The sequence below is a fragment of the Thermobia domestica genome, chromosome 7 (assembly GCF_964235325.1).
Source record: "Thermobia domestica chromosome 7, izTheDome1.hap1.1, whole genome shotgun sequence".
Taxonomy (NCBI): Eukaryota; Metazoa; Arthropoda; class Insecta; order Zygentoma; family Lepismatidae; genus Thermobia; species Thermobia domestica.
The window spans coordinates 203207699-203279787 of NC_137460.1; the positions used below are offsets into that span (position 1 = coordinate 203207699).

General features: G+C 35.9%; 2 protein-coding genes across 3 annotated transcripts; one reads left to right on the forward strand and one right to left on the reverse strand.

Annotated features, from left to right (window-relative positions):
• Positions 1 to 5118: 5118 nt before the first annotated feature.
• LOC145689468 (uncharacterized) lies at positions 5119 to 26862 on the reverse strand. The gene is made up of 4 exons (XM_081763635.1): positions 25491 to 26862; positions 21453 to 25276; positions 13596 to 13734; positions 5119 to 10355 (listed from the first exon to the last, which is right to left on the reverse strand). The coding sequence occupies exons 1-2, from the start codon at positions 26860 to 26862 to the stop codon at positions 21648 to 21650; spliced, it is 5001 nt and encodes a 1666-aa protein (XP_081619761.1). The 3' UTR covers positions 5119 to 10355; positions 13596 to 13734; positions 21453 to 21647.
• An 828-nt stretch (positions 26863 to 27690) lies between these two features.
• Positions 27691 to 57797, forward strand: LOC145690673 (uncharacterized). 2 transcript variants are annotated; one of them, XM_081765808.1, is made up of 4 exons: positions 27691 to 27787; positions 37084 to 37319; positions 43083 to 44385; positions 48613 to 57797. In XM_081765808.1, the coding sequence occupies exons 3-4, from the start codon at positions 43202 to 43204 to the stop codon at positions 49931 to 49933; spliced, it is 2505 nt and encodes an 834-aa protein (XP_081621934.1). In that variant the 5' UTR covers positions 27691 to 27787; positions 37084 to 37319; positions 43083 to 43201; the 3' UTR covers positions 49934 to 57797. The 2 variants fall into 2 exon arrangements, with proteins under 2 accessions (XP_081621934.1, XP_081621935.1); XM_081765809.1 differs by lacking the exon at positions 37084 to 37319 and having other exon boundaries at positions 27708 to 27787.
• Positions 57798 to 72089: the final 14292 nt, after the last annotated feature.

Consider the following 72089-nt stretch of genomic DNA (forward strand, 5'->3'; position numbering starts at 1 on the left):
GCTTAGAATTTTTGTGTTGGGGGGCAAGCCCTCCTATTTGGGCCCCCTCTATCCATCTTCCTCTTACTCTCTATGGAACCCCCGGAATCTGTGGGCCCTTCCAAGCAAGGTATGCGGGGCCGTTAGTTACGCCCCTGGGTCCGTTCCATACATGACAAATTAATTAAAGGGACAATTTTGACAAATCTCAAATCCATACGAATAAATATTATTTCTAGGGCCCCTAATAGTATATATTTTTTTTTACTGAAAAAAGCCCACGACTCATTTTTGTTTTATTGACCTTTTGTGTGCTGTTTTGTTTATGTAATGTAGTGAACCTGTTTGATGCTTCATTTATAATTTCATGTTCGTATCGTATATGGAGTAGGAAAATTTTGTCTTAAAGTGCCCCCCTCGAACGGCGGGGAGCTTCCCTGGGAGCAGTTTCCTCCTTCCCCCCACAAATTCTGGCCCTGCCATGTTGAAAACAGTAGAATCTACCATCGCTTTATTCTTGTGTACAACTTTGAACCAAACCCATGAATTCCTACTCGATTTTCTTAAACTGATTTTCGCCAGTGTAATTGTTAGTTCTCACATATTTCATGTTAATAAAATTTAAACTCTCTCTAAAAGGTCTTATGATGACGAGTCTCTGCATTTGATAACATATTCCGAATATTTATTTCTCCCTTTTTTCTGTATTCTTAATAAACTCAATAGGTGATATACGTATTATTTACTTTTTGTTCTTCATCTCGCTGTGTGTGTTGGAACTTGTCCTCAGCATTGTAGTTCATTTGCAATTCTCGTTTACTTCATTGTTCGTTGCAATGCCTAAAACACACAGTTTAGTTTTGCATAGTTTCTTAATGCATTATTTCCATCTTCCTCAAGCTGCAATTCGCTCATTGAAGCCTCATTTCCACCTTTAGAACTTTAGTTTCTACACTGTTATAATAATATTTCTCGTGCTACCTTTCGATTTGTATGGAATTAATCTCTATATACATTTTTCATATTTCTCTATCAGTTTTAATTCCACTCGCCACCTTTAAGTTTACTGTGTATTTCCTTAAGTTTGTCGATTTCCCTTCTTAATTCACCATCAACTTCTCCAGGTTTCTTTCATTATGGAATAGAGTCATTTGGTTGAGCCGATAAAAGTGTGTGGCTGCAGCCGAGACTACTTCAACACATCAGAAACTGTAGTTCTATTTTCTTCTTTGAAAGCGGCACACATCGCACAGACATTTCAGTCACACAAACTTAATACTTAACAGCACATGTACTATTAATTTGTGTACATATTTCATTACTTCTTCCATATAGATCTAAATAGTTTGTGATCATTTTCATCTGCTACACACAATATTGAGGAGGACACGTCTCACTGTCCCCCAGCCAGAGGGGCCCATGGTTATATATTTCTGTCCTTCCTTTTAGCTAGTGCGATACTTTTCCTTGTGTTTTCTGCCATCTCTGGTTGAGGAACCCAAGAGGACAAAGCCTCGTGCATTTACGGCCGGTGCATATGGTAGACAGCATATCAAAACAACTGTATTATTCTCTTTTCGGCACAATGCCCCAGTTTCAATTCGTAAAGAAAGACAAATCGTGACTGTGTGCTCTTCATGGTGCACTTTCATGACCTTGTTCAGCAACGCACTGTTTCATGAATGACTGGGTGCTTCAGCCTGTTTGTTGGACGTCTACTGAGTTTGTGCCAGATACGTGACTTTTGTCAATATGTATTACTGAGATAAGTTTCCCACTGGACACCATGGCGGACATTCTATTCGCTTCAAGTTAATACTATATATGAGAAATAACATTTCAGTATTAAAATAATAAATAGAATGGAATATTACAACGAAAAAATGGACTATCAGAATTACGTAACATTTTAATTTAGATAAGTCAATTTATACTATTATATAAAAGTGGAAGTGTGTGATTCATCATCGACCAGCCCATACTACTATAGGTATTAACGTGAAATTTGAAGATAGTAGTACTTTTGTCGCGAAGGTAACCCACATAACACACGACGAACCTAGAACGTCCCATTTTTGTCCCAATTATCCTACATAGTTCCCTGATTATCGGGATAATGAGTAGACATTCCATGGAAGTTCTGCATGGGATGTTCTAAAGGATTTTCACGTAGGTTGTCCACGGAACACCCCGAATGCGACAGGAGATTCCAGGGAAATCCCACGCCAGATATATCTAGGGCCACATTATCCCACAACTTACCAGTAGAAATCCCTTTGAGGTCCCGTTGAATATCCCGTTATCCGGGATATTAGCAGACACCTGGGTATCTCGCGGAGGTCCTATGGATGTCCCGGGAGCAAATTCGGATGATACTGGGATGTCCCGTTGTCCATTGCGGATCAATCTCAGATGTCCTGTGGACGTCCGTGTGCTATGTGGGTAAGGAATATGGAAAGAGTTTTACAAGTATCCATCCTGAGGGGATAAAAGATGGATGTCCCTGGCTTGCAGCATACTTCTGATGGCACAGTCCACTGATAAATAAGTCGAACTTAAAATAATATATTCTGTCTTAATGAGGCTCTGTATACCTCTTTATAAAGGCAGTTTTTATTTTTTGAGTTAATTTATATTTTAAAATAACCTGTAAAAAAAGAAAAAAATCTCTTAATGAAGTAAGTTATTTTAGATATATTTATATATAACTGCAGAATAATATTTTCAGTATTATTATAATGCAACTGTTAGCGTTGAAATTAACTACGTTCGTAATACGTAGCATCATGGCAACAACTGCATTGTCGCAGGTCTGTTTGGTCGTGGCAAATTTCAGAACCAAAACAAGTGAATGGAATAGGCACAAGTCCATAAGCTCTAAACGGTACAACACATAAACTGCAGAAGTTGTAAAATTTAGGGTTTGTGCCCGCATTTTTACGAGGGGCGTTCCATATTGATTTACAGTTTCCTTTTTCCTTCTTTCAGACTCCTCCATTGAGCTCGACATTACGCTTGAAAGGAAGTAGTACTTAGGTATGCCTTCAGGTGGAAGAACAATACAGAGAAGTGTACTCCCTGGAAAACTACAGCACTTACACCAACAGTTGTAAGCAAGTGAGCGGACAACATGGAAGGTGATAAACAAACACAGAGCTGGAGAATGTGGTTTCTGTGGAAAGAGGAGGTACAAACTGCGGAAATTTACAGGCGATTGGTGACAGTGTGTGAAGAGTGTGCACCGTCACGTAAAACCGTATACAATTGGGTGGACGGCTGGAAAAGTGCCGCACATCAACGGAGAAGGGAACCACTTCCGGAAGAAAACTGTCTGTGACAACACTAGTGAACACTAGTGAAGAGTGGAGCAGCTTGTTCAGGACAACAGGTGCATCACGTGCACGGAACTGAGGCGGCCACAGTCACTTTGCACCGCATAGTACACGAACACCTTAAGATGGGTAAGGTGTCTGTCAGGTGGCCCAAATCCCTGCATGCAACACAGAGACAACAACGCAAGAACGTGAGAAGTTATCTTATGGAGCACTACAGCCAGGATCTAGAAGGCTTTATGTCCAAACTCATTACTGGAGAAAAGACTTGGCTACACTACCATGAGCCAGAGGCCAAAGCCCAATCAATGCAGTGGAAGCATAAAGGCAGCCCCACGCCAAAGAAGTTCCCCACGCAGCCCTCAGTAGGCAAACACATCGCAACTGTCTTCTGGGACAAGGATGAAACTATCCTCATCGATTGGCTGGAACCCGGGACCACCATTAACAGCTAGTCATATGTGACAACGCTGCGGAGTTTATGCCGTGTAATTCAGAGGAAACGACCAGGAAAATGGGCGAAAGGTGTGCTTCTGCAACACAAATAACGCTCGTTCCCACACGAGTCGGACAACCATAACTGCCACTAATGAGCTGGGGTTCTAGGTGATGCCACACCGACCTTATTCTCCTGACTTGGTCCCTTCTGATTACACCCTTCGAGGGATTGAAGAAACCGGTGCGTGGACATCATTTCGCCGACTTCCAGAAACTGCAAGACGCTGTCCGGACGTGGATGCAACAGAATCCGAAAAAGTGGTTCGCAAAGGACACAGAGAAGTTGCTACGACGGTTCTTAATGGAAACAATGTTAAGAAAGCGAATGTATCTGCTGAGGCATGAAGGTTCTTATAAGTTAAAAAAATAAAAATAAATAAAATAAAAAATAAAGTGTAAATCAATATGAAACGCCCCTCGTAGGACATATGCTGGTTAAATCTTATGAATGTTACTCTATGATTGATATATATATATATATATAGCTATATATATATATATATATAGCTATATATATATATATATATATATATATATATATATATATATATATATAAGTCGATGTGCATAATTCTGAATTTAACCCCAACTTCATACACGTGTGACTTAAAATCTGAGGGAAAAAGTACTGTGACGGTAAGACACCCAGACCAGCTCTAAAAAAAAAATAAATAAATAAATAAAGAGGAGCGACATAAAAAAAATAAAAATAAAGAAGACCAATATAAGTGTCAAATCCATAGTTTTCGGTGTCATTGTGATTACAGTTACACCGACGATACTGTTAATGGTAAGTTCAACCCCCATCGTTAGGGAGGGGGGATGAGACTGGGTGAAAAACACAAAAATGGACAAAGGCGGCATCGGCCCAGGTATTGGTCTTACTTAACTACACTTAAACCTAAGCTTACGCAAGAAGGGGCATATCACAGGGACAACTTCTTTGACGTTGCTCTTAGTTATTTCACTTATTTATTTTCAAATTGCATAAATCTTAATGTTCCCGTGCATGGTAGCTGACTTTGGCTTTCGCTATTTTTCTCATTGATTTCTTTATTTTCAAGTCTTTGCATAAACATTGTCCTACTCGTGCAAAGAAGGAGCACTTGAGGTACTACTAAGATATGTACGTGAAAAGGCGATTACTACCACCAAAACAGAACACGAATATTGTAGATGAAACTTTTAAATGGCAAACAATTTAATACGACTCAGATTTTCTTATCTTGGCCTAAATTTATTTTCTTATTTAAATTTATCGTAATTCAATGCCTTCTTTCGTCGAATGCTTTTGAGAATACTTCATTGGCAACTAGAAATTTTTCGCTAAATATCTGATAGAGTATAGACAATAAACTTAGAGTAAATTAGTAAATGATACAGATTATATTTTTGCTTCGCAAATTTTTAATAACATCCTCCAAATATACTCAGCTTGAGGAAATGATGAAATGTTCGAATTGATTATGAACTCTTGTACAAGGATTACAATAAAGAACTTAAGATCCAGTTAAAATTAAAAACTAAAATAAATTAGTCATATTGGTAATATTTAAGCATAAGCGACGTGAAATAAGTACTTTCTAAATATTTATGAAACATTAATAAAGCACTTAAATTATGACGAAGAAACGCAGAATAGGTATGATTTAGTCTTTCTGATCACGTACAGAATGAACAAAAATAACATTTCGATATTGGTAAAATACGAATTTCAACAAAGCGGTAAAATACGTGAAAAAGCAGCTTGTATATATGGTGTTTCAGGGAGAAAGAGGAATACTTTGGAATATAAATGTCAACATAGGTGACTCTAAGCAAAAAAGTTAATTGAATATGAGCCCTATTCTCAATGGTTTCAGAGTTACAGATTGCGAACAATTTCTGACCTTATGTTGCTTATTGCTCGCTCTGTAGTTAATCTTGGAAGGGAAGTTATTGAAGGAAATTGGAAATCAACGTTACCATACAGTTCCCTTAAATAAATCTTAAATTAATGTTACATGTACTCTACAACTTCCCTTTCAAAGACACCACCTGCCACAAGTTGCAAACCGTTGGAAAAGTCATTCCATCAAATTTTAAGTGCGTTATGTCTCACCGCTGTAAAGTGACGACAGACTGAGTAATAAGCAGCCTAAGATAAAAAGTGGTTCACAACCAATAGCTCTCAAACCATTCAGTATACGACCAATGCCCATATGAAGTTGTCTGTTTAGAATTAGTCATACTACCGTTTCTCAAAGTATTGCCCTTTTCCCTTGAAACATCCTATATGTTTAATAATTTGTAGATACAGTATGTTATCTTTGAAGTTAAAAAAAAAAAAAAAAAAAAAAAAAAAAAAATGAGCAAAATATCTATCGTAAGAAGGAAGGAGCCAGAAACCAGATATAGTGGAATTTTATTTCGCCATGTGTTATAGCTCAATATTCTAAGAAAAAAAGAAAGAAAGAAAGAAAAAAAGATTTCCTCAGAAAATCTTACATATTCAGAATTCTTACATACCTGTGTACAAGGTTATGTGGATTTTACTGAAAAGCTTTTTTTCTATTCTGGAACTTAAGACAGAGGATGGAAGAAAAAAAGTAATGAAACTAAACTACAAGTACTACAATATTTTGGTTATCATGATCCTATTCTTCAATTCTACACAACACGTAAAAATCAAAAATACTGAAATTACAATACAAGACACCTCACCAAAAATGAGAATGCGAGCCCTAAATATTCCTTTATCAATAACTTCAGAGATTGAGCCATTTATTTTAACGTGAAAAAAAAAAAAAAAAACCCGAAGTCCTTATAAAACATGTATGGTAAATATACCCCATTTCACAGATAAATTTATGGTGTCATAATTCTTTTCTTCAACCTAAGCAAACAATTGTACGCAATGTTGTTCATACTGTTGCGTATACTGTTGAAACATGATGATCGCTGTTCAAAGTTAGCAACACCAAAAGCATACAACTTATGAAATAAGGAATAAAGATGTAGATACTACAATATCTAATAAACTTACCCATAATACAAACATTTCCTTCAATTTATGAATTAATTCAATTACATTTACAATTGATGATTTCAGTTATCACGCGTTAAAATAATTTGTATTTAAGGTGATTGTAGTTTCACAACTGAACTTTTCATTGATACACACCAAAACTTAGCAATATCAGGAAAACAACACATCATCTCCACCTCGAAGGAAGTAGTCATTTTAGAGAGATACATAATTCTTCTAATACTCTTAAATTAAATTTATATCAAATGATTCGTATTTTACATGTTCGTTTCTCTAATCCTTGTCTGTGAAGAAATTTATAGTGTATGAGACCTGCACAATTTCATATTTACTTGGTGAAAAAGATAAAAATATATATATATATATACTTTCCCAAATACAGAGCTTAGAAAAGTAACGGCGACACTGTTTACACGTCAGAAGGATGTGTCTCAGCAATACAGGAGTTCCGCAGGTGATAAGGGAATGTGAGACGATGAAGTATGGCGAGAGATAACGACTATGTGTTATTCAGTCAAAACAAGCAATGTTCTAGAGAAGGCAATTTGATGCGCCATAACAATATGTTTCGGAAACACGAACCACGTGCATGGATCGAGATTGAAGTGGCAAGTGGGTGCAGTCCACAACAATGTTTTCCGGGACTTCGTGGCGACCTCTTCGTCAAAAGTGACCACTTCGCGGGAAGCACCACAACACAAGGAAAGACATCACACATACAACATGGTGATCGCTGCGGTACATTGACAAAGGTTGACGTGCTGACGGTTATGACGCCTTCCACACGTGTGGTAAAAAGGATACAGAGATGGGAGGCAATTAAATTCAGGGAATGTAGCAGATGTTTTTATGTGCATAAAACCAGATAGGAATTATAACACTGTTCTCATTACTTGTATAAGATCAGACCTTTGACGAGTCTATACGTAAAGGAGAGTCGTACTACAACGTACGTTAAAAAAATGTAAATAACTTTTCACTGATGGTGATGTCCTGTCTGATATGAACCAATGATCTAACCAGAAAGAAAATATTACATGAATCATATAATGCACTTCCAAACCAGCTTGTCTAAGATCGACGATATCAATGGACTACAGTAAGATATGAAAATAGATGCTAATAATTGGTTAAAAGCACTACGAATTGATTTTCAACTGGCTCCATTCTTTCTTCGAAGAGTGTAAAGATTATACATATATTTCTAAACATTCAATAGATTTGGGTAATATATTGAATCCTGGAAATGAGATGCTCGGCATGGCTCATTGGTATCAAAGAATATGGTGATGTTTGAAGCTATTCCCAATCAAAACATATTAGAAATACTAACTAAATCCGAAGTGTAACACACGCACCTAAACGTAAATATATTCACTAATATTATAAAGGTAACCAACAAAGTTCTGTCAGTTTTTGTGGAGGTCTGCGTTAAATTGTCCCTAGGACACCGTAAGTTGAATGCGAATGGAGATAAGGCGAAGGTCAGTTCTTGGTATGGGTATATCCAACATACTATGGGATCGTGGCAGTCGAGTTACACCGTGAACTTGCGTAAGGACAGAATGAACATGGAACAGAATGTCACAAGGGTGTGTATGCTGTACAAGTTGAAAATGGGGCCAAATGCCGCTGCAGCGCGGCGGAAAATATGCCACGCTTTTGGTGAGGGTATCGTGACTACGTAGAAAGTGCAGTGGTGGTTTAACAAGTTTAAGGACGGTGACGAAACACTCGAAGACGCACCACGTGCCGGAAGACCACCACATGTACAATTCAGGCGAACAGTGGCCAGATATGTGAGGAACTGGGACTACAATTCAGTATGAGTGGAGAAACCATTCGGCAGCACCTACAACTTGGAAAGCACTACAAACTGAGTCGATAGGTCCCACATAATTTGACTTCGAGCCAGAAGGCAACGCGAGCAGATACTTGCGTTTCTTTGCTGTCTCGTCTCAGGAAGGAGCCATTTTTGAACAGGGTTTGATATGTGATGAGAAGTGGGTCTTGTACGAAGCTCCACGGAGCCGTTATTATTCGTTACTATCCCATTAACTGGTTTCAAAATAGCCGAAACCAGCACAGCACTAGAAGGTCTTCCTTGTGTGTTTGGTGGACTGCTCGCGGCATCGTGCATCTGGAACTGCTACCAGCTAGTCAGAGCATCAACGCAACTGTGTACTGTCAGCAGTTGAGCCGTGTTGAAGAAAAACTTAAAACTCTGGAGTCAGCACTTCTGAATCGCAAAGGGGACCTCATGTTGCAGGACAACGCTAAGCCCCACGTGGCTAGGATGACCCGGGACACCATTCTAAACCTTGGATGGGAAATACTATTGCTTCCGCCATACTCTGTGGACATTACACCATCCGATTATCACCTGTTCCATTCCTTGGACAATCACCTTAGAGGACGCCAGTTCAAATCCCTAGTAGAGATGCAAAATGCACTTGATACCTCCTTTGTTTTACGGCTCATTAGGTTCTATTACGATGGAATCCATGACCTTCCAGAACGTAGGAAGAGGGTGTTGATGCTGATGGGGATTATTTTTGATCGTCCAGGTACGTCTTAGGTGACATATCGATGTTCGAAGGTGGTGGGTGAAAAAGCTTCAGAACTTTCTTGATTATCTTTATAGGCAGGAATAAAAACCTAATTTTCGATAATAAACTACTTATTATTTACAATTATCTAAATGCAGTTTAACAAGTTTATACAGTACAGAGAATGATGTATGTCATCTCAGATTTGTACCGCTAATATGGAATTTATATCTTAGCTCTTAACTTAGAACATACCCAGATATTTTCTAATAATTATAAACCTCTTTTTCTCAATTTTAATGATTATTCATAAAAAGAAATATTTGGCTAGTTATAAACCTACATGTAAAACGAATACAAAGTACGACACACCATGCACGTATTGTAACAAACGGGCAATAAATTCAACAAGTTGTTCAAATGAAGCCATTATAAAAGAAGGGAAAATAACTGGAATTGCAAGAGTTCCGACAATTTTTTTTTTTTTTAAATAAATACGTGTTTTGATTTCTACTGAGCAAATGGCAGGCTTACATTACACTTGACAAGTTTCATGTGAGCCTGAATAAGCGTTGACACTACGTGGAAACTTTTCAAAAACTTCCATAACTACTGATTTAAGCAAATATGAAGTGCTTTGTCTATCATATATGTTAAGTAAATTTAAATTTACCAATTAGTATATTTTGTTTCAAAAATTGAATTTTTATCATGTTCTCAATTTCGTGAATGTTCTATTTGGTCGCACTTGAGTACTCGTTCACACTTCCAGCTTGTGTAAGTCCGTTGATTTCAATGAACAACACCAAGATATCAAAAAGGATGCTCACAACTGATCAAAAGCACCACAGATTGATATCCAACTGACTCCATTCTCTCTTCCAGGCTTGTGCACATCATACATAACAATAAATTTCTTCATTCTCTGCTCCTTACAAGGAATGTGACAATTTGTGTACTGCAACTCGCCTACAAAAAAAGTTTTGGAAACAATGAAAACCATTTCTAAAATATCGAGAAACTAACATTCTAGTATGCAACAATATCACAAGAAAAAATAAGGCAAAACAAATAGTTATCACTCAACGATTATACAGCAATTATATTAAGAATAATTAATACTTATATAGTATGTGTCTTGGGAATCACAACGGTATTATTATATTCCTAGTGTAATTTCGGGAACCAATTCTGTTGCCTTCGACTTCTAGACAGCAAAAGACAGCTTCGGCTTCAGAAATATTTTCACACTTTATTTAACTCACGTATTCTGTTTAATGTTGTTTAAATAAAAGAATTAGTTTTTTTTTTTATTTTTTTTTTTCACGTTAGCACGAAACAGAGTTTAGTAAATCATTTGCAGTTTTAATTTTCTGTTCTGCATGCGTCTTCCAATTACACTCAGAGAAAAAGTCTTTTACTTGACTGTTACACGAGAATTTGTATTCGAAGTACAGAGAAGCAGTAACTCACTATAATTTGTGGATGTGTTTGAGAAATACCCTTGTTAAGTTATAAAGGCAGAAGTTCAATTAAAGTATATTTTAATGGGTTAAAAAGTACCTTCTTTTTAACACAGTGTTCGAATCCAACTTCGATTCAGTATTAGAAGATTGTGAAGACTCTGCATTAGATGAAGAGAAATATTGGAGCTGCATACGTTTAGAAAATTGTGTTAACCCTTCTTTAATCTTCTTGTAGAATATTAATATTCTAAGTTCTATTATAGTTATTATTTGGAAATCAGATGTTCCTTTCGTATTATTACAATTATAAAATTATGAGTTAAACATTCTAAGTTAGTTGCAGAGCTTTTGATAACAGCGCTTCCAATATACTACGTGTTCTGTCAACCTGTCAGAAGCCAACTTTCGTTAACTGTACAGTAGTTTAATTGATTTTCCCTCGAAAGCTCTCCGTTAAAACTTTTAATTACTCCCTCCTTAGTCCTTTAATTGTTAGTAATGTACATCTTGCATAAACGGCTAGTTTTAAGCATGGTGAACCTAATACTTCAATTTACCTATTTTTAAAAATAAACCTCGAAAATAGTTAAATATTAATTGGGAGTTTGATGCAATAAGGGCGTAAGTCTGAAATATGCATTTGGAGAAAACGATGTTGAAAATTTAAGTGGAGTTTTATTCTTACATAAAATAATGTAATATGCAGCATTTTATTCCGATATCGAGTTGAAATTTTGACAGGAGGCTTAACAAGCATGATAAAAACCACTCATGCATTTGATGCAAAAAGGGAGTAACCTTTTAAGCGTAGGGCTTACGCCCTTATTACATCAAACTCCTCAATTCTACTACGATACTTCCTAAGTATGTAACAATGAAATAAATAAATAAATGAAAGAAAATCTGTGACAAATAATCGGGTAAAAATAAAATAAATCTATTATGTTTAGTTTTCTTTAGTGCCTGAATTGTAAAAATACATTGTGAACTACCTTAAGACGAAAGAAATGGGCTTGTTCTGTAGTGCATATAACAACGGACAATGTATTTCCTCATTCCATTCACTACTCGGAACGTGGAACACAGATATAGTCCAATGATCTTCCCTGAACACATTCCTCATTAATTCAAGCTCAAGCATACGGCTCGAAGCCTGTTAAAAGGTAATTCACGATTAACTGAATTTCATAGACCAAACCACTAACACTAGATATTGGACCCTCAATTAACGTGGAACTGTAAACTATTAGTTCAGTGTAGATAATAAATACATAAAATAAAATAGAATTATTACTGAAAATACGTCAATAAAAAAAAAAAAAAAGTTTATTCAGTGCGCAAGAAACAAATAAAATCCAAAGAAAACGAACTTCTACAATCTCACAATTTTGAATGCAGGGATGAAAACAGCTCTCAGGTACAATGTGTGATCAAAAATATGATTTTTTCCCCTTTTAAGCAGCAACTGCTGACGCTACACTCATTTGATGTAATTTGTTCGATAGTTGATCCGTTGAGACAGCCAGCGTCAAGATGAAACACGTTCTGACTTGTCAGTCCACGTCCAGAGCCGCTAGAGGGAGGTCGTGTTTACCGTGTCTTTCGCGCATCATGGATTTCGAACAACGCGGAATATTAAGTTCTGTTTCAAGTTGCAGATAAGTGCCAAGAAACTCACGAAATATTGAATTGGTGTATGCTGATAATGCTGTAACTCTGAAGACTGTTTACAAGTGGTATGAACAATTTAAAAGCGGAATGAATCGGTAGAGGATAAGCAATCTTCGGGACGTCGATTAACCACAAAAAAGAAAACGTGCATAAAGTGCAAAATTTGTTCGTTCAAATAGGCGAATAACTATTTAAGAGCTTACCGAAAAACTTAGCATCTCACAATTTTAGCATTTTAACCGCCGATTTGCCAATGAGAAGAGTGGGTGCGAAATTCATTCTCCGACTTTTGACTGACGAACAAGAGTTTTTGACCGATAAAAATATTGGTGTTTGTCCACATCCACAGTACTCTCCGGATATAGTACCATGCTAGTTCTGCCTCTTCCCCAAAATTAAAAGTGTGCTTAAAGGAAAAAGTTTTGACACCATTCCTGACATCAAGAGGGTTACGACAGAGCAGCTGAACGCCCTTCCAAAAGCCTTCCAGGAATGCTTCCAGTCTTGGATTCAACGTTGCGATAAGTGCATTGCTAGCCAAGGTCAGTACTTTGAAGGAGATTAAATCAAATTCCATGTAAGCTTATTACTTTGTTTCTAATATGGTAAAATTATTCACCGTATCTTTTGACCACGTCTCGTATATTTCGAAAAATACGGAAATACTTAAATTTTAAAATATGAAAATAAAATTTTTGACACCTTATTCATTAGAAGTATGAAACTTTGAATACAAGGGAACCTTAAAAAAGAAGATATTAAAAATATGTATTTGAACAGCACTATTAAGATAAATATTCATGGGTTTTCATTTTGTTACTATGTTTGTTATATTCAAAGTAAATTTAGATATAATATTGGCCTTGAAATGTTAATTTGCTGATCGAATGTAAACACACTTCATTTCTTCATTCAGGTATATGTCTTTATGTACAGTATGACAAAATACAATCACCTTCACGTACAAATTCTACATTACTGCTCTGAGCTTACATCAACCTCTCTATACTCGTATTTAGGCCTTGCATTCTACTCTTACTTAAGCAAGATGCAATTATTGTTGCAAACTTACGGTGAGTCACACGTTAAGCATCATCCATTGAATTCTTCGATTACTGTATTTGGGGAAACTGGAAGTTACACATCCTATTCATTTTAGCGATGACACGTACTTAACTTACTACGGTATCCAGGCATAACTGCTAGACACCCTGTAACCGAAAAACAATTATATATATATAGATATATATATATACAAATAAATAACAAAGAAATAAACAGATAAATATGCTATTCTAAGTGCTAGCATAAGGATCTTTTCCCCCTGCAACTCGTACGCAGAATAGTGTTCCCACATTTAGAAGACCACAGCAAACGTGTCACATACTCAAGATGGCCATGGTTAAAAGTAATTTTGAATTTGATCGACTCTGTTTATTTATTAATTAATAGAATAATCTGCAAGTAGGTATCTAATATTTACCCTAGTAATTATTAAGATACATACCAGTTTTCAGAATTCAAGTTTTCTCACCATTTTTCTCGGCCTTTTCAGTTTCTCTACGTTCACAATATATTCCACTTCCCGCTTTTACGTTAAGGAAAATTTGAGTATTCCGTCATTCACATCCTGTAAACTAGCGAATGTAGAGGAGAAATGGTTAATTAAATTTAAAAAAGAACTTGGGATACAGGAAAAAGTTAACTGTATATTGAACTTCAAAAGTACTAATAGTATTACATAAATATCTTCCATTGCTATGCAAATTGAATAATACATAGCCAGACAGAAATAACTAACAGTTAGATGTAAAAAATGTATTCTGAAAATTGTTTACTTTAATGTTGTTCTTTACTGCTAGATATTTAAACTAATCGCAAATAATCTCTGTCAATCTATATACTGTTAATTATATATAGCTGAAAAGCTTTTCACCATTTTCTCTTTTTCTGTTAGGTCCCTTCAAAAGTATAAAACCGGATTTATACTGTATACCAAAAGGTACAACTATTCTACGAAAACCATCTAGCAGTTTTCGAGGTTTACATAACCCTTAGTATTTCCCAGATGATTTTGAGATCTGTGCGTTAACATAGGGGAATCCAGAGTGGATCAAAATTAAAAAAAAAAAAGTTAAAAAAATGCCTATTACTCTCAAAATTTCCCGCTTGAGGGACATGATAGGGAAATGTGAATGTTACCCTTTCAAAAGCTGTTCTGTTCTAAAGAGAGTGATGTATGTACCATGATCCTAGAATAAATAGGGATGATACTGTAGCTGCTTGACTGCAAGTCTATAATTTACCTTTAAAAAGAGCCATAATTTAAAAGGGTTAAGAAACATTGTTTGGGATTGATATAGGTTAACAAAAAAGTTAAAAAAATGCCTATTACTCTCAAAATTTCCCGCTTGAGGGACATGATAGGGAAATGTGAATGTTACCCTTTCAAAAGCTGTTCTGTTCTAAAGAGAGTGATGTATGTACCATGATCCTAGAATAAATAGGGATGATGCTGTAGCTGCTTGACTGCAAGTCTATAATTTACCTTTAAAAAGAGCCATAATTTAAAAGGGTTAAGAAACATTGTTTGGGATTGATATAGGTTAACAAAAAAGTTAAAAAAATGCCTATTACTCTCAAAATTTCCCGCTTGAGGGACATGATAGGGAAATGTGAATGTTACCCTTTCAAAAGCTGTTCTGTTCTAAAGAGAGTGATGTATGTACCATGATCCTAGAATAAATAGGGATGATGCTGTAGCTGCTTGACTGCAAGTCTATAATTTACCTTTAAAAAGAGCCATAATTTAAAAGGGTTAAGAAACATTGTTTGGGATTGATATAGGTTAACGATTGGGGATAATTCAAAATTTAACCCCAATACTTTCACTTAAATAGCATAATTAGCATTTAATAGTAATTCCTAATGTTTTTTCTTCAGTTCGCGACTTGTATTATACGAGGAGACAGATTTGATTTAAATGAAACAAATCGATTTAAATAAAAAAATCAACAAAAATGATTTTTTTTTCCACCTGCACAGAAACTTTAAATATAGTGTTCAATCACATATCTGCCTTTTCACTGTCCCGAAACAAATTCCATGGCAAGACATACCAATAGAAAGGAAGGAAAATCGCTCAAACTCTATAGACTGAAACTCAACTTACTATATGTGTGTGTGTGTGTGCATAAAATTAACTTCTAGTATTACTTTGAAGTTCCTAACTATATTTTAGACCTAGTTTTAACAGGAATCTTTATACAAGGGAATTTGCTTTAAAACCTAGTGAGAAATGCAAGTGGCAAATAGGAGTGCAGCACAGAATTGGGGCGCCGCATGTCCAACTTGTATCACTGTCATTCACATTATACTACACCAATAAAAACAGTCGTTTCGAGTGTATATATTGTAAAATGAAAGGAAAACTTTGAGTTTTACGTCCCAAGATTATGCCGGCTAGGGTAAGCGAGACGGTGGTAATGAGAAATGGTGATATGAAGGAAGTGGGAGAACCACGAATAAACCCACGCACACGGTGTTTGTTCACCACAAAGTTCACTTGGCGCGAGCTGGGATCGAACCAGAGACCCCCAGCACCAGGGGTGACCACTGAGCCATCGCAACTTCTGTATATTATATTGTGTACGATACCCCCTTTGAAGGACTATATGGTAAATATGATTTCATTATGTTATTTTTATCACTTTGATTGAACTTGAGGTATGTTGAAAAAAAAAGTGCCAGTACTTAATGTTATTCCAAAAGACCAAGACCAGTAAATAAACAAATAATAATAATAAAAAAAAAATGCATACATGAGTACATTGCCTCTAACATGAGTTATAATGACGAAGCCGTAAAGCAAACTGTCTGGTCTTTACGATGTAATACTCCATAAGGAAACTATAATAAAATAGGTCTGCAATAGTACTGTGGTAAGGAAACGTGTGGTCATAAAAGTGTCTCAAAGAAATGGGCATGGGGTTCTGTACCACAAAAATGTTTTTCCCACTAATTTTGTTTATACAGTCCTTTTCATTGACGATGCACATGCTCCCTACAGAAGCACCACCGGACTCCAGCTTCGGTTAGAGATAGTACTTGCATACTAGTGGTCATCTGGCACAGGACGGTTAGTAGTCTTTTGCTTGACAGTCTTTATAGCATATGTCATAACGAGGAGCATGAGTTAAGCCTTCCAAAAATCAATCTGTACACAGGAATGAAACTCGTCCCGCAAGAAATGTTTGAAGGTCGTAAGAGTATATTTAATCATAAAAGAATGAAATGCATTGCAACATAAGGTATGATCTCAGATTCTTAACCTGCATGATTGTTGTTATATCAAGTTCCAAATCAAGCAGTCTTCATTTGTGAAGTAATTTAAGGTGCTGATTGAGAATAATAAACCATTTCCCTTTCAATTTTTTTGCCTTAAATGATTCCCTAAGATTCTAGGTCCTTATTAATCTGGCACATGCCCAAATTATTGTGCATAGGTTGACAATAAGCATGCAAACTGATGTACCCAGGAAATAACTGCGTGCTATGCTATTGCCATGAAATTCACTCAAAGTGCCTTAGAAATCGTTTCTAAGGGTACGAGTAAAATATATATATACATACACACATCAACTTGTGTTAGGAGCAGTTAAAAGCGAGATTGCTATGTAAGTGAATCAGGCCAAAAGCGTAGCAAGGGTGCCCGCGCCAAGGGAACAGGCGCGTTAGCAACAGAGGTGCGCATATTGACAACGACAGTGCATATAAACATAAAAGATTCCGTACATGGTGCAGAAATACTGCGCCGTAGGAAATTAGTAGGGTTAAGTGCTATATCGCGGGACCAATCTTAGGAAATTTGTCGGGTCAGTTGGAGAATTTATTTAAGTTTGTGAGGAAGAATGAATGAAAGTCAGGTAACGGGAGTAGTAAAAGCTAAGAAAATGGTTGAGTTTGTAAGTTCTAAGCGGCAGTGTATGTGGAGGTGGAGGTGGACTATTTCGCGGAGACAATGCCGCGAAAGGAGCGTGTATGTTAAGGCTGTCAAATATCATGTGTGAGTTATATAGAACTATTGAAAAATAACGAGAGACAGTTGTTGAAATTTTACGAAAGACACGGTATGTAAAACAGGCGAACAGTGTGTGGTAAATGGTAAATGAATTGAAAATACAGAAAAGAAAATGAAAATATTATTTTCAGCGTGGGAAAATGGTACCGTACGTGGGATTCATTTTCTTGAAATTGCAAAAGTTTACAAGCCTGTTTTGAAGGTAAGCGACTTCTAACTCAAAGGCAATGTACATCTGCACAGTGTACAGAAGCTATATTTTATCTTTACAAGTGAAACGTTACTAGTATGAAATCATGACAAGTCAGGGTTTGCCTAAGCGGCCTAGCCCGAAAAAACCCGTTTTTTTTTCGTATTGAACCCATCTAAAAAACCCACGTGGCTTATTGTTAGTATATCATTAGTACAACTAAGGTGATCACATTGAAAATGATTTTTTCCCCCAGATTTTGGACTTTTCTTGGGCGAATTAGATGCTTTCACGTTAAGGCACACATTAACATTCAACATAACACCTTCATAAATCTCTGAATGCAGTGAAAAAAAAAAAAAAAACCTTAGTTTGGGATAATTGTGGAGCAAATTAATGTATGGATTATGCTTATAGCCTGTTTGAAGTAAAATAGAAAATACTTTCCGTGAATAGTGTGCTTCCCAACTTGGCGACATCGAGGTTTTACGGATTTAAGGGCATAGGTGCAATGATGTAAATACGCTAGTTGTTGCTCGGGGCAAGAACTCAACTTAGCACCCCCCAAATATTTACCCAATTAGGCACCCGGGGAACAAGCCCAATTAGCCACGTTTGTTCCCCTAGTTACGTCACTGCATAGGTGCCGGTACTACCAGGAAATATGTAAATACATTAGTAAAACTATCAGAATGACTTCTTACCTTTGATGGTAAACACAAGTAATTATAATTATAGACATACAAGTAATCATTATTCTTCAGTAAAATTTGGTTTTCCAACAGCAGCAGCTTAGTTCAGTTCATTTGTTGCTACTCTTCAAATATGCATTCTGTAGAATCAACAGCAGCAATAGTGTAAAAATTCTTGTCAAATTTAAGACGCTTAATACTTGGAGCTCTGACGACTACGTAACGCTAACTATTTCAAGTGCTGAATTCATACTTCCATACTAGTGGAAGATTGAATGTACAGTAAAGAAAGCTACATCCTCGGAAAAATTCCGTTGTGAAAGAAGCGCTCGGGAAATTCCCATAAACGAACGCACAAAGCATCTGAAGTGAATACTTCAACAATAAAACTATTTATTTTACGCTGGAAGATATATAATTTGATTTAAAACATTTAGATAACTTTACAAAATATGAATTATACCTTTGTTTTTTAAAATTAGTTTTCGGGAAAGAACTGTCTTGCAACAAGTGCTCGGGAAATCCCCGTAATTGAACGCACAAAGTATAGGAAGTCAACTTCAACAATAAAATCATTTATTTTACGCTGGGAAATATTTATTTCATATTCGACATTTTAAAACATGAAAGATATCTTAGTTTTAATTCAATATATTTGGCATTCACATTTGGCGAACGTCACTGAGGCTCCTTCTCGACACGATCTACATGTCTCCACGTGTGTGGTATCTGCCTGTATCACACACTACAGGGTACAACTTTCGGTCTTCTAAGTTTAAATTTTCAGGCTACAAGGCACGAGATACGCTAAATTTCCTGTTTAGATTTTGGAGGCATACCAACGTAAAATTTCAAAACGGCGGCCATTATTATTATTATTATTATTCAAAATAACGGGCATCCACGCTACAAAGCTTAATTTTCGGTCTTTTAAGTTGAAATTTTCAGAGTAGAAGCACGAGACACTCTAAATTAGCTGTATAGATTTTCTCGGTGATCCGATGAAAAATTTCAAAATGACGGCCATTTTTCAAAACACCAGTAAATAAAAAAATTGTTGCAAGTTGTGACATTGACTATCTTAAAACGTAAGTCACATTTTAACACGTTTGCCGCAAACGCATTGAAATATTTCGAAAAAAAAAAAAAAAACAAACGAAAAAACCCATATGGGTCGGGTTTTTCAGAAAAACCTGGGCTTTTATCCTATAACTACATTCCTCTTTACATGCACAGACTCATTTTAATCTACAATTACGGCATTTATTTTGAAGTTTGGCGTCCGCTTTCGCCACGTTTTTCCGCTATCTCCTTTCCACACTTTCTGCAATTTGTTATTAGGTTCATTAATCCGTGCTCTTCACAAACTTTTAAAAAATTTTCCTCGTTATTAACGCATTGCTTCACAAATGTTAAAACTGTTAGTTCATTGCCGTTGTACATTCGCCATGTTGATAACATAAATGCTCGTTTCTTTCCCACAATGCAACTGTTCGGTTACCTTGCGCCAAGTAGTTCCCTCCGCTCGCCGTATAGTCCCATGTTTATAACAGCTTATATATAACAAATAAACAGATTTTTCGACACTCTTATATATTATCAAGCACACAAACGATCTAATTATCCATATCTTTCCTGTAAATTTTAAAGATTTTCCTGGAAACGGACGCCCAACTTTGGAACTTAACCCATAATTACAATTTCTATGACGGACTATTCTTAATCAGTACCTATATTGTCCGTAACGTATGATAGTAACCTTATTCTAAAGTTAACACAAACTAGACAGGTTTCAAACGTACCACAAGTCGATGCCACGAAATATAAACAAATTGCTTCCCATGAAGGTTAAAAATATAAAGCTTACGTTTAGCAGAAGGGGTCCAGATCTTTTCCTTAAAAAAAAAAAAAACGGTAATAGTATACATGAGAACGCCGTGATCTGCGTTTCTTCTGTGTTCTATTACCACTTCTACATGAAATACCATAAATTTTTGTACGTAGTGCAATATTAAGAAGTATCCATGTGCACAAGACATGCGATATGCGTTAAATCCCCCCCCCCACACGCACACATAGTCATAGATAAAGTACAAGGGGACTACACATGCAGATATAAAGTACAGGTACGTTCTTTTTTATTTTCGTATCAGTTGATAAGTAAATCAAAGTCGCTTTGTTACCCCCTTGGTAAGTTCGTAGATACTCAATGAATAATCCCTAAAAGTATGAGCGTCCAGCTCCTTCGGGAACTGACGCGGCTTTATGTATACTATATCCAAAAAAACTTACAATTTTGGTGATTTCTGTTTACATTAACTTAGTTTAGATTAGTTTATGTTATATTATATTAGTTTAGTGATCCAGCATAATTTTCCAAAAAAAGTAATAGAAATTCGCTTATTTCTGCTGGTAGATTACGGTAATTCTTTAGTAATTGGGGGCCAACACTAAAGAAGACAGAAGAGAATGTGCCCTGCGGGTGTCTAACCCGCCTTCATTCGCTGACGCTCGCTCGGCAAGTCTGAATTAAATGGTTAATCTAAGCCAAACCAATGTGAATAGAATATCGCAAAAAAGTCGGTAAAAACCTATCCCCCCTCCAAGGCTAAACACTACCCTAGATTAGTTTAGGTTAGCTTATAATAGATTTGGTTACATTACGTCTAAATACTTGCGTCATTCATTTCTCCTGTAAATTTTGTTTTTTACATGCTTCTGGACTTCTCCTCAACATACTCCAAAAATAATCGGAATTTATATTCTGCACCTAATCTCGTTGTTAATCTAAGCCATCTCGTTGTTATCAGTATATCACATAACATACCATAATATGTTTAAGAAAATTACTACTTTACAACTACATTCAAGAAAATATTGTTCTGTTATTAAATAACATACCGGTAATTAAAAAAAAAAAAAAAAAAAAACTACTACTAAGCGGAGCTTTGAATTTTACTTGCTTACCATGAAATTCAACCGACTCATTCTCAAACGCGTCGTCAGTTTCTTCTTCTTCTTCTTGTTGCTTTCTTGCCCTGGCTTTCACCTTTGGACAGTTTATAAACTGAGGATTGTGACGGTATTGGTGCACTTTATACGGTCCACTAAGATGAACTGATCTTGTTAAATATGTTCACTGAATTGTAGTAAAAGGTATTGTTAGAGTGAAATGTTGTTCACTATTATGTATTGGAGAAGATGATAAACTACGGTGCGTATATTATGCGCTAAGATAAACGCCACATTCACTGGTGTTGTGTTGTGGTACCGGTACAGAACCATGTAAAGGATATCACGATAAGCAGGAGTTAACTTACACTGAAAGATGAGATGGTGTAGACTTCCTTGTGAATCTCCACAGTAACAGGAAGGAGTATTGCGGTATCCTTGCTGATATAAACGATAGGGCGTTTGGGCTAAGCCTAGATATAACCTAAAAAGTAAGCAGACGTGTCTCCTCGTCCAACCTTCGGGTGAAATCCACTTTTTGGTCGTAGGACTTGGAAATATATTCCAGAAGTGTTCACCTTTGCCATGTCTTGTTTGCTCTTGGTAGCGTCTCCAGTTTTCTTGTCTTTGATGCTGAAGTAAAGCGTGTAGACTCTGTGATGGAAGAGGGATGTTGATGATATGATCTTCCTGTGTTCCGATCTTTGCCAGTATGTCTGAAACAGTGTTGCCAGGTATGTCGAGATGTGCTGGACTGTAGAAAAAGGAGGCAGATTGACCTCTTTCCCTAAGAATCGAAAGTTGTTGTTTAATATTACTATGAATCCATGATACTCGATTCGATAAAGCCGTTGTATGTAAACTTTGTAAGGCACTAAGGCTATCACTACAGATGCCGAAGGAACGATATTTATTCTGTATTGCATGTCTTAAGCCTGTGCGAATAGCCCATAGTTCTGCGTGAAATATAGACATTTGATTTGGTAATCGTTGAATTACAAACTGAGCTGTGTGGGGTATGTATATGCCCACTCCTGTATATTCCAGTCTTCCTTGCGTTCGTTTGGAAGCATCTGTATAGATCAGAGTGCGGAAAGGATGATGTTGCTCCATATAATTTTCCCATCTCGGCGCCACGCTTCGCGGACATAAGAGATTCGTTCTTTTGTTAGTGGTGATTGGAAATTCCAGTTCCACTGATTGAAGAGTGGTAGTATACTGACTATTATAACATGGCAGGCGAGGATTGCGATAGATAACATGTGTCCAACGGCGGAGGTTAACATAAGCCTGATACAGCCAGGGAAGTCTGTGGCGATACGGTAAAGAACCGGTTCGATTTTGTGTATATAGCAGTTCCAATTTCGGAATAACTGTAGATGAAGAAGTTCCTAATCTGCTCATGATGTATCGGGCAGCCGTGTACTGTGTTTGTATCTGATACGGTATTGTACCTGCTGCTTCTAAGAGAGCATTTGTCGGTGCAGATTGCGGTAATGAGAATATCGTGCGGTGAGTAAGAGCTTGAAGTTGGAGAGGTATAGTACTGAGTCTCGCTGGAATCGGAGATAGGAGGTAACCGCCATAATTCAATATGGATTCTATACATTGATGAGATATTCGAAGGAGTGGTCCTATGTCCGTCCCCCACTTTTTGTTGCTAACACTTCTTATGATATTGATGTAAGGTTGAATCTTGACCTGAAGGGATGCTAATTGAGGCTTCCAAGATAGACGGGAGTCAAAGTGAATTCCTAAGTAATGAATCTGTGGTTGATGTGTCAGTATGTGGTTGTCTATTTGCAGTCGAAAGTTTCCAACTTGTCGTTTCCTTGTGAAAATGGTATAGGTAGTTTTCTCCCAGTTGACGTGCATACCGTTATTTAAGTTCCAATGTTGGATGTATAGTAGAGCGGCTTGAAGTTTGTGTTTGGCTTCAGTTAAAGATGAGCTGCGTACATATATTAAGTGATCATCGAAATAACTCAGGATTCTGACATGTTGTCTCAATGCTAGGTGAAATTCTAGCATGTAAAGATTGAATAGAAGCGGACTGAGACATGACCCTTGAGGTAGTCCTTGAGAGGTGATGCGCGGGTCAGAGATTTTCCCTCGATATTTTATACTAATATGTCTATTAACCAGCCAATTGTGTACATACCTGATAAATTGAGATGGTATTTTTGTATCTGAAAGATGCTGCACCAGTCTATCTAGGTTGATCCGATCATATGCTCTGTCAAAGTCCAATTTAAGAGCCACTACATATTGTCGATGTTGAAAGGCTTGCCAGATGTCGATGAGAAAGGTGGAGAGCGCATCGTGCGTAGCCTTACCTTTACGAGCTCCTATAATTGTAGGTGGAAGAATATTATGGTATTCAAGGTACCATTCCATTTTCCGTAATATAATTTTTTCCAGCACTTTACTGAGGCAGGGAAGCAGTGTAATAGGTCTATAACTGTTGGCGTGACCCACTGGTTTTTTCGGTTTAAGAATCGGTATTACTAAATGATATTTCCAATTGGGCGGTATATGTCCCGTAGACCAGACATATTGATAGCACTGCTGTAGTAGTTGATGACCTGAGGCTGGAAGATCTTGCAGGTGCTGATAGGTGATCCGGTCTGCTCCCGGGCTCGTGTGTCTTCCCGCAGATAAGGCTTCTGCAAATTCTTCAGAGTAGATGGTTGCGAGGGCAGGCGATAGTGATGTAGTAGGAAGGTTTGACATCAATGCTGTTCGTGAAGACAAGGCTGTTGGGGCCGTTAACGTGCAGTGAAATTCCTCTAACCAGGAGGGGTTGAGCTGTGGCGCTGCCTGTAGAGGGCGTGACGACAAATTGTTCCTTATGAATTTCCAGATGGAGTTTGCGCTGGTTCCTGCTTGGAGAGTGTTGCAAAACTGTTGCCAATGTGATTTACGACATCTTTGTATATATTGTTTGAGTTTAGCCTGTGCCTGTTTTGATAGAAAGTATGTTTCCGGAGTTCTATCATGTAAATATTGTTTCTGCGCCTTTTTACTATTGTTCAGTAATTTTTGGCAATAAGTATCCCACCATGGATATTTATAACGTCGAAGTCTTTCTCTTCGGGGTTCCCTGCTTCGTTCCGCCTGATGAGCGCCGGCGACGATGGAATCCGTCAAGTGTTGTAGTGAGTTGATTCCGTCTGTAGGCTGCAAAGAAGTGATTGCATAGTCTATATATACCTGATAGTGTTCCTTGTCATAGATACTGTTGACATGGGGCATCGGTGTAAAAGCGTAGCCTGGTGGAGATGGTGATCGGGCTCCGTGCAGGTGTGCCAAGTTGGTGATTATAGGATAGTGATCGCTGCCTCCCGTGTAGCCGTACACTTGCCAGGTGTGTTGAAGGTAGATGTCTACACTAAGCAAAGTTATGTCAGGTGCAGAAGGAGGTGAATTCAAATTGGGTAGGCGAGTAGCCGTTCCATCATTTGCTATTAATAATGATTGTCTTTCCAGAGCCTCAATTAGGTGGTCCGCCGCCCTATTGTTTCTCGATGATCCCCATAGTACACTTTTAGTATTCGGGTCGCCTGCGATGATACATGGTGGCCTACATTGCGTAAAGAAGTATGTCCAGAGGTTCGTCGGAATTTCCTGGTTAGGTGGAGAATATACGTTTAGAATATGTAACTGGTTGTATCGGAAACCTTGTGCTTGGATTGGCGGTTGCAACAAAGGATGTTGAAGATCTATCAGTTGGATTTCCTCATTAGGAATCTGTTTATGGAAACCAACAGCTACTCCTCCATAACCATCTATCCTATGCTGTTTGTACAGTCGATAATCAGGAATCCTTGGGGCATAGTCTAAAGAAGTCCATGTTTCTTGTAAAAGTAGTATCGTGGGTGTAAAGATACGGCATAGATGCCAGAGAAAGGGTTCCTTTCCTCTGAGTTGTCTGCAGTTCCATTGTAAAATGTTGAAGGCGGAGTTAATGACCATACTCTAGAGTTCGGAAGTATTCGCGTAAGAGTTTATAGAGCGGAGATTCTTCTGTGGGTTGCGTTGAGGATTGAATACCATAATTGATAGCAGCATATTTTTCGATACTAGCCAATAAGTTGTGTAAAAAGGTGGTTAATGAGTCCTGAGAAGGATCAGTTACGGCGGAGGTCCTTGAATGGCAAAACGTCCTGCGACGATGTATGGGTATGCTCTCTTCTGGGTGTTCTGGTAAGTCTTCCTGAGTCCTACGTTGTTTACTGTTTAATGATCCTGTAAAACACGAGTGTATCGTCTCTTCTGACGACCCCTTCTCTTCGTCTTGCCGAGGCGCTCTACGTTTTTTGCTTTGGTCCTGCGTTCTTCCCACAGGCCGAGGAGGAATTCGATGTGTTGATGAGGGAGTGGGTGGAGTGAAGCGGGAGGGTGCGGGTTGGAAGGAAGTGGCTGACGTGGAGGGGCCCTTGAAAATATAGGGTAGATCCGGTGTGTGAGAGGGAGAAGAGGAATTGTTGACCGGGTTAGAGGAGGTTTTAGGAGAAGATGGTTTGGTCGAGGGAATAAGTTTTTGGGCTTCGTTATATGTAATTTTCTCTGTCGCCATTAGTTGGTTGATGCGTTGATGGCGTTTTCGTTCTGGGCACTGTGGATCAGTGGCCATATGTCGCATCCCACAATTAATACATTTGGGATCTTGCGTACATGCATTGGGGTCATGAGGAGCTCCGCAACGGTAACAAAGTTTTTGTTTTGATCTGCACGCCCTCTGAAGGTGGCCAAGACGGTAACATCCCTCTCTGCATTGTTTGACTGCCGGTACATATGTGTGTACGGTATGTCCTGAATGATACAGTGAACAAAAATCCGGAAGACGTTGGGAGTCAAAAGTTATTACTACGGAGTGAGTAGCTCGGATGTCCGAATCCACTCGCTTTTTGATGCGTCTGACGTGTATCACTTGTGCTCTACACTCTAGATTGGCTTGTATTTCTTCTTCTGAAAACTCCGGATATACACCGTGAATAATGCCCACAGAGCGGGTTGTGTAATACGGAACGAAGGCCGACCATCCATGGGTTTTGAGGAGGTCATGCTGAAGGAACTCATTCGCCTGTTGGCCAGTATGAAATTCTATCTTAATAAGGTTTTTCCCAGTGGGTTGAAACGATTTAACTCCCATCACTTTCGTTTGGAAGAGTATTTTACCGAGAACTTGCGGGTGTTTACGCACCGTAGTTGCATTATGGTCTGAAGTAGAGGCTGGTACAACATGAACCACATATGGTGGAGCATGATGAGGTAAATATAAATTAATCGCCGGGGTGGAATTAACTGTGACTTCGGTAGCTATTGGAATAGTCTCGTCCATGTGCACCTCGTTACCGCTAGGACTAATTGGTACAGTCACTATCGAGGGGGGAGGGGAAGCACCTCCCGATACCTCCGCCATGAGGCGGGGTAATTGTTCACTAATATCACGAGATTATTTGGAGACAAACACTTCACTACAAATATTACACACACAAAACTTGAGTTGGGGTACACTAAGAGAATCGAACTATCACTTGTACACTGGTAAGGTAGAGCGACACTATCTTCGAACTTGTCACTTCCGTTCTCCGCGTCAGTTTCTTTCGTGCGCTAATTTAGATTTCCACACATAGCAGACGGTCACTATTTAATTTCCTTACCCAATAAGAAAGCATGTTACAAATTGTTTATGACGTTCTGCCTTTTGACGTCACTAAAACTGATGTACGAGTAGCTATTGGCTAGAAATGGAAAAACCTCCATCTAGTTTTCACACTAATATCGTACCTGGGTGTGGATGCAGTCGCTACCAATTTTTAAAATAAAAAGAGAAATCCTGGGCCGTTAACTATTACATATTAAGTACTTGAGTTTCTGAATGACCCTCGTACATGTAAAAATTACAATTTGTAACAACATTATTTTCATATTTTATCTCAACTTCTTAATTAATTTTATTCCAAATATTTATATACTTTAACGTACAACGATACTTGTATTTCAATCCCATACTTGTATTCCAATCCTTACTTGTAAATCATTGCTTAATTTATACACTCATTTTAACAGTGAAAAAAATTATCCTGTTTTGCACCTAGTACCAAACATAGTTGAAGAAATGCCGGATGACTTCTGTATAAATTTATTTAACTATGTATCTACACATATTTTCATGAAAAACATTTATTTATTATTTTTTACATGTATTTTACAGTAGACATAGAGACATCTTTTAACTTACCGACCTGGCAACCTTTATCGGCACAATAATGTCGGATATGTTGATAGTTGGTAATGATGGTGGCTTTGGATTGAGGTCTGTGGTTCTGGTCGACAATTTAACGGTAGGCCTAATCATTGTAAAACCGAAGACGTTACCTTGATCATCTTATTCATGAATTGGCGTAGTAATTATTTCGGCGAAGTAGTATGTGAGGTAGAAATATGAAGAACGAGTCTGATATGCAGCTTAAAAGTTTTATAGCGTATTCTTGGAATAAAACATTTATTGAAGAAAATTAGATACAGGCGAATGTTCCAACCATATATTTTTCATAACATTAGTTTACATATAAACATGCAAGTGTGCAGGTAAAATTTAGGCGCACTACTTGAAATAATTGCTGGAAAATGGTTATTTCATTAATTTCCTTCCTATTGTTGTCCAAAAGGTTGAACGCTGGGCGATATAATATTTCATGTGGCATAGAGGAACTTCAACAGGGCCACCAGAAGTAATAGTTGGTATTTTACAATTGTTTCACGTTTGTGTATAAATAGTGTCTGGACATATACCGGGTTTACTGGAGCAGACGATTTTACCAAATAGAAAATTTATGGGTAAAATATGATGTGAAACTGAAACTTTTTTTTTTTTTGTCAATGGATAGTGTGAACATAAATAATTACTGTCAGTACACAACATATTGAAATGAATTTTGAGTCATAATGAAAGTATTATATATGTAAGTGTGCTCTTCCATTATCCTCATTTATACCTTCCGTCGCTGATGTGCCTGCTCCCTACAGACCCACCGTGTGCGTGGGTTTTCTCGAGGTTCTCCCGTTTCCTCCCACTTTATTCATTCCACCATTTCATTCATTACTCATCATCACCGTCTCCTTTAGCCTAACCGGCATAACCGTGGGACGTAAAACTCAAAGATTTCATTTTATTTTCCCTACAGACCCACCCTCCGCTAATTTGGACACCCTGCTGCGCTTCTGCCCTGACTCGGTTAGACGACATTCGTGCTTTTTAGTGCCCACGTTTTATGCACAGTTGTTGTTATGCCGTACGTCCACATTATGTTTATACTTAGCCCTCCTGAAGTCAATCTGCAACTTGCAATGGAGCTCCGTACCTGCTCTGCTAAGTGAAATACAAAGCTCTAACCTGACCTGAAAATATAAGATACCGGTATGTGTCGTAATTTGTTACAACTCTCTGCTCGAGTAATGTCCATATACTATAAGACCTAGTGCAAAAACCGGCAAAAGAGTACTTTGAGCAGAATTCATAGGAACCGATTCCTCCAAACTAACCAAATAACAGTGATTATATTCCTCCAATGCCCTATCCTGTGACAAAATCACTTTTGCACGAAGTGCACTCTTATATTTATAAACGGCTATCGTTTAGCTTTGGGGCATCATAAATATTATTTACAATTGTTAATATATCACAATGAGAGGAGTACAATGATACAAAAAAAAAAAAAAAAAAAGCTATCCAATTTTCGGAACTTCAGATAATCGCAGTTCTTTGGTACTTTCACTTTCACTTGAGAAACGTAGCCTATTTAAGGATGTTTTTCACAATTATTATTGACCTCAATGAGAGGAACACATTGACCTAAGTTAAATAATAATAATAATAATAATAAAAACGATCTCACTTTCAGAACTTGAGTGCAATAAGTACAATTTTTTATTACTTTCTCAAGAAAGTTGTGTGTTTTCGTGCAGTTAAATTTTGGCACACTACTCGAAATACAGTAATTGTTGAATAATTGATTCTTTTATTAATTTCTTTCTTTCTGCTGTCCAAAAGATGTTACCCTTATTTAGCGTAGATAAAATTCAGGGGGCTATCAGAAGAAATTCTCGAGAAATTGCAACTCTTTAGCTATTTGCATATCAACATGGCGTCTAGATGTGCGATACAAACTACAGTGCGAATAGCACTTACCAACTTATGCTAGGTGGCTGATAGGAAGCACGAATGCTACATTATCGAGTCAATGCAGAACGAAGCTGTTGGGAGTGCAAGGATGCGTCCCAATTGAGCAGGCGCTTCAGCAAGGTTGTGTATACGCGTAAGCGGCGGTAGTAAAAAATGTGGGTTTTGGCAATATCCAATTGTAAACATAATATACAGCTTGTGTACGCTAGACAGAAATACGCTATTTGTAGAAAGTAGTATCTATTACAAACATCTTTTATATGCACTCACTTATTTTATCCGTCGTAAAGCAATGCTTGCAGTGATTTTACACTAGTAACGTTACATTTGTAAACCTAAAATACAACTGAATTACTTTGTATTTAATACTCTCACCTACAGAAATTTGTTCCTTATAAATATATCTTTATGCAGAGTATTGAATTTTACTTGTAAATTTTCCAAAATGTGGTGCGCCTTAACTTGACCAGCACCCGTGGAATATTATACATTTTATGGTAATTTCATTATCAGTTGAGTGGCCCCGCGTAGTCTAGTCGCTATCGCTCTCGTCTTCGGTGCGAGCGGTCCCGGGTTCGATTCCCGGGCACTTGGTCGAAAAATGTAAAACGCTTTTTCAGGCCAGCCACCCTGAATAAGGTTTTCCTGCCTTTTCGTTATTCACCAGGCAAATGGCGGAGTGGTACCTAACTTACAGGTCCCAGGCCGCTTCCTTCCTTACCTTTCACCGGATTGTGTGCTCGCTGAGGGACGTCATTCCTCAAAACATGTAGGGCTAAATGGCCTTAGATGCCGAAAGTCCAGAAATCTAAACCCTAAACCTCATTGTCAGTTAGATTATATTAAGTTCCAAAAGTCGGATTGAAAATTTTTTTGTGCCGTTATGTTCTCTCAATGAGATCTATATTAACTGTTTAAACCATATGTGATGCATCAGGACTTTGGTACAATGCACTTACTTTATCCGTCGTAAAGCACTAGTTGCATATGTTTACTTTGGTGGGCCAGCCTTTTTGTGAGAAAAATGTTGAAATTACTCTAATTTTAGGTTGTCTTTGGGTTAGGTTATGTTTAGCCATAATTTCTACTTCAGAGTTTGTACAAATCGGACACTGCCTTTAAAAAACGTTGTACGATATTCTGTTCGTGAATCGAACGTCTGAATAAGTATTCGACCAGATAATCTTCTATGTGCTCCTTCTTCTTTCCAAAAATAGGCACAGAAAACTTCGGCCAACGCCATTGACTCACATTTTTATGAATGTGGCTCTCAAATTACATCGAATCAATTACCCCTATGTAACATCAACTCATTTCTCCAGTAAATCTGTTATTTACTTACTTTTGACCCCCACATCCAAACATAACCCGCACTAGTAACCCTACATTTGTAAAAATAAAATACAACTGTATGAATTGCTATTTAATTATGTCAGTTGTAGAAATTTGTTCCCCATGAACATGTCTTTCAATGCAAAGTATTGATTTTTATCTAAATTTTGCAAATATGTGGTGTGCGTAAACTTGAACAGCACACTTGCGAATTCAGCGTGCAAGCATTATTTAAATCGGAATAATGTTGTAAAACTAATTTACGTTTGTGTCCAAAAAATCGAGATGAAGCAATGAGCAATTTAATACGTCATTTGTACACTTAGTCCGATTAACAGTGTTCCCAGAGACTATCTGTTTATTACTTCAACACTTTGTAATCATTGCGTAAGTTGGATGTTTTGATGCAAGTAATTAGGTGAGGAGTAGGTATGCGTTATGACTAAATAAATCATTTTCTTATTCGATTGAATTTTACCCACGAATTGCTACACATTTATAATGTGAGTACGAACTCACATGAGATCAAAGCGGCAAGTTCAACACCGCGATTTGTGCTATTTAGTAAGTAGGAATTATCTTCACATTTATTTCGTCTCAGAGCAGAGTAACTTTATGTTGGGGTGCGTCCTTAGGGGGTGGGTACGTACGTAATGGAATGTAAGTCCGAAAAACATGTACCAACATGCGCTCGGTAGTCACTACAAGCTAACTTTGCGTCGATGCAGGTTGTGGGCTGGAGGATTTTGTCAATAGGGATCGATGGTGAGTATGCGCGTAAACAAAGAACAAGAAAATCAAAAAGTAAAGTCGAATAGGAAAATACTTGTCCACGAGCTTTTACATCGAGAATGACCTGAAACAAAAAGATCCGTTGATGACATTATTATTCAGTTTTGTTCTGGAATACTCTGTAAACAAAATTGAAGCGCTTGGAGGATGAAGGTGTTAGGTAACAAATTGAATATGACGGGAAAATTGACTTTCACAACTTTGTCGCTTAACATGCCGCCTTCATCCTTTCTAAATACCTGCACCCAGACGAGGACTCACTAAATAAGGTGTTAAGTGGCATGATTAACATATAACACGTGCATGAACCGCCAGAATGCAGCGTTTCCCTCCAAGCGCTTCAATTATAGGCAGTAAGTAGAGTCTAGACCTGAATTATACTCACCAAGTTACGGCTATGGTGATGATATCAGTCTGATAGGAGGTTATGTGTACAGTAGAAAGAAATGCAGAGATTTTATTAAACACCTCCAGGAATATTAATTTAGGAATAAATGCAGAAAAAACTAAATATATGGAAATTTGCCGTAGTCTTAATACTGCAAATTATAAATACGGTAAAATGTCGAGTAATACTTTCGAGAAAGTGGACAGTTTCAAATATCTAGGATCAACATTAACAGACCACAACCATATGGTTGCGAAACATACTGGCTTATTTTGAGGATAAAGCGCAGATTACAAATATTTGAAAACAAAATTCTGAGTCGAATATTCGGATCCAGGAGAGACGGAATGAAGAATGATGGAAACTTCATAACGAGGAACTGTATAATTTATACCATTTACCTAACATTGTTAGGGTCATTCAGTCCTCAGGAATGTAGGTGTTTTTTCAAAATTTTAACTGGAAACACAATCTGAAAAAGACCATTAGGAAGACCTAGATATGTGTGGGAAGCCGATATCAAGATGAATCTCGCATATTTAGTGATAGGAAATAGCAGCTGCATTCAGTTGCCTAAGGACAGAAATCAGTGGAGAGCTTTCGTGAATCTTCGTGTTCCATAGGTTATAGAGTTAGTAGTTGAAAGTGCTGCTCTGATAATTCAGCAGTTGTAAGCCCAGGGTCGTAGCTCAAGAAGGGATACAAAGGAAAGAAGTTAGCTCCCCAATAAATTTCAACGATTATAGTTACTTATGAGTCAAGTAAGAGAAAAAGGAACTTCATTATTATTCTTTAACGTACCGTGAAAGTTTCTGATTGTAAGAGAAAGGTATTTTTAATGTTTATTCAGCACTCAACTATACTGTCAACTAAAAGAGGGATTTGATAATTAACTAATTTTGATATGATACGAAAGAAAACTTTTTTTTTTTTTTTTGTTACATCGAAATTCAACGTACGTGCTCCAACGTTTCTCCAACTTCGCGGAATTGAGTTTTTCGAGGCTTTCAGAATACTCGTTTACTTCCTGTATAACCCCTTTATTTGACTCAAATTTTTATACTGCAGGAAAGGTTTGAATTTCGGGAATAGATGGCAGTGTGGAAGCACTTCATACTGTAGCTCGGCCAATTTTTGCTCAGCGACATGTTGTTGTTGTTGTTTTTTTTTCCTCTGCTTTGGAGTGAGTAAACGCAACAATATTGCAAATTATTTCAAAATTGTGCAAAATGAAGCGAACCTGCACAGTTAAGATGCTTGTAGCTTCTGCTATCTCGCGCACTTCCATTCGTGTGTCGACTAAAACCGAATCGTGGACTTCGCCGATGTTTTTGGATGTCAAAGCCGATTTCGGGGCTCCAGAACATTGTGCATCGTGAATTCTTGTTCTGTCACTGTTGAATTCATTTCCCCCAAAGTTCAGTAGTTTCATAACAAGGACATAGAGTCACCCAATTTAGGTAGAATCATCTCACGAATTTCCTTCGCTGTTTCCTGTTCCAGAAAAAAGAATTGAATTACACAATGAATTCCAGTTTTATCTATTTTCCCCTCTTACTCCTTACACTTCTGTTTAAGCAACTGTTAAACAACAAATTACTGTCAATGACAATTTGAGACCAGAGATCATTTATTCAAAGAAAAGAGACTTTATGATTACATGTACAATCCGCAGCAAAAACATGCAACATGAGCAAGTTTATTGTAAAACTACGCCTAACAGTCCAGGGAATCAACATGACGTCTAAGTGGCATGAATCACACCAAGAAAAACCTCGGCGTCCTCCCCTGCACACTTATTTTGGAGCAAAAGACTTTGTCGTTTCACAATAAGCATACATGCTCATGTTCCAGGTTTTTTGCTGCGGACTGTACAGTTGACGTTAGCATCGTCTATTAGTATGAGAGCCAAGTTACTTAACAAACTACCCTCGTAGTTAGAGCTTATTGTTAATGTCCAATTCTCAAAAGTTTCTCACAAAGTAAAATTAGTTTCACTTTCGAAGAGTTATAAGCATTAATAACCATGACTTTTTATGTTCACTTTCTTTTTCTTTTTGATAAACAAATATTGCATCAATTTATGGATTTAGCCCTTCTCTCTGGTCTAGTAGCTAGTGCGCTCTCCTTTGGTTCGGTGATTCCGGGTTCGATTCTCAGTGGGAAAGCATTGAATGCATTACGGTGGTTTGAATTTCACTTTATACCAGGTCTTCGTCTCATTTAGCCTCAGTACTGAAAAGAGACGCTAAAGGTCAACAAACTAACAAGCAATTTATTGATTTAGTAACGTGTTACCAGCAATTTTTTTCAATCAATACAGAATATATGAATCGCGTAATTCAAGAAGTGCCATCTCAAAAATAAGGGAAAAAGAATGTTCTTCAAATGGTTAAGGAAGTTGTAGAAATTAAACCAGGTTATTATAGAGTCTGAAGCATAGAAACTAAGATAAAAAGTGCAATTGGTGAGAAATCATCCTTAATTTGATTGGATAGTACAGGAAGTTTGTCTTCGTATTTATTTATTTATTTATTTATTTATTTATTTATTTTGATGTATTTGTCCAATTTTGTATCACTCAGAACTACGACTTTTAAGTACCACTCAAATGATCGAAACTTCTTTTGCATCTGGTAGTTCATGACATAGATAACCAGGGTGTCTGTTGACCTGGAATTAGCTTGGAATTTACTTTTGTACCTGGAGAACCAGGTAAGCGTGGAATTTAATGGAAACTTGGGTCTTTCTTAGTTACCGAAAGTAATTTAATTCTAATTGCACGAAGAAAATTAATTTTAAATCAACACGAAACAGAAAATGTTGCACTTAATAAACTATAATTTCAACACGTTATTTTTGTTACTTAAAGAATTATTATGCAAGTGGAAAGTAGAAAAGTAACTGGGCTGCTAGGAGTGTTTCTTTCAGCTCAAGGAGTTCTGAATATTATCTTTAGACTAAGCGTAGCCTAATTGTACTGAAGAAAAAAAGTGAATTAATAATATTTTCAATTTCATTTTGTAATTCTTAACTTTCTGTTTCTGTTTTGATAGTTGTTCCGTCTTTGTAGCAGTTTTTTAAAAAAAAATTCTATATGTATTTTCTTACTTTCAGTGAGTTAATAATGATCCATTATATGAGTAAATTTTGTAAAAGTAAAATAAATGCCTATTCCCCACTCAAGGAATATGAAGTAACATGTAATCATATTAACATATACTTAGATCAGGGATGCGAATAAGCAACAAACTTTTACTAACCCAAGAAAAAAACTACCAGCCCACAATCTCAGTCTTTGAATAAATATTAGAAACTCGCCCGCACCGATGAACCACTCGCCCCGGGCGAGCGGGCGAGTGGTTATTTGCATCCCTGACTTAGATGTTAGTAGAACTTCGTCATGTAGTAAAAACAAAATGTAAAAAGTTACTACTGCCAAGGGATATAAACCATACGGTAGTTAAAGGTGAAAACTTTGCTTGATTTTCTGAACTACTGCACATTTTTCTCAATTAGCCTTCTGGTAGGGTTATTAACAGTAACAATTTTCCTTTGTTTAATATATATATATACAGAGAGAGAGAGAGAGAGAGACCTGGAAAAACGTAGAATTTGGAAACGAACATTTAACAGAGACCTTGATAGCGCACAGTTTAGTCACATCTTTTGACAGAGAGAGCTCCCTCGTGGCTAAGCGGTTAGCATACATCCATTTGGCGTGGGAGACCCGCGTTCGATTCCCGGCGGGAGCTCATGTGGTTTGGATTCCACATTAATCAGTAGGTCCACGTCTTATATAGCCTCGCTGCTGAAAGGAACGCTAAACTAAAATAAACTCAACTCAACTTTTGACAGAGAATTTACATTAAAAAGTCACAGAACATATCTTGAGTGGGATGATACAAGTATCTGACTTGCTTGTGGACTATAATCTTTCTTAAGAGATGTAAATTAGGCCTTCAGATAGATTAAGGATTTAGATTAGAAGTAATTTAGATGAAGAGAACCTTGATACGCATAGCATATTATAAAAGTGTATAAAAATAACCAAGGTCGTAACAAAAAATCATATCAGTATCATAGTTAATTATTAAATTAGCTTAGGTGTCAGATGTCTTAGCTGGTGTATGTATATAAGACTGTACAGTTATCCTGTAACTCATAGTGTCTGATGAAGCCAAAATTAGTTGGTGAAACTGTAACACGTGTTTAATTTTTAATGAAAATATAATGGTTCTGCAAAGCAAATATTTAGTGTGTATATAAGTATAGAAGTATTTTGACAACAGTAACAAGCTGTTTTTCTCCACACTTTTATACAAGTTTTCTAATAGTGCAATTGTTTTATAAAAGCAAGCGAGAATTACTTAAGAAAATTTTATTGTACAAGAAACTAATTTCTCGCATTCATTTAGTATCGAAATGTTAAAATGAAGTGTTCTCTACTTCCGCATGGACAATGCGAGATGAGCCAATAAGAGGGCGTCTGATCCTTAAATGGCGCTTGTAAAAAGAGGTTTCCAGAAAGTTTCTATACAAACTATGGTATGTTCTCATCTTTAGTTATTGGAGAACAATGTTTTTTTTATTTGATTGCTTCATTTAAAAATTACAAATTATATACTGAAAAAATTATGAAATTCGTTTCTGTTCTTTTGCGATATTCAGTAACATATGAATGGATTTTAAGGATCGTTTTTCTGTTACAGGCTATGTTTCATGTGTTCAATTAATCGGTGGAAAGAGAACGTATCGATTTATAATTTCTTATGTTAGTGAGAAGATTTTATTGCTTAAAGTTAATATTATGTTAAGGTCATAAAGAAATCATTTTCTTTTGAGAGATATTAATTAACAATTAGAAATTACTACAGCCCTGTTGATAAAGGAAATTTGTACTCACCATTACAAACTTCAGTACTGTCTGTACGTCGTTTCAGATCGTTGTGGAACCTTTCAGCTGCATCAGAAGGAACGACGGTGAAAGATGTGGAGTAGGAATCCATGACTAAACTTAAATCGACAAAAAGAAAACTTAAAAAGTTGGATTACAGTTACATATTTATTTTGGAACTATAGAAGACATTTTAACAGTCACTATTTGCAACTTTTAACTGGATATTATGGTAGCTGGGCGATGTCACTGAGTGAAGAAAGTTTATTGGACACGGCTCAGGTAGAGAATTGCATTTTTTTCAGTGCTTTTAGAATTACTCTGTACGTAGAACAATTATTTTTAATTTACTAATGTACGCTGTAGGATACATATTTAAATGAAATACCTCCGTGAAAAAGTTTATCTTTAAATTATGATGATCTTGCTTTAAATTTAAATTAAAGTAAGATGAGAGGATCCATAATAGTTCTGGAGCAGCAGTTCAAGAAGTTACTGAAGAAAGTAGCAGAGACTAGTGAAATAATTTAAAGAAGATTAACTTTCTTACGGATATAAAATTAATAATATTTTATTTACGTTCATAGTTTGTTTCTTCAACCGAAGTACAGTTCGTATATAAAGGATACTGCCCTCTACGTATGTTGGCTCGTGCCGTAAATAACTCATCAGCCGCGGGAACTTACGGAAAACACCCTCGGTAACTAAATGGCCAATCAGAACCCTCATTTTAATCAATCGACAGCCGCTTGTCAAGTTCACGTGGAGTCTTAGGTGCCACAGTTCCAACCGCTGTCCTTTCAGTTAGTGATTAGAAGACTGCTAGCGTATGTAGTTTCCTTATATACATACTAGAGATGCTAAAAAGCCGGCTGTTTTGAATCGATGTTTTTTTTTTTTCACATAAAAGCCTGCTTTTTTGGGAGGGGGGGAAACTGAAATTCTGGCTTTTTTCATTTTCGTGATTTTTTTAAAATCTAAATAGCTTCCTTATAGTATACTCTATAGTTAAGTAAGATTTCATGACCTAAATGTCATATTTCGCTCTGGAATTCACCATCATGATGAATGGAGTACAAGTTTTATGAATTAAAGTAAACATAAAGTACGTTGTATTTAAGAGCAATTTTAGATGCTATTTAACTTAATTTTAACTTATGAGTTATCGACATTTTTTTTCTTCTCTAGATCATTTTATTTTTACTCATCTCTATTTCATTTCTTAAAGCTTAGTACTCTAGCTTCTAGCACGTAAGTTAAACTTATGTTTTTCAATATATCCGTCAGAGTATACTTCCACATTTCTATTATACTATAGCTGTGCAATGATGTAGCAATAATCTTCCGGATACAACCTTGAATACATTTATTTATAAACCATTTTATATAAATAAATGATTTATAAATAAGTGTATTCAAGGTTGCATCCCGAAGATTATTGCTAAATCATTGCACAGCTATAGTATAATAGAAATGTAGCGCATTTAGAAATGTATTTTGGGAGGGTTTTCTCTGATCAATGTTTGGTTTTTCTAAAAATCCCTAATTTTTATTTGGGAGGAACTTGAAGTTAATGAGTACAGGGATAATTAATATTTCGTTTCGTTTGTAGGGTAAAAGAAGGGATGTTCGCCCTACTGGGTATTTCGCCGTACTTGCTGCGGTTTTTCTAATCGTAGATAAAAACTGCATGTTGGAAACACACTTATTCCTCTAAAAAAATCAACTAACATGTGCGGTATTTCTACTGACATCTGCCATGTGATGAGCGAATAGCAAACAAGCAGCATAGTTTTGAATGTGCAGTTACATCTACACAGAAGGCAAAGAACAATTTCAAGATTACGTTGAAAATTGTAATTTTCTTGGCACATAAGAAATATTTTTCTTCATTTTGATTATTGATATCGTAACATCAAACTGTAATAAAATTGTGATAAGATTTGCTTTGGAAAAAGTGCATTCACAAGTAAACGTAAGGTGCTTTCTTTCGACTACGCTTTAGCTGGTAAGTTCGCCTGAAAGCTTTACAATGCAGCGACTTTTCCTTTTACATGTGATCTTTAACACACAACTTGTTCACAATACGTATGAACAAAATGGTGGTAGACGTTATAGTGTGAAAGCGTAAATACTTTCGGATGTCACAGTTTTACTAAGTATTTAGAAAAAATCAGGATTCAATAAAAAGAGAATTTTGAAGCTAAAAGAAAATATGTCGTATTCATAGTCAATAACCGATCAACTATCTTCTTTTTCAAGAGAACCATGCTCATTGACAGACTCTTCAGGTTCTCCAGATGGTTACGAAACAGAACCAAAGATATATCTGTAGTAAAATACCTACCGAAGAAGGTAACACCGAAGAACTAAAGAAAACCTACTAACTTACGGAAGCCCATGACTTCTTGTTCAGTTCTTTTAAGTGTGAAAAACATTTTTACATCGACAAAATCCAGTAACAAGTAAGACATGGGAAGGCTGGTCTGTAATGATAAAAATAGTAGTGAGTGAAAATTATCAACTCAGCAAAGTGGAATGGCGTCTTATAAGCAAAACCAGGATGTAGGGGATATATCTTTCAAAGCACGTTCGTTAAACATGTTTGTATTAAACTTGTATAAGGACTTTGTATTATAAGAAGTTTATATTGCAAATTTCTAACACTTTTAAACTTTGTTCTGTGAGTTTTTGGCAAAACAAGGCATTTCATACACTTAAACTATCGATAAAATGATAAATTTATTATATGGCGATTTTCCTAGCATATGGAGGAAATTTCGCCACTTTTTCTCATTTTAGTTATTTGAATGTTACGTCAAGATATAATTAACACAGTGTTTACTTTATATTCCTCATAATCCATAATGATTACTTTTTGTATAGTATAAGTTTTCTTTTTGCCTCAATTCACTTAGAAGAAAAAATAACAAAAGAATTTTGATGGCGAACTTCCCTTTCTTTACCCTATATTTAGCATAATCTTCTGAATACAACCTTGACCATTTTGTACTGATAATCGGTGGCGGATTTAGAAAAGTATTTTGGGAGGGTGTTTTTCTTATTAATGTTTAGTTTTCTAAAAAATCCTGATTTTTATTTGAGGGGAGCTTGAACTAATATTTAATTTGTTTTAGAATTCCGTAATTTCGGGGAACAGGCTTCAGTCCGAAAGACACATCCTCACCCTAACCCCTTTCGCAAATCCATCACTGCTGGTAATTAGTAATAACAACGATTTAAAAACAATAAGAAAGGAAGTCAGTCAAGACTCACAGTACAGGCACTATCTCTACATTCACAGATGGAATTAAGAAAACTTTTGTCAGAATAGTCGACTGCGGGATTGAATCCCGGACGTCCCGATAGAAGCGCAGAAGCTAACTACTTACTCATGGTTGTTGTGCAGTTGTGCTTGACTTGGCTTAAATGTATTCCAGTTTTTTTTGCCTTTCTTTTTCTTTTTTCTTAAAAGGGAGAGTTCCTTGATTATATGTTGAAACCCTCTTGTTAAAAATCCAGAAACCTTCTGGATTGAGTAAATCGTGATGGTGGTTATATATTCTAGAGCCTTGAAAACGACACACTTAGATGAAAGATCTATTACACATCCATGAAAGGAAAATTCGGTACTTTCCCGATTCTAAACCAATTCATGATTTATTTTCCAGATTTTATATTATTCAACCACTAATTAAATGAGCTTTTGTGTTGTAGAGAAGCGAAACAAAGTCTGCTTTATCAATTTAAAGCAGAATTTTGAAAAAAGTCCAAAATTTCCCAAGCAAAAAAGCGAATCAGAAAAAAACTTTTTTTCTCAGAAAAGCCTTTTTTTTCGAGCCGTTGCATCTCTAATATATATATTCTCAATTGTAGAAATGTGGAGGCCCTCGGAGGCTATAACACTGGAAATGGGAAGAAAGAGCAGACACAGTGGTTCTTAAGACATTGCAACTCCGCAATTGCGATCCAAAGAGGGATAGAGGGAGGAAGGGATACTGTTTAAAATTCAGCGTGGGAACTTCAAGGACATTTGCCGAACTGCACTCCTATTGAGTGAACAAACTATATCTATGTGAATTTCTCATAATATTAGATGAACGATCTCACAAAAACTTGTTGTATACAAGGGGAATTTCCATAAATAATGACACAAATTATTAAAACTGATCTAGTTACATGTTGCGTATTTATTGTCACTTTTATTCTTCGTGTGTGTAACTACAGTTTGCGTTACATTAATTAATTAATTAATTAATTTCATAACTACAACACAACAGGCTTAATGCCCAGTTATAGTGTCGTCTACATAATTATCTAACATACATTATTATACCGTCGTTAAATTATGGAGAAGTTATTGTCTGACAATTGTTTTGAACTTGTTTTCGGACATACTAAATATATCTATTACATGAAATCGAATCATTTCGGTATATGAAGCTCACATTCTCCACTGAGGAGACTTATGTAGGGTGTTAGTTCTTGCTTCTCTACAATAGAATGTTCCAGTGTTTGCTGTTCTAGTCTTACCTGTTGGGACACGTAATAATACTTCTGATACTAATTTTGGAGAATCAATTTTACCATTTAATAATTTATGTAAGAACAATAAATCAAAAAAACAACTCCTTTTTTCTAATATTTGAAAACTAAAATTAGTTACTAAGTCATAGGGGACATAATTTGGGTAGAAACCGGTTTTCTTGCATGGAAGTATTTTTAAAAATTTAAATTGTATATTTTCTATTGCATCAGAGTATTTAGAGACATTTGATATCCAAACAGTATAACATTGTGCTTGTTTGTGTAACTATGTCGACACTTACGGAAATATTCAATGAGAATGGGCTCGTGGCATAACTACAACACACCACAATACTGTTAATGTTACACATTAGTGCAACGGAGGAAGATGATGCCACTCTAGTGGATCAACTGGGGTTGATTAAGACAAAGAGGCTGCATCTAGAAATTTCAGTAGAAATGTCACTGTAATACTTTTTTAACAACAGCGTCCGTGCTGCAAGATGAAGGTGGTGGTGGGTGTGACTTATTATTATAGTTTTTTGTGGGTCCTTATGCAACTACGATTTACGAAGCGCCGGCCCTACTATTAATGTAAGCTCCTAACTAAGGCGTGGTTTGACTCGGGTACAGTTGGCGGGTTCACAGATTATTATGCAAGACCAGCCTTCATAGTATATGTCGTTCTCCATCACACTATCTTCATTCCAAGAGAGCTAGCGTCAGAACTATACAAGTAATATTATTACTACTAAAAACAGCCCTTTTACATAAGTTTTTCTGTGTAATACAACAATGGTAAGGTTTTTCATTCTCATGTTATGCAGTCTTTTAATGTGAAAAAATGAATAACCATTAGATAACAACACACGTCCATATGTTTTGAATGCATTTTTAAGGAAGCAACAGTTGTATTTAAGAGGAACTATACAGAGTGGCCCCAAAATAGGTATACACTCCTGCATTGATCAAGTATAACATTCTAGTTTATGGATTTATTTGCTTCGACTGTTCCTGGCTTAAGTTATAAGTAAAAAGACGTTAAGAGCAAATAATAAAGAAACTAGGTCTATCTGTTTGATAAGAATACGAAATTATATAAAATATAGTGAGTTGATCAGTAAGGGACTGTATACCTACTTTTGGGCCACCCTGTACAGTATTTGAGCGTCCGTTTCTTTGTTTACACTTAGCAATTGTCAGCTTTCATATTATAAAACAAAAAGGTATTACTTTCACTGGAGCCATTGCATATCTTTTTCTTGTTTAATATTAATCTTTGTACGCAGAAATTAAACCCAGAAGTGATTATTGAATTTCACAGAAATCAATTATGTGACATTTACTGTAACAGGAATGTGTGTGATATTAGTAGTAGTCTCTGTATGTATATGTTCTCGTTTTCCATTCATCAAATATCCTTACGAAGATATATTAACAAAAGGAGATAATAAATGATGTAGTTGTTAGTGTTCCATTTACACGACTATCAATATGTATTGTTTGTTTTATTTACAGACCAAAGCTATGGCCCAGCTTGAAGTTTATGTTGTAGTCACATCTGCTCGAAACGTAGTAAGCATACACAAAAATTACAACTGTTAGTTAACTGTTTACGAGAAAGTGAAACCATTAAAATGTTCCCGTGGTCGAAGCGAGCTGTAAATATTAAACAGGAACGTAGGGAGCCTGTTGATCCTTTTGCTAGTGTGGAGAGAATCCGCCATGCTCCTAGTGTAGGAGAAGTCGTACTTCCTCGGAGAACTGCCACCGTTCCACGTGGACCAGCCAGACTTATTTCTGGTGGCGCTCAGGATCCTTTGGCTGTTACGGAGTATCCACCTGTTCAAAATTACACAAGTAATTTCGGATTTCGCCGGAGCCAAACTTTAGATCCATTAGAGACTGATTCATTCGTTGTAGAAAATGACGTAGCTGGTGTTGGCGAATTGATAACGGGCCTTAAGGAAGAATTTATAGAAGATGATGAAAAACCTATGGTTACACCTGTCGAGGGTAAGATGATCGTTGACCGCAATGGAGTACGAATCACAGTATGTGATGTAGATGCTATGTTAGACAATGCCAGTACAAAAAAAGGCAAATATATCACGAAGACCTCTCGAAAATATCGTCGGTTTCGAAGCGCTTTGAGAAAGCAGCGACTTGCTCAATTAGAAGCGGCTCAAAATAGCAACGATAGCACAGAAGCAAATCTCATATCAAACGTCGTAGAGAAAGAACCCAATACTTTAAAGCTGGAAGATGGGGAAAGTGCATCAGAAATGCAAAGTATAGATACCAATAGTATTACTATTAGAAAACAAAACCCAAAACAATTGAGAAGTAAGTCAAAATGTAATGTGAAGAAACCGAAAGTAAACAAGAAAGAAATAACGGGTAGTACTGAGATAAACGTAGCATCAAACAGCGATATAGAAAACGGAAGTTTTCAGCCGAGTGACGAGAATTCAGTTGAGAATGTAAGGCAAGTATCCGATCAGGATATTCCTAGCAGTTCCGTCGACAGAGAGTCATCCGTGTCCGAAAAAGAGGATCTAGCAGTTCCAGAAAGTTCGTCGCAAACTAACTCTCTCTCTTCCCTATCAAACGACGAAGATACGTCGATGAACGCTGTAGAAAATGCAGAGAATGCAACTACTATTCCCATACAGTCTGTAATTTTGAAACAGGAGCCTGTATTTAATGACTTTGGACCCGAGAGCCAACCAGTGACTTCCGTGAAGCAAGAAGTCAAAGTGGAATATGATGAGTACAACATTTCGGCAGAGGACACGGCCGAATCTTTACTACCAGACAGGTTAGTGTAGTGTCAATGTAAATATTTACATATTGATGGAGACGTTAAAGCTTTTATTTCTTTTTAGTCATGACTAGGTGTTAGCCCAGTTGATACGTCCTCATTACATGTTCTCATGACAATCACTTTGGAACGAATGGATCAATTCAAGGCTAGTTTTAGGTGAGTTACACAGAATTGTGTTCTCTCTACAAAGAAAATTAGCAAATATGTTGCTATTGGCGAGGAAACTTGTAAGAGGAAGATAACCGTTTTGATCTCGACTCTACAATTCCATACATTCGTCATTATTTGAGCTAATTCTTTTAAGGATAGGTAAGCCAAGGAAACATTTTTCTAAAATTAGCTCCGTAAATATTATTATTATTATTATTATTATTATTATTATTATTATTATTATTATTATTATTATTATTATTAACCGCATATTCAGGCATTAAAAGTATGGAAAATTATAGAAGTAATGAACATAAACATTGAATGACATACAAAGCCTGAAATAAGTCGTCTATCATGTTCAAATAATGTAGTAACATCTGATTTTTATTTGTAGAGCATATTACTTGAAAGAAAAAAAGTATGAATTTCTTCCCATGTACATATAATAAGTAAGCTGTTTATAGTAATTTGTCACGTTGTACAGCAGTCCAGTTCAAAGTATTTCATTACTTTACACACAGCAGCCCGAAGAAAGAAATTATTGGTAATCTTCGAATGAGTATATGAATTATTAAGTATATTTTAATATAATACATTTTGACAGTATGTCTCAACGAATTACTAATTATGGTTGGATATAGCAATGAAGCATTTTGGTCAAAGTGTCTTTCTTTTTGTATTATATGCAACTATTTTTTCCAAAATCTAAAGGTACCTTTCTGTTCTCGGGGATTTAATCGGGGCATATTTAAAATATGCAATAAATATGGATCAAATTCATTTGATATATTTTAAACTTCGAACGTTTTAGTTTGTTCAAGTTCTTGTTTGCCGCAGCAACTCGTCTTATGTGTGCTATTCATTATAGTTTTGAAATTAAACTAAATAAAACTGACCAAAACACTTAAGTATATATTTATAACATTTTTGTAACATTTTCGGCAATGTAACATTACCTTGTGAGACACTTAATAAGGTCGATGTTACATTCCCGAAACTGTTACACAAATTTTATTAATGTACAGGTGTCCATATAAAACCTCCCTGATTACAAATATTAATTGCATGGAAACTTTTAGTGCCAGAGAAAACAGTTTGAGACATCTTGAGGAGTAACTCATTTCTTTCTTTCTTTCTTTTTTTTTTTCTATATATGCACTTCTATATGGGTCCCGTTAGTAGCTCTCAGAATGTTCAGTCGATATTCTATCTCCCGCCATGTGTTGTATAGCATTTTCTGTGTGATCGAGTTGATGGCTTCTTCAATTTTGTGACGAAGAGCAGGGATATCACGTACAGGTGTGGCGTAGACTCTATCTTTGACATAGCCCCATAGGAAAAAATCCATATGGGTTATGTCGGGAGATCGCAGGGCTCAAGGAGTGGGACCATCGCTGTGGAAACGTTCGGTCTAAAGCTCTACGAACATCTAGACACCAATGCGGTGGGACACCATTCTGTTGAAATATCACGTTTGGTTGCAAGGGGAGTAACTGTGGAAAAGCAAAGTGTTCAAGCATGTCCAGATAAACGGGACCAATTATTGTGTGTTCCATTTAGAAGAATGGTCCGATAATTCTGTTGCGTCCCAAAACACACTACACGTTCACTTTCTCACTACCTCTGACATATTCACGAACGACGTATGTGGGTTCGGAACTCCAAGTGCGCACATTGTATGACGATTCACCTTGCCTGATGTGTGGAAGGTTGCCTCATCAATGAAAATCACCCTCCCCAAGTACTCGGGATCATCCTCGGTCCGTTCTAGAATCTCCGTTGCAAACTTGGTTCGTTTTGGTAGGTCATCGGGCTGTAGTGCTTGAACGATTAGCACCTTATATGCATACAAACGAGTCTTCTGTGGAGCACTTTATGGACCGTTGAACGTGGGATGTTCAACTCGCGCGACGCTCTACGAACGGACTTTGTTGGGCTTCTAGTGAAGGCCTCACTGACCTAATCCACAGTTTCCTCAGACGTTCGTGTTTTGACCGAGCCAGACTTTTGATTGACACTCCCCGTGGCCAAAAACTTCTCAAAAACATGTTTTATTAATGGTCTTGACGTCTGGTGGATCCCATTAGTACTTTCGTCTGAAGTTCTTTGCACGGTAATTGGTTATTTAGTCTCAGCAATCACACCAGACACTGCGCTTTCTCTTGTGCTGTTGTCATTTTTGTTCATGAATATCTGTAACAAATAACAACAATTAACAATCAACAACAAAAAACTGTTTGAGTTGCTCTTCAAGATGCCGCAAACTGTTATACTCTGGCACTAATAGTTTCCATGCAATTTTAATATTTGTAATGAGGGAGTTTTCATGTGGACACCCTGTATATTTAAGTGTTTTGGTCAGTTTTGTTTTATGAAAATTCTACCATTTCTCGCAGCGACATTCCTTCCATGTCTTGGGGATAGAGCTAAACTTTGACGTAAATGTAACAATTTCAGTTATTTTTAAGTTTCTTAGAATTGACAAACATTTCTTTGAAAAAAATATCTCCTTAGTTATCCCAATGAAAACCCGATTTGAAGAAAATGCAAAGAGTAGACGGATGTAAGCGATAATGTAGACAATATAATGCGAATCAGGCAAAATAGGCGTAATAAATTTTACTGAAATTGAAGCAAAGACTCGCAGCTCAATTCCAGCACGTTTATTATTATTATTATTATTATTATTATTATTATTATTATTATTATTATTATTATTATTATTATTATTATTAATAATAATAATAATAATAATAATAATAATTGTAAGATTCACGTTGTTCTAGAAGTTTGTATAATGAATACCAATTTATTTTGGTGTTAGTATTTCGACAATTCAAATTATTTTCGTGAAATTTGACTCCTGATGAAAAACTTTAAGGTGAAATTACTTTCTAGTCGTATTTGACTTGGATTAATTTTCTTATAGCATAAATTTCTCAGCCGTGAACTTTTTGTAATTTTGTTTAAAGCTGTGCAGCGTGATTAAATTTAAACACAGGTCTAATAAATATTAATGGATAGTAGCGTTTGTTGAAGTGAGAATTTTATAGTTCAGTTCTTCAGTGTAAGTTGGGAATATCTTTTGTGTACCTGATTGAAATTTTCTATGAAGAGTGGGGTTTCCTGTAATGTAACTGATATGTTTTTATTGATTTTTTTTTTTTTTTTTTTTGTCCCTTGACGTCGTAGGAGACAATTAGAGACAATTATTTAAGGATGTGAATTGACGCATGTTAATAATAATTTGTAAGTTTACTCTCTTTCGTTTACTGCGTTTAATATTCAATGTGTTATCAGCCGTACTGATTCGGTGTTGCGTAACACCTTCCTCAGCAGATCTGGGCAACTCATGTGCACTCACTTCTTACTTCTTACATCTTTATCTTGCACCATTTCGTGTGCACAGTAATATTGATAAGGTTGAAACACCTGTTAATACGAAGTTATATTATCATATTAACAAGCTTTTTGGCCTCATCAGTGTTTACCGTGCAAACGAAATAATGCAAGATAAAGCTTTCAAAAGTGATCCCGCGTAGCGTAGTCGCTAACGCCCTCGCCTTCGGTGCGAGTGGTTCCGGGTTTGATTCCCGGTGGAGATACTGGGTCGAAAAAGTGTAAAAAGCTTTCTCAGGCCAGCCTCCTGAATGAGGTTTTCCTCATTCACACGAGGCAAATGCCAGGGTCGTACGTAACTTACAGGCCCCAGGCCGCTTCCTTCCTTTCCTTTCCCTGGATTCTGTGCTCGCCAAGGGATGTGATCGCTCATACGTGACGGGCTAAATGGCCATAGATGCCGAAATCCCAGAAATCTAAATCCTAAAAGTTGTAAGAAGTAAGAGGAAGTGAGGGCGCATGAGTTACCCAGATCTGCTACGGTTGGGTGTCAGGGAACACCGGAACACTATATTTAATAGTACATTAAATATTGGATGGAGCAAATAAAAGAGTACGTTTACAAATTCTTAGAAAACAGTTATACTTAGGAAATAAGACGAATTTTGCGATAATTTACTTTTTTTTGTTTATGTTTATTTATTTATTTATTTATTTTTTTAACCATAGCATGGAGGACTTCGAAACATCTACTCCAAGCTCAGATATCAATCTAGATTGCCCGAGCACTTTGGAAGATACAACTTCAAATACAAACCAGCAAATAGATGGGAATCCAAGTACTACTGTTAGTGAATTGCAAGTAGGTAATGTGGTACTAACATTGAAAGGTGAACCAGGTGCCAGTCTGGTCGATAAAAAAATAATTAAAGTTGCAACAGCATTGTGGAATAAAAACACTGAAATCAGTGATGGAGTGCAGCAAGTGGAAAAGAAAACTAATCAAGAGGATGATAATAAAATGCATAAGTGTCCTACATGTCGCAAAGGTTTCAGTACAAATTCAGATTTAAGGAAACACAGTCGGATACATAGTGGAGAACGTCCATTTCGTTGTGCTCACTGTAATAAGTGCTTCAATCAAAGTTCCAATCTGCGAACACATATGAAGGTTCATGTAGGCTCTAAGTGTTTTATTTGTGATGTTTGTGACAAAGCTTTTCTTCGTAGCTGTGAACTAAAAGCACATATTCGAATTCACACAGGTGAGAAGCCATATCAGTGTAGGTATTGTTTTAAATTATTTAATCAAAGTTCGCATCTGAAAACACATGAGCGAATTCACACAAGTGATAAGCCGCATTTATGTACTATTTGCAGCACTACTTTCGCCACGGCGGATGAACTTAGTAAACATGAAGGTGTACATCGTGGAGAACGACCCTATGGCTGTAGAATATGTCGAAAACACTTCAGTTCTTCGGCGCAATTAAGGCGTCATGAAGCAATGCATACAGCGGAAAAGCAATTCAAATGTCCAGAATGTGACAAGGCATTTCTACGTCATTCAGATTTTCGGAATCATTTCCGTATCCATACAGGTGAGCGTCCTTTCGAGTGTATTCTGTGTAAAAAGACTTTTAACCGGAGAACACATCTGAAACTGCATGGAAGAGTTCATATGAATGAAAGACCTTTCATGTGCGTTCTCTGCCATGCTGTGTTCACTTGTACTGAAGAATTGCGTAAACATGATGACACACATGGACGCAAAAAGCCTGCAATTTGTTCATTCTGTCGTAAAGAATTCAAGACAGTGCAAGAACTGAAGAAGCATCGAAGGACTCACGATACAGAGGGCACGTGGTTTGCATGTGATATATGCCCTAAGAAATTCATACGATCCTCTGATCTTAAAATACACGAACGCACACACACAGGTGAGAAACCATACGTGTGCGCTACATGTGGGAAAACGTTTGCTCGAAGTGATTATCTTAAAGCTCATGAGCGAATACATGACGACAAATATAGAAATGAGTTAAAATAATCAAATTGAAATGTTCTGAATCATTGGATTTTTTAATATATATATTTGAAGGAAGTGTGATCATGTTTCATTATATTAGTGAAAATATAAATGGTATTTCGAGTGAGTAAAGAGAATACAGTCTCACCCTCAAAAGACTAAAGAGCTTAATGCCTCGGTAACTTAAGTTGATTACAAGAAATTTTTTAAAAAAAGTTTGTATTTAGTCAATTTATCTAAAACTTGCAAACGAAACGATCAATTGAGGCATAAATGTGTATAAGTTACATGGAATTGCATTATCTTCAACTCAATCCTGTTGCAGTAACCCTTGGGGTGCCAGGGCCTACCTACCGGCTTGTGGTATTTAGACCTTTAAGGTGATGTGGGCCAACACATCGGCTTCCCTTATCGTTAATATTTGCTTTCTAGGCCGGATTCGCTACTTCTTTCTTTCAAGTAGCTTTAAGTATCTTCACGACACTGGGTCGACGCCGCAATGCCAATATCTGGTGAGTACGAACGGTCACCCATCTTTCCTCCGACCATATCCGCCACTGCTTGACGTCGCTGACCTCACGAGAAACGGTATTTCAATATGACTTGGACGTTGGCATAATACATTCTCTCTACTCAAAGAAAAGTATAAAAATTGTTCTAATTGTGTCCAAGTTGTGGACAAGAGAACATGGGTACACACTTTTAAGTGGCTGTGGTACGTAGCTTCAACATTTCTTCTGTAATTGCAAAAAAGCAATATGAAAATTTACAGCAAACGGTAATCAACATTAATATTTTCTTTCCGTTGTTCTTCTATTGTAACTAAGAAAGAATGCAAGAGGAACTTAGACTGGAACCCTAAGTTCCCTGGGTTCAAATTACCAGATGTATGCAGGTAATAATACTGTGTTAATCAGATTAATGGCTGTGAATTTTGAACATGAACATATCGCATGCATTACTGAAAATCAAGTAGAAAATGTTGACGATTGTGTCATGCATAATACCAAGAGATTTTTCCTAAGTTATGTACATATATTAGATATTGAAGTTAGATAATTTTCTTTAATGTCTATGTAGCGTATTGTGTTGCTATCTAGTACTGTAACTACTGGTCAAATTGTTGCTCGAGCTTAAGTTGAGACGTAACAATTCTTATATCTACGATCCCTGCTGCTCTTTAAAGAATATTGCGTTCAATAGGAAGCTAAATTAAACTACTTGGCACGAAGCTCTGAAAAGTTTAACCCAATCAGTCATGTATATTTTATTTTAAGTTCGAGGATCTGTGATGAGAACTTCGCGAGTTCCACCGCTGTTGTTTCTGGCTCTGTTGAACGGAGTCTCCTACGTTTTCCCACTCAAGTAGCTTCTCAGTTGTCCTCATGACTGCAGTACTATCTGATTTTCCTCAACCCATGTAAGTACTGATAATAAAGCAACATTGTTTGATTTCGATGACTTACGAAAACTTGCAAATGTTCATAGCTAAGAGCACTGGCATAATTACGTTGTATCTTTAATCTAAACGAGTTCAATATAAGGAAAGCTGACAAGTTCGAATAAAAGAATGATTTCTGAGAAGATGTAGGTGATAATTTCGAGTAAAGGAAGATAAATTTTATTAAAGTTGATGTCTTGTTAATTCATAACAACATGGAATGTTGTTTCTAAGTAAGCATTTTGATGATATCATTACAATAGGTATATAGTAGCACGTTAAATTAGAACACCATCTCTAACCAAAGAGGCAGAATTAATATTATTATTTCTGTAAAGTAATGTTGATTCTATATTTAGAATGTTCTCCTTCTATTGAATTATTTTTGTAAGTGTGATTAAGGGTATTGCCAGGAGACAAATATAAGTATTGACAGAAAAGTTCGACAATATTTTACAGAAACGAATTCTAATTTATATTACTTATTACGCAGTTTAATTTAAAAAAAAAAAAAAAAAAAAAGTTTAGTCGTGTGAAAGTCTTAAATAGTAGTTTTGTAGTATTTGGAAAATAATACCAATCTTCATTTTCATTTATTATTATTATTATTATTATTATTATTATTATTATTATTATTATTATTATTATTATTATTATTATTATTATTATTATTATTATTTATAGAATTAGAGAAATGAGAAGAATATCCTGTAATTCTGATGAGTGGGACGATACTTGCTATTAAATAGATGTCTAATCCAGGTTCAATAATACTAGCCCAGTCCTACGCAAAGCCACTCGAAAGATGAATGCATGTTAGTTGCTGTGAAGAAATGGACAAAAATTAATCTTCAGTGATTCTAGTCAGTTAGTTTATTATTTTCCATCAGAATTACTTTGTGTGTTAGATGTGATTGATTGCTGCTATAGTTTCTTCTACACTTAATTTTCTTTTGCTAATATTATTGAGGGTGGGGTGGTCGGTAGTTTAGTGATAAAGCGTTCACCTCGTTCGTGGATCCCTGGTTCGATTCCGGCCCACACTCCGTGGGCTTTGTGGTGGACAAACACCATGGATTCTCTAGTTTCTTGTCACTTTCTTCATTCGACCATGTAATTAATTCTAATCATCATCTCCTTTAGCTTTAGCTTGCACTGCATAACTGTGGGGCGTAAAATTATAAGATTTGTGTGTGTGTGTGTGGGGGGGGGGTTAATCCTTCCGTTTAATCTTCACTTATTAGAATTCCATGCTGTGAGAATCATTTGGATACACTATACTGCTTCAATATCAACAGGGCTGTTGTAAATTCTCTTCTCAATTTCAAATTTAATAACTAACGTTTATTTATTAACAATGAATAAACATGTTAAGTGAAAGAAAAACTCATTTTTTCTAATACATACATATTATGTTCCACATCAAAGATGCTACCATCAGAGTCAATAAACACACTGACTCTTGAATACGTACTCGAAGTTCAGGTAAATTGTTAAGTAGCAGTGGCTGGAACACTTGGTTTTGAACACAATCCAAAAAGAAGAAAAAAATTGCACGGGGTGATATTTGGCGATCAGGGAGCCAAGGAAACAGAACTTGATCCTCACGACTAGGTCATCCTATCATTGATTTGGTTATCTTCTGCTGAGTTTGCTCCTGATATCCTAGTGCCAGTGTAAGAGTGCCCCGTTTTGCTGGAAAGTAAAACTTTCAATGTCCTCTTCCAGCTGCGCGCAAAATAGATAAAAGACATTGCAGCATATGAAGATAGGAATGTCCGTTTACAGTATCACCCTCGAAAAACAGAGCCATACTTTTTTCTTTTTCTTTTTTTTTTTTTTTATGGGTGACTGCACAAAACACGTTCACTGTGGGGAAGAATTTTGCAAAGCCCGCATCTCACCTTGTTTATTTTCACCGAAAGATGGAAAGTAGTTTCATCACTAAACACAACTGACTCAATGAAATCATCTCTTTCCATTAGATTTTGCATCGCACAGCAGAGGTCAGCTCTCTTATCTTTGTCAGTAGGTTTAAGCGCGTGCAATAATTCCAATCGATATGGATGAAATTTCAAACTTTTTCGCAGAGTCTTTCACACTTTTGTCTCTTTCAAGTTAATTCTTTGCGTGCACGAAGCGTTGACTTTTGTGGTACAATCAATTGTTTATTTATCAACTTCTGGCCAATTTGTTGGTTTTCTCTTGTAGATACACCCACTTTCTTTAAATAGTCTCTACCATTTCCGAATTGAATGACCGCTTGGTGGATATAACCCGAATATCATCCACAAACAACGTAGAACACTTAGCTATGGACTGTTTTACATGAAATTCGAGATTACAAAATGCTGTCCGGTCTTCCTTTCGTGCCATTTTGTTTACAGTCGCGTTAGTGGTTGAATGAGTAACTAAACATCAGCTTTACCAGATACTAAAACTTTTTTTTTTTCGTTTAATTTAAGTTACATATAATTGTGAATAAATTAGCATAAGTTATTAAGTTTTGAAATCGGGAATATATATACAGGTTGTTAATGAATTATACCGACAAACTGTAAGAGGTGATTTCTCACCAAAATAAGAAATGAAATGAAAATGAAATATGCACCTTATTGCTTTAAATTAATTTTTAAAATAGAAATTATCGCATATATATATAAAGTGGGAAGGTGGCATGATTGGGAATTCTCAATGAAAATAAATGTCATATTATCAAAATTTAATATTTTATGGTTACAAACAATACAGTATGGTTATTTCTGCAGGTTGAAGGAAGACATCAAATTTTATTGAAATTGCGATAAGTTTTCTAAGAGTTATTTTTGAACAGACGAACATATATACAAATGCCGATGGAGTGTGATGGTAGAACTTTCGTTACGCTTGCTTCAAAATATTTAAGTATGAATATTGATCGTGAGATCTATCATTTGAAATATCTTCACATCTTCATCGCAAACTATTCATTTTTCTAAATTTGTTAATACATACCAGAGTATCGAATTGTATTTATATTCTAAAACTTAAATTCCTTCAGAATAGCTCTACCAGATACACAGTGACAGACCCTGACTCGCAGGCTTCAAGTATGATAGAATTGTCATACAGATATAAAAGGAGCTTAAAAAGTAACAAGTAATGGAAATTATCATATAAATGACATAAATGTAAAAGGGAGTGTAGGATAACAAGTAATGACAATTGTCATACAGGTGATACTAGCATAAAAGGAGCTATAGGAGTAATGGTATTTGCCATATACGTAGATGGTATCAGTGTAAAAGAAACTATAAAGTAATAATGACAATTCTCATTTGATGATACAAGTGTAAAAGGAGCTATAGAGTAATATGTAATGACAATTGTCATACTGACGACACGAGTGTAAAAGGAACTGTAGGGTAATGAGTAATGACTATGACAATAATGTAAAAGAAGCTATAGAATAATTAGTAATGACTAGAGGGCGGAAGTTTATAACCGAAAACATATAAATATATGACCTATAGAAACATGGAAAAATGACTAAAAATTGTGAAATATGACTTAAATTTGTAACTGTAACTTTAAAAGAATACAACAAGCATACCAAATAATGAACATCGTGTCTGCGATGAGAGAAAAAAAGAAAGAAAGAAAGAAAGAAAGACGTAGATTCTTCAGTTGGAATATGTTAAATTTCATTTTAAATGAAGATAACCAAACAATATAAATTTAAACAAAATTTAATGAATAAGACAATACAGTAAATTATTCAGTGTAAAATGCAGTAATTTCTCGCATCTCGTCCTACTATGTAGCATGGTGATTTTGTGTCTTGTGCGTAACTGCGAACATAAAAAAATAAATAAAAACTAAAAAGCAGTGCCTCCACGTAAATAGTGTAATTATGGTTTAGAATTAAGCAAATTTTATATGAAAAGTTGGAAGGTTAAAATCAGGGACATAGTCGGGAGAGGGGAACTTCCTAGATATGCACCCTCTTTCCAACAAAATACAAACTATTGAGAAAAAATAATAAATTTAAACGTTAGAAATGATTTTAAAAATATTACGCACACAAATTAGTTTTGGAAATATTTAATAGAAATGAAATTTTTTTTTTTTCCATGCAGTAGCAGCACACCATCACTGTCTTGACAACATAGGAATAAAGATTAATATCTGTAGTTCAGATCCTCTTTCTTGCGCTTGTAAAATATAATCCTATGAGAAAATGTGTTTTCTTGCTGCAAATCTCAAGCATATTATCAAAATTTAAAGAATGAGAAAAAATAATGAAAAGTTACCAAAACTTAAACCGAAAAAACGAAACAATCATCCGAAACTTTTGAAAAAATAGCCTAAAATCGGAAAAAAAAAAAAAAAAAAACGACGAGGTAATAACTGAATATTGGCAAAATATTTTTTGAAATGCACTTTACAATTGTTTTCTTTTAGTATGAAGTATAATATTGTGTGTCTTTTATGGGTATTGCGTCCACGATACTAGAAAAAAAAAATCGCCTTTCATGAACTTCCACTCCCTTAGTAATGACAATTGTCATACAGACGTCATCAATGAAAAGCAGCTATAAGGTAATAAATATTGACAATTGTCATTATTTGACTAGTGTAAAAGGAGGCTATATGGTAATAAGTGACAGTTGTATTGCAGATAACACTAATATTTTTTTTTAAAAAAAAAAGAAAACTATAGAGAAATAATGATAATTGTCACATAGTGTAAAAGAACATATACAGTAATAAGTAATGACATGTTATCTCAATTTGAAGGGTGTTTTGAAAAACATCGTACTTCTTTCAAATTCAATCGATCCGTACGAGGTAGGGAGAAAACTGATTTCTTATATGGATTGATGATTTCAAGAATAGGTTATATCTCCGTCCTTATTGTTCTATTACAACTGAAAATGGTAGAAACCAATTATTTCCTGTGTTTTAGTGTTGATCACCGTAGAGCTAAAACGGTGAAACATAGTTAAAGAATTTCTGATATAGGTTCAACGTCTCGAGACTAGACCCTTTCTCAATCCTTATTACTTTAATGAAACAGAAATGGTTAAAATTCGTTGCCATATCCAGTTTTAATATTGATTCCTACAGAACTGAAACTGTGGTGATATGAATTTAGTGGCCAAAGAATATGTTCAGTCTCGTCTTTAATCTCTCTATTGAAACCGAAAATTGTAAAAATATTCTACTGCTGATGTTAATATTTTATTTTCATAGAAGATAAATGGTATGAGGTAACAAGAAATTGTTTTTTGACTCCACAAGAGTGGATTTTATTTTCCCACTTACGTTTCTATTGAAACTCGAAATAATAACCCTGTCAGTTCCCTTTAAAATTTTCTACTCGTATAGTTTAAAAGCCAGTTGTAGACTTACAATGTGAAAAGTCACTTGTTGATTCCTTATGGTGGGTATATGTAATTTAAGTCCCATATCAGATTTTTGGATTAAGAAATTGTAGTGACACAAATTACATGAAGCAGCATTGAACCAATACCTTCGTACATTTTTTTTAAAATTTCTTTACCTTTCAAACTGAAATTTCGTAGACCAGATTGTGTACAATATTTTTTAATTAAGTTATTGCAATTTCAGATTTTAGCAATATGCTTTTGTTACAAATATTGGGACAATGATATTTCCAGAGTAAATAGGTTTTTCAGACTATAGCTTCAAAGTGGTTGACTGTTGGTAGTCTTATGCAGTTACTATTACTTAAGTTCCACTTATGGGATAACTGTATCAAACACTTAAACGTGTACATCATGAAACGATAACTTTAGTTTGAACATTAAAAAAAAAAAAAAAAAAAAAAAAAAAAAAATCTTTATTTCTTAAAGGTCAAGATCTACGGGTAACTTTATTCAAGGAAATAATGGACTAGTCCTATTACAAGAGGCTAACTGTTTATAACGTAAGAAAATTCATCTCGCAAACAGTCCATGAGTGGCCGCTAATAAACTTCTAACAATTTTATTGCTGATAAGAAAAGTTGTTGTAGTTTGTAAACTAACTCTGGATCGTTCACACAGTAGAATTATCATATAAATTCATTCATGCGTTGGATTGAAATAAAAGATTTATTTGGGATTTGTGTTCCATGTCCCCAAACGTTACGGAAGTTCTGCCCGCAAGCATTACGGGGATCTTAACATTCATAAATATATGCATATAGGTGAAAAACAATTAGTGCTTGCCACTTGTTGAAACAATTTCTTTGGAATGAAAAAAATTTACTACTCAGACATGTGTGGGAATGAAACAAAACTATAAATACTTGTAAGCTTCATTTGTGGTAGTTAAGTGTTTGTATTTGTATATAAGTATACCTTGGCTATTATTTTCTCAAAATTGTCATGGTTAATAAAACAGTCCTGTTATTTATTTATTTCGTAAAAAAATAATAAATACATATACATAATTTAAGTGATTTACTAATTTTATTTCCTGATGCATAATAAAATAATTATTTCATAAGATGTACGTATACAGCTGTATCAAAACAACACCGACAACGTTTGGGAGGTGATTCCTGACACCAAGATAAGACAAAAAGTATAGACCAACCAGGGTGCACAAATGCTTCCTTTCGGAGTTATAGGCTCTCGAAAACATGAAAAAATAAACTTTAAAGGTCCATAGCTCCAAAACTATGGGACCTATCGTAGTCGGGTCAAGACTTCACTTAGGAACTAGTACGTATGTATCCTATCCAAATATCCATGTTTCAGAATCCTGCGGTACTTCCGCAACAATTTTTATACAGGTAGTTGGCGAGTACTTCAAATTATATGCCCGTAGCCAAACTCCCTCTATAAAAATTGTTGCGTGAGTACTTTAAGATTCTGAAATTTCTATTTTTGGGTAGTGCACATATTAAATCCTCAGAGAAGTCTTTACCCGACTACGGTAAGTCCCATAGTTTTGGAGCTATGGACCCTTAAAGTTCATTTTTTCATGTTTTCGGCAGCCTGTAACTCCGAAGGGAAGCATTTGTGCACCTAGGTTGGTCTATACTTTTTATCTTCTCTTGGCCTCAGGAATCACCTCCCAAACGTTGTCGGTGTTGTTTTGAAACACCCTATATAATCAAACCACAGATTCAACGTTTTGTCAACATTTTGGAGACCATAGTTCAGTATTTATCTCACATAGCCTATTCGTTTGCCATAGTGAGAATTAGGTGGCTTTTTTGTATTCTTCTTCGCCAGAATTTCTCATAGGAAGACTTATCTGCGTGAAGTAAGACAAAATCTATATTTAACAGAATTTTGGTTTTTCTTTTTACTTCTCTTTTATGAAAGATGTGAAACTGATTTTTTACATTAAAAACAGACTTCTCCCTCAATACACAGTTCATTAATAGTTTGTTTTGCCTGTAAGTGTTGGCACCTCACGTAAACTTGAATATATTAGACACGGAATGTAAGTTACGTACTCCATGCTGAAAGTATTTTCGTTTAACGTATGTCGATCCTTGAAATGAGCAATCTTATTTAGGTGGCAAATATTGCACCAATTGAATTGCCAGTATTCGGCACACTAAAACATTTAAGCTTGTCGGGCCATTATTTCTGGATAAAGGGTAGGTACGACATAATTCTGCGATTGCATTTTGTATCTACCTTCTTAGTTTATTAGTATCAGTATAATGCAATTTGACTGACTGAACGTTGGGCTCCGATGAGACGTGAACTTTTACCCTCAAAGTGACCTGGATTCACCTCAATACTTTTAGGTATTATTTATTTTTGTCAATTCATTACTTCACAGTAGTTTCATTGCTTCCGATTGTTATAGTTAAAATATCAATCGTGTGTTTCAACTATATCTCTTACAACTCTTAGTGTTCTGTATTTAATTACTGATATAATGACATTACCATGAAGATTTAGTGTTAGCTTGACAGACCATTGATTCCACATAACCTGATATAGATTACTCTGAAGATACACAAAACCCTTGTCATCACATTAAAACCAAATTTATCGCATTTTATTTCTCAGCTCTACCAATCCTCTAGTCTTATAAACTAAAACCGACACTTCAGTCATTCCAGAGACTCAACTCTTTCATCTCTAACATGACAAAGTACAACTGAAAGCCTTTCTGCTGAGGCTACTCTAACCCTATGTATATGCTTCAGTGCAGTTGAACGGATACAAAGCACTATGCAATCCAAAAGGCAAAATTTTCTTCTTCCTGAAAAGTATATATCCGTAAATATTCAGTGAATATTCATGTAAAATCATTACACAATCGTGATTAATGTTATGAAATTAGTTGTGTAATTATAAAGTCTGGTTGAAGTTTTGTTGTTTCTGTGACTTCTGAATGATAAAATAGTCATTATAGTAATTTAATATTTTACCTGTACTTTGTATCATATTTGGTGCCGTGTTCCCCATTTTAGATATGAAACGTACACTATAAATTTGACTACTGTTTACACAAATTTATTTTTTATGTAAGTCTTTATACATGTGACAGTGGTATAAAATTGGACTAAATAGAAAGTATACCAGTGTTTCTGTGTCCGAGAATTACCTATACAACTTTACGACGTTATATTGAAAGAAGTTAATATGATATTTACATGCGGTTTTTTGCATTCAATACAGAAAGTCTTAAAGTTTGTTATCTGTTCAGTACACTTCTATGTGCGCACCATGTGTGATACGAAGCACATCCAGACGAAAATCAATTTCAGCCCATGTGCGCTGCAGCAAATCATCAGTTACTGTCTGAAAAGCAGCAAGGATACGCTGCTTTAGCTGTTCAAGGTTTGCTGCCTTCGTAGCGAAGACGATGTCCTTAAGGTACACCCACAGGAAGAAGTCCAGTGGTGTCAGATCCGGCGACCGCGGAGGCCATGATATCGGACCGTCGCGACCAATCCACCTATTGAGAAACACCTCATCCAGGTATTCTCGAACTTCTAAAGACCAGTGTAGCGGAGCTCCATCGTGTTGAAACAGAATGTTTGGTTGCAAATCCTCCAACTGAGGAATCACATAAAGCTGGAGCAAATCCAGATAGACCTGACCTGTGATTGAATTTTCAGCGAAAAAGAAGGGTCCAATAATGCGATTATGCATTAACCCACACCAGACATTTACCTTAGGGTTATCGCGCTCCATCTCACGTGTTACATGAGGGTTCTCGGATCCTCATATGCGAACATTGTGCCTGTTCAACTTCCCAGACACATGGAATGTTGCCTCGTCACTGAAACAAATATTTTGCAGGAACTGGTTATCGTGCTCAATGCGGTTCAGCATGTAACAAGCAAAGTCAGTACGTCTGGGTTTGTCGGCAATAAGGCCTGAAGGAGTTGCACCTTGTGGGCGTGCAGCTTCAGCCGTTTATGAAGAACATCATGAACCGTAGCCCTGGCATATTCAATTCTCTCGCCGCTTTGCGAACAGATTTTGTTGGACTACGCACAAAGGCCTGTTTCACTCTTTCCACATCTTCCTGACTGGTACTTGGTCTTCCAGCTCCTTTCTGGTGCAGAACACTTCCCGTTTCCATGAATTGTTTATATCAAGCTTTAATTGTAGCTCTGGTTGGAGGATCATGTGTATACTTGGTCCTTACATTCCGCTGCACCTGAGTCTCCGACTTCGTTTCTATGTACCAGGCAACACATTGTGTTTTTTCTTGTGGTGTCCTCATCTTCATTTATTGTTTGTTAAAAGACAAAAGAAGAACCTGTAAGACTTTCTGCATTGAATGCACAAAACCGCCTGTAAAAGAAAAAAAAAAAAAAAAACTTTTAAGACTTTCTGCATTGAATGCAACAAACCGCATGTAAATATCATTTTAACTTCTTTAAATATAACGTCATAAAGTTGTATAGATAATTCTCGGACACGGTGTATATCTAGTGAGTTTCATGTAGAATTTATGCAAAATAATCTCGTAGAGTGCTTACATCTTTGCGAAGAGTCCCTACATGGATTTATTTTAAACATCATTGTTTCTTTTCAAATAACCATATCCCAGCACCAACTCCATCATTCGTCTCCTACATTCTACATGACATAACCGCAAAAAATACTAAATAATGCCTTTGTAGCATTTTCTGGAAGACAGACTTACGAAACACAACCAGCTATATTTACCTATTTTATGTCTTTTTTTTTTTTTTTTTTTTTTTTTTTTTTTTTTAAGGAGAAATGCCTCGGTATTGAGTCCTCCATTTATTTTATTTATTTTTGTAAGTGCACAGGGTGAATGTCTCTTGATATAGAAGTGATATACTCAATCATTTTATCAACAGTTCAATGTTCATACTAGATAGATAGACTTTTTTTTTGGGGGGGGGTCTTAACGGTTATTCTTTGTTGCTGCCACACGGGCTTACGTTTTTGTTTACATCCTTCACTCCCAGGCCACAACAGTAGTGTTGGAGATATGTTTTGCCATATACCTTCTTCATAGTCAGAATACCTCAAGGGGTTGACAGCAGTCCGCATTCTGAAATCGTATGAGCGTTCCTTGTTCGTTTTCGAAGGAATTGGTGAGAGTAACAGTCAAAATTCTGTAAAAATAGTATCTGGAAACGACCAATCTCTTGGTACAGTTCTAGTCACAGAAACCTAGACTGCCTTCCAGAGACTGTCCGAAAAAATTGACCCCTTACGGATTCCCTTTAGGTCAGGATCATTTTTCCTGTGTTTTTGCCAGAGTCAGGGATGAAAAACGATAATATTGCAGTATGCATATGAAAGTTTTGTTGTACATAAGCAAAATAGCTACCATACAGGAAATTATGGTAACTAACTGTTTCACTGTGAATTCAAGTGCTCCCAAACAGGAGCGTCATCTAGGAGGCAATTGCCCCTCCCAAGAGTTTGAGGAGTACATATACTTTAATCGATTATCTATTAATATACTAGTACAAAACATGAAATTCTTATGTCGGTGGTACTCTTGCCCCCCTCAAGCAAAATCTGAAATGACGCTCCTGCTCCCAAAACATACGTTCACCCGGGCACCTTCCTTGAAGCGAAAGCGAATGAGTAATTTGTGAAGTCAGCAGGGTAAAAAAAAATTTGAAAAAAAATTCTGCTGTTTTCTGGTACAATATGTGATTCATCGGACTTGTCTTTTGCGTAGAAGGTTGAAAGGAAACTAGTCTTTGTTTGTGAAACAGTTGGAGATTTCAGAGCAGGGAACAAAGAAAAATTACGTTTTCTTGTAATGTGAGTATTACAAACTAGCTGAAAATAAACCAAAAGTTGAATAAAATTTGCTTAGTGTAAGGTGAGCTATCTTTCATTCATTCATTCTTTCTTTTTTTTTTCTTTTTTTCTGTGCTCTTAAAACTATTTTTCTGTTTACAGGAAAACAACTTCTGAAATTTATTTTCTATAAAGTTCTTCAGCAATATCATGATCTACTTGTTACTTCTATCTCTAGGGCGTGGTGTCCCTGGACTTTGTGGTGGACAAACACCATGAGTGTGGGTGTTCTCTTAATTTTTTCTTCATCTTATTATACAGTCTCTTTAGCCTAGGTGCATAATCATGTGTTGCTAAAATTTAAAGAAAAAATGTTAATCTATTTTTAAACTAGACCTCCCAGAAAAACTATTTTAAGTTAAATTTCACGGCAATTCTATCTTTTGTCAGAAAGAGAATTTTGGATACATAATATGCAAGGATACTGTTATGTTAAAATAAGTCATATTAACTGTTCATTACATTAAATTAATAGTATCCGATGATTGAAATTAAAAGAATTTTTGTAACAAGCATTCCTTATTAAAACTTCAATATCTTACATTTATGTATATTTACATCACTTCGCAGTTAATTGCGATCCCACGCGCCGATAAAAACAAGAAATGATGCACGTTTGCTTCTCGTTCTTTTGCTTTTCTGGGGTAGACCAATGTTGAAGTCCACAATTGCGTTCATGTTTAACAACTACCTATATTTGTTTAATGGTCTTACACTGATATATTTACATCATATTTTCTTTATGCACAACTTAATCCAATGCATATCCCTATATGAATGCCAAATATAATTTTCAATCTGGGATTACCGGAACATAACATTTTAACGTTCTTTCAGGATTTTTTTGAACATTCTTTTCCTGCTATGAAATTATCTTACACATCATCATAAGTATTTTGCTATTATTGGCATGTCACTTGCCACAACTGAGAAGCTTCTATGCTCCACGGTCTTCCACTAACCTCGTCTTCACGTACGACTTTACTGTTTTGATATTGTACATCGATTGTAGAATTCTTCGCTCCTCCCTCCGTCTCTTTCTTGCAACCGTACCCTCTAGTACACCCCTCATGATACAGTTCTTTCTTAGCCAATGTTCCAACCAGTTTCTCTTCTCAATAATATCTAAAACTGTTCTCCCCTACAATTTCTAACATCCATTCATTAGTTTTCCGCTCAATTTATTCTCTCCATTCTGCTCAACAACTACATTTTGAAAGCTCCCAGTCTTTTTTCACCATTTATGCGTAATGTTCATGTTTCTGCCCCACATGGGCGTCTCTGGCGGGGGGGACGCGTCCCCCCAATATTTTGAAGTGACATAATCTAAAATTCCACTGAGATACTATCAGTTAGATCATTTCCTTTGATGTCCCCCCCCAAATTTTACATGCCAGAGACGCCAATGCTGCCCCATACAGTACAATACTCCACACGAGCCATTTTATGAGTCTTTCTTAACTCTTTATTCAAGATCGCACAAAATAGACCTTTTTTCCTCCTAAACACTTCTTTCAGCATTCCTATTCTTGCCTTTATTTAACGTTCGCACTTATAACTAACAATACTACCCAAACATCGAAAACTAGTCAGCTGTTTTATTCTCTCTCCTCCTATTTATATATTTGACACAGACTGCTTCGTTCCAATCACCATGGATTTTGTTTTTCTAACATTTATATTCATTCCATATTCTTCATAGCCCCTTCTGAAGTTTTCTAACATCTTATTGATTTTTTAGATTCTATCACAAGTGCCAGATCATCTGCAAACCGTATATATCTTATCATTCTCCCTCCTACAGAAATGCCGCCTTCATTTTGTAGCCTCTTTTTTTTTTTTTTTATACCGTACTATATTTTCTAGATAGATATTAAATAATGGCAAGAAACAGCATCCTTGCCAGACTCCCCTTCCAATTGCATTCTTCTCTGACATTTCCTCCCCTATTCTAACTCTTACTTCTCGGTTCAAATATAAGTTTATGATTCTTCGATCTTTCAATTCCAATCCAACCGTCTTTACAACTTCCAACAACAGTTACCAATTCACACGGTGAAAAGCCTTTTCTTGATCAATAAATACAACATACACTTCTTTCCTTTTTTCTATAAACATTTCACCGATCACCCTTAATAATCCAATCGCATCTTTTGCGTCTTTACCTCTTCTAAACCTCAACTGTTTCATTTGTTTTCCATACAACTTTCTGTTCAGTATTCGACGCAAATTTTTTGCTGAATGAGATATGATTCTTATCACTCTTTGGGTTCGATTTCTTAGCCATTGATATCATTGTCGTCTAAAGGAAATCTTTTAGCCACTCTCCTGTTTCATATATTTCATTCCAGAGTCGAAACAATTCTTTCTCGTCCTTGTCTCCCATTGTTAATCAGTTTGATTGGTATATTGTCTATCTCGGTAGCCTTTCCATTCCTAATCTCGGACAGAGCTTTTTCAAACTTATTCCGAAGAATAATAAACCCTTTATTATCCTCGCGTACTTCATTTTCTACTTCAACACCTAGGCCACATAGTCTATCCCTACTCTCATATAAGTCCTCAACATATTCTTTCTATTTCCCGAAGACTTCAGTTGTCTCACTGACTTCCTTCCCATTCTTATTTTCTACTACCATCATAATACCCCTTGTTTCCTCCGTAGCTCCATAGATTTCACCTCCTTCTACATTTCCTCATATTTCCCATCTCTTTCTAATTCTTCTATGTCTTCACATTTACTTTTTAAAAACTTTTCCTTTGCTCTGTCTGTTTCCTTTCACAACTACCCTTGCTCTATCTGTTTCCTTTCCCCACTTGTTTAACTTCCTGTACATCTTTCTACCCTGTTCTGTATCACCTGTTTCCACGACTTTCTTTCCCTCATTTTCTGTAATATCTGTTCTGTAACCCATGGTTTCTTAGTCATTTTCTGTTCGCGATAACCTCCTGTTTCTTCTGCAACCTGCTGTATGCAAAATTTAATATGCTCCCACCATGTATTACTACCAGCACCTATTCTTTCCCCCTCAACGAAACGATTTATTACTACTTCGTTTTTCAACTTTTCAGTATTTAGCATCTTGTGACCTACTTTTCTCCTACCTGCATTTTTCAGTTGAATATCCACTTCGTCCATCACAAGGTTATATAATTAGAGAAAATGTTAGCCCCGGGGTGGTCTTCGCGTTCCTATTCCTGTCCTGAATTATACCACAATCTATCTGATATCTTCTACCATATATTGGGAATTTCGATGTATATGTTCCCTTGTGCTGATTAAATCACGTGTTCCCAATTACTAGTGTATTCTGTCTACAAATATTGACCTGTTCATATCCCCTTTCATTTCTTTCCGCTTAACAATACTTGCCTACGAAGGTACTTTTCTCCCACAACTGCATTAAAATTTCCCACTACAATTACACATGCTCCTGTCTATAATTTCTTCTATTTCCTCATAATTATTCTCTAAAAAATAAATGAAGGCCAAGTGAAATAATTCATATACACTCATATACAAAATAATTGTCGCATCTTGTAAGATAACTGTCTTCTTGTAACAATATAATTTGATAATGATTTTGCAGGGTACTTTCAATACTGATACTATGTGTATAATCGGGAAATATATATTTGTGGTAAATTTCATAGGAAATGAATTATACGCGTAAATACGAAAATTAGAATGAGTAAAACAAAATGTTGCTAAATGGACGAGGAAGTTTTATTTTCGTTTTATTGTTCTTATTTACTGCTCTTTTGACATGAAATTTGCCACACACATGTCTAAAAATTTGCCACATACACATACTAAAGTTATAAGAAATACTGGGCGAATTCGTTATCAAATTATATCCTACAACAACAAATTTATAGACATGCGACAATAATTTTGGACATGAGTGTACATAGACACACACACACACACTTCTCCTTTGCTTTCATGTAGGTTTTATGCTGTACACACAAAAACAAAAGTATATCTAACAACTGTTTCGCTGTTTTATTCGCGAACTTTGTCAGAAGATTATTCTACAATTACCAATATTCATAAAGACGCCTCTTGCGAAGCTACTAAAGTATCGTCAGGTGGTGTTTTTATTGATGTAGTAACCGAAATAGCCATTGAGTTTTAATATGAGTACTTTTTTGTGCACAAGAATTGCATTAATTATTATCAATTAGTTTGGATAAATATTTACAATGAAATTTTTTGTTCAATTTTTCGCTTGATTAATGGCACCTAATAGGAAAAGAATTGTATGCATCAACTGAGGAGCATCAGATGAATGAAAGAGCTAATTACGTGACTCTAATTGATGTCTCATTTTAAGGTAAGCCTCCATTTTAGCAGACGCGGACTGTTACGAATGAGTTCAGATTTTCCAGTTCTTACCTTCGAACGTCGAGAGGAGATAAGAAAGTTTGCTGATCGTGATAGAAATCGAATTTGAGATTTCAACGCATTTACACGTTTCATACCCCATAGATACCGAAAAAGTTGTTTTTGCCATCCCTTCGTCCTGATGTATACTAGAAGCCATACCGTTTAATGTATCTCAATCAAACTTTAAAGTTTTTACACGATCCTGGAAGGTTTCTTTTTCGAATTTTCTTCGTATGTCTAAAAATAAGGGTAGTTTAGTTGAGGATAAAAATAAAAGATGTGAATTTGTCAGAAACAGCTCTAATGATTTTGTTAGTATGTCATATATCATTTTTTTAAAAACAACCCTATATTGTGGTGTACGTCATTTCTCTGGAAACTCGAGAAGGGGTAGTTTATTTTGGGGGTGAACTTACTTTTGGGTGATTTTCTCAAAAACAACTCATGTCATTTTCTTCATATTTCATTAATAAACTGACAATATAATACAATTCACTTGTCCTGAAACTGTTCTTAGTGCTTTTTGGACGATTTTCTTAAAAACTACTCTGGCGATTTTGTTCGTGTTTCATAAAGAAATATTCTATTAATAACCTGATAATATGACATAACTCATTTGTGCTGAAATGTCTATGAGGAGTAGTTAATTCTGGGGAGTGAGTTTTTCCAGACGATTTTCATAATAACGATTCATGCTATTTTGTTCATATTTGATAAATAAATATTTCATTAGTGGCTCTAGAATACAGTGTAAGTTATTCCTTTAAAAAAAAATCACAAGATTTTTCTTAGGGATGACTATTTTCAGTCTACTTTCTCGAAAACGACACGGACGATCTTGGTCATATTTCATAAATAAATATTCTATCATTATTCTTATAACGTTGTATATATCACTTTTATGACAATATTCACAAGAGGTAGTTTCCTCTTGGATTTTTTTTTTTACAAATTTGTAAAATACCACTTATGAAATTTTATTATTTTATAAACGAATATTTCATTAATAACCTTAAGGTATGGCATACGTTATCTCTTACGGAAAAATCTACAAAGGGGAGTTTACTTCTGGAGATGAGTTTCCGTTCGGTGAAGTTTCCAGAAAACGTCTTATTTTTTTCGTATTTCAGAAGCAAATATTTCATTAATAACTGCAGCACAACATGATTTAGTTTAAGGAATTAGACAAAGTTTTAGTGCGGTGGTTCTTATGTTTTATTTAACAAATTGCTTTTTGAGAACAGATCGTTATTTGGTGTATAAATAAAAGAATGCCTGATATTGATCATTTTAAAAAACAGTAAGGAAAATGAGGAATAGGAAGCTTGAAGTTTTAAATTTTATATAAGCATATTTTTTTTTCATATAAGAATTGGATTGATTCATTTTTCAAACAAAGAGTTTTTCCACTTCATTGACTCTTCCTAATAGGGAAAGAAGTGTATACATCAACTGAGAACCATCAATTGAGTGATAGAGTTAGTTATGTGATGCTGTCTGATGTTTCCAATTCAGGTAAACCTTCGTTTTTTCAGATGCGCACTATTATCAATGATTTCACTTTTGTGTCTTTTGATAAATTATTCTAAGAACGGAACAATCAGGAGCGTATAAGTAAAAGAATGCTTCATAATGAGTTTTTTTTTAATACGAGTATGTTTAGAAAAGTAACAATACGAAGATTAGAATGTGTGTATAAGTTTAAGGGTCGCATAGCAATGGAATGTTGAGCGACTAACCCCATACAATATTTTTGACATTATCTCTGTTAATATTTCCAACATAATCTTGACCATTTAAGGCATTTATTTTGAAGGTACATTCACCTGGTGGCAACCATATTAATTTGACATGGCCAAGTTACTGTTGCCAATAATATGACTAAATTGGATCAGAACATTATATAGACCACATAATGCTTTTTTATGAATTACAAAAAGTTGGAAAATATGATAAAAAGAATCTGCATTCAATACATCATTGAATAACTCATCGAAACGCAATGGATAAACAAAAAGAAAGCAATTATGTTGTAAAATTTTACCAAAAAAATAAATAACATTTTTTTTATCTATTTTTAAACGGTTTTTTATTTTTTATTTTTTTGTCGTTTCAGAAACCGAAAGTGACATCATTGTACGATATTTGGCACAATCATGAATATAGCCGTTCATTTTAAACTTCATATAAATGTTTCTAGCGCTAACAGACATATTCTCATCCTTATTTAAATGAATAGAAATAAAATGAATAGCAACTGACCACCACAATTAGTATATACTAACGTAAAAATAGCAGTAACAATAACAATATCAGGGTTCAATCCTTGTACGTCCCTGTTCGGGAAGACAGTTATAACTGTATGTGGATCGAGTGCTGTGGTTCCCTATGAGGGCTTAAGCATTACTGATAGTCCGGGATTCGATCCTCTATATCCTAAACGTCTCCTTTAGGCTTTAATAGCGGTTCGGAAATTTTATCAAAGCCGATCATATAGCCACTGGATAGTACGGTTCAGAGTTCGGGTCGGAATATTTTGGTTAAGTGACATAAAGACTGATTCTAATCGTATTCTCAATGCCGATACAAGTTAATAATGCGAAAATTATTCCATTGTATGGGCATTAATTATTTATGCTGGAAAGAAAAATAAATTAGGTTATCTTAAACTCTAACATACAAATTTAAATCATGGTGATAATTTTGATAAATTATGATGAAAGGATACGTGTAATTATATTTTCTTGATTTTAATCAATAACACTGAAACTTCTTGTCTTGTCTTCTTGTCGTCTTCACCATTATCGGTGTTCCTTATACAGCATCAGCTATTATAAGCTAGTATGCTATAAATGTATGTTGTGTGTTTATTTAGTAAATCCGTGATTTCTTTATCATGATTGAATGATAATTTTTTGAAGCTATATTGCTTATGTTGATGGAAGAGGTTTTTATTTTATTTATTTATTTTCCAAATTGCCCGTATCCAAATTTCACTTGGTTTCTAATTCCTGCTGTATTGATTACATTTTTCTTGATCATAATATAGCCACAGATCACATAGCCTAACGGCAAGATTGGTAACTACGTGGAAAAACAAGCGTATCAAGTTCGTCGCGCTTGCAGTGACATCTACTCTCGCTGGCAGGATAATGTAACTACTCACCAGCAGTGTAACTATCCACCTAAAGAATTCACCAATATAAGCAGTAGATCCATAGGCATAGACTAGTTACCAACATTAGCAGTGTATCCATACAGCACCTTGACGTAGTTTATAAATAATATTTGCCATTAAATTCAAAATGCAAATATGATGTCCTTCTAGTAGTCCTAATTTCCTATCTTTATTCATCCGACTATTTTAATCGAAGGTCATATTAATAAGAGTTGAAATGTGCTTATTGTGTACCATATTCGTATAATTTAGAAATTGGAGACACTCTTTTTTCACTCTATGCTTTAAGTACGAATTCAATAAAATTCAAAGAGAAAAAAATGCTAGACTTGTCTGGCAATCGAATCTTTCCTCTACTCTTATAATGCCGGTGAGCTATCATACAATTCCAGTTCCTCCCCCATTGGCTCTTCGCTGTCCTGAACATTGAATTAGGGTTAGTCTGGACAATATACCGATACAGTAAGCTATAGACCGGAATACGACCTCTTGTGCTCTCACATTTTCATTGTTCTAAATTCATTGATTTCGTACCTACAAAAGATACAGTGAAAGAAAAATCAAACCTTTTCCCCCAATTTCTTAATAAATAAAGTTATATATATACACAATAACAATTAAAATATAATACTAACACACTTTCGATCGGAATCATATAGTAAAGCTAAAAATTTCCAAATTAAGGCTGCTAGAAGGTAAATATAGCTATTTAACTTTAATTAATGTTAGGTAACTATTAATACTATAGTTCTAACTATATACCTTTATTAAAATTTCATTTAAAATTCTCTTATATCTTGTTTGAGTGCATTGTATTGCCCTTCTTGCGGATAATACAGGTGTCTTTACCAGCGGCGCAAATCTGTCTTCAATATTGGGTGGGTGGGGCGAGAAAGACCGTTCCCATATTTTTTTCTAAGCGATGTTCAAAATATTTATGAAGTTGAAAAACAATGCTGTGGAGGATCAGAGGAGCAGAGTTGTCTTCAACATTGGGAGGCGGGCAGATTTGAGGCTTATTCTGGGGGGACATCAATTTCATTGCACTTTCCTTTGTGGCAATCGGACACAAATCATCACATTTCTCACCGAAAAACACATTTCAAATCAGATTATTGGGGAACAGTTCCCCTCAGTTTTAAGATTGGAGGGGACGTCCCCCTCATTTCCCCGGGATTTGCGCCAGTGGTCTTTACATTCCCAGCTCGCAGGACTGTTTATTTACTTTAAATTTCTCTGTTTTCTTAAAAAGTAATCGTTGTAGATTTTTTTCTTATCCTCTCTCCCTAAGTAAGAAATCAATAAATTTCCTAACAAAGCTTGGTTAAACATGTTAATTGTGTTGAAAACCTTACCGGGAAGCGCGATGGTAAAGCGTTCACGTCTAGTGCATGGGTCTCTGGTTCGAATCCAGTTCGCGCCGAGTTAACTTTGTAGTAGACAAACACAGCGTGCATGAATGTTCTCAGGGTTCTCCCGTTTCCTCACCATTATCACCCATCTCATCATGATTGCTTGCCTTGGCGAGCATTTAAAAAAACAAACAAACTTACCTGAATTTCAGTCTCACCTAAAACAGTCACTCCTTCCTTGCTGTTCCATAACTAAAAGGTTGACATTTCTGCCAGAATAAATTAAGATAACATTCAACTTGGGAAAATCTACATAGATGTAATAATTACGTTTGCGTTGCTTTGGAATCCTCAAATTCTTTGAACATTATCATGCAATGAAGCTCCTGAGCCCGTAGTGATGAGCTGTAGTATTTGTATAACGGAAGTAAATCATGCTTAGGAGAAATTGACGATTGTAAATAAGAATCATAATTACTGCAGTTCCTTTTATTTAACATTAGTACTATGCACTTATTACACAATAACAATGCAACTTAAAAGAGCAGT

What these genes read in the sequence shown, in the direction of transcription:
- LOC145690673 (XM_081765808.1), top strand. Translation starts at nt 43,202, where the DNA reads ATGTTCCCGTGGTCGAAGCGAGCTGTAAATATTAAACAGGAACGTAGG. An exon ending in GAATCTTTACTACCAGACAG is followed by an intron (nt 44,386 to 48,612) that starts GTTAGTGTAGTG and finishes TTTTAACCATAG; the next exon opens with CATGGAGGACTTCGAAACAT.
- LOC145689468 (XM_081763635.1), bottom strand. Translation starts at nt 26,862, where the DNA reads ATGGCGGAGGTATCGGGAGGTGCTTCCCCTCCCCCCTCGATAGTGACT. An exon ending in ATATGCTGCTATCAATTATG is followed by an intron (nt 25,277 to 25,490) that starts GTATTCAATCCT and finishes GGACTTCTTTAG; the next exon opens with ACTATGCCCCAAGGATTCCT.